At 42.7% G+C, this 72,089-nt stretch overlaps 1 long non-coding RNA gene across 1 annotated transcript; it reads left to right on the forward strand.

Annotated features, from left to right (window-relative positions):
- Positions 1 to 277: 277 nt before the first annotated feature.
- LOC112671760 (uncharacterized) lies at positions 278 to 33,212 on the forward strand. The gene is made up of 4 exons (XR_003143843.2): positions 278 to 385; positions 30,760 to 30,849; positions 31,325 to 31,641; positions 32,069 to 33,212. It is a non-coding gene; the product is annotated as an uncharacterized LOC112671760 (long non-coding RNA).
- The last annotated feature ends 38,877 nt before the right edge of the window (positions 33,213 to 72,089 follow it).

Raw genomic sequence — 72,089 nt, forward strand, 5'->3', positions numbered from 1 at the left:
CCTAACTCTGGGAGACGGGCTAGGGGTGGGGGTGACTGGGTGATGGGCACTGAGGGGCCACTTGATGGGTGTTATTCTACATGTTGGCAAGTTGAACACCAATAAAAAATGAAGTTACAAAAAAACCCACAAAGTGTTTACTCTCAAATATTAAACTTGCCTCCCTGGATACATCCCCTTCTAGACAGCAGAAGTTGGCTGCTGTGCATCTGAATTCACTTTGAAGAGCATTATGACGTCACACGTTGCCATGGTGCCGAGAAATATACCTCTGCCTCTCTTCCCAACTGTCACTCTGAGCTGAGCATTTCAAAGTTGATTTTGAGGCAATTCTCAGCTCTCTACCTAGCGTCTTTGAAGATGGGCAATTGATGCTGCTGCGATGGTATGTTCCTAAGATCTACTGAATGCTCTTTGCTACCAACTGGATACTTAACTCGTTCTCAAACTATTTTTCCCATTGTTTAAAATTTCCTGTACCAACATTGTCTTGCGGAGTTATACCTACATGTGTTCTTTGTTCTAGACTTCTATTTTATTTTTGATTATTCTACCAAAAGAGCTGCATTGAATATTGCACATCTATTTTTTTAAAAATGTGTTACTTCCTATTATATCCTGCACCTATCATTTGTCAACACAAAGGTCCTCACAGAGGTAAGTATGGCCACGTGTGTTTTCAGGTTTTGCTAGGGTCTAAAATTTATATTGAAATAATTCATTTCAGAAATTAAGTGTGAATCTGGAAAGGTCGATATGGAGAATAATTGTCATTGTTTTAGCAATGCTTAAAATGACTTCCTCAATATTTTTACAATGGGTATCAAGTTCCGTATTTGTGGGGGACTTGTTGCTACCCTCATCTTAATGTTGGCCCAAACTCACCCTGTGAATATGAGTGTCTATGTTTCAATTTATGTCCCAAACACACATTTCCTTTCACACTTCAGGCGTTTTCCAAAACTACTGTTTAGAGAGATATCGATTTTATACCATCCTTCATCCGACCTAACAATGATTATAATTAGTGTAAAAAGTATAGAAGAAGAAAAGAGGTAAAGGGGGTAATTCTGGGTGAAGACCTACAAGAGGTTTGTGGAAAGTAAGAAAATTATTTTAACTGAGTGGATAGAAAATGGAGAAAGATTTAGATGAGAATCTTGGGTGGAAGTTGCCCACTATCTATAATCATTTGCCTGTTGTGAAAGAATTGATCAACTGTCTTTTCCTTTTTTTTAATAATAAATTTATTTTTATTGGTGTTCAATTTGCCAACATACAGAATAACACCCAGTGCTCATCCCGTCAAGTGCCACCCTTACTGCCCGTCACACATTCACCCCCACCCCCCACCCTCCTCCCCTTCCACCACCCCTAGTTCGTTTCCCAGAGTTAGGAGTCTTCACATTCTGTCTCCCTTTATGATATTTCCTACCCATTTCTTCTCCCTTACCTTCTATTCCCTTTCACTATTATTTATATTCCCCAAATGAATGAAACCATATAATGTTTGTCCTCCTCCGATTGACTTATTTCACTCAGCATAATACCCTCCAGTTCCATCCACATTGAAGCAAATGATGGGTATATGTCATTTCTAAGGTTGAGTTATATTCCATTGTATATATAAACGACATCTTCTTTATCCATTCATCTTTTGATGGACACCGAGGCTCCTTCCACAGTTTGGCTATTGTGGACATTGCACTATAAACATTGGGGTGCAGGTGTCCCAGCATTTCATTGCATCTGTATCTTTGGGGTAACTCCTAAGCAGGGCAATTGCTGGGTCAAAGGGCAGGTCTATTTTTAACTCTGATCCTCCCAATAGATGCAGAGAAAGCATTTGACAAAATACAGCATCCTTTCCTAATCTAAACTCTTCAGAGTGTAGGGATAGAGGTAATAGTCCTCAACATCTTAAAAGCCATCCACGAAAACCCCACAGCAAATATAATTCTCAATGGGGAAGCACTAGTAGCCTTTCCCCTAAGATCAGGAACAAGACAGGGCTATCCACTCTCACCACTGCTATTCAACATAGTACTAGAAGTCCTAGCCTCTGCAATAAGACAACAGAAAGACATTAAAGGCATTCAAATTGGAAAAGAAGTCAAACTCTCCCTCTTTGCCGATGACATGATACTCTACATAGAAAACCCAAAAGACTCCACCCCAAGATTGCTAGAACTCAGGGATCCCTGGGTGCCGCAGTGGTTTGGCGCCTGCCTTTGGCCCAGGGCGCGATCCCGGAGATCCGGGATCGAATCCCACACGTCGGGCTCCCGGTGCATGGAGCCTGCTTCTCCCTCTGCCTGTGTCTCTGCCTCTCTCTCTCTCACTGTGTGCTTATCATGAATAAAAAAAAAAAAAAGATTGCTAGAACTCATAGAGCAATTTGGCAGTGTGGCAGGATACAAAATCAATGCCCAGAAGTCAGTGTCATTTCTATACACTAACAATGAGACTGAAGAAAGAGAAAGTAAGGAGTCAATCCCATTTACAATTGCACCCAAAAGAATAAGATACCTAGGAATAAAGCTAACTAAAGAGGTAAAGGATCTATACCATAAAAACCATAGAACACTTCTGAAAGAAATTGAGGAAGACACAAAGAGATGGAAAAATATTCTATGCTCATGGATTGGAAGAATTAATATTGTGAAAATGTCAATGTCCCCAGAGTAATTTACACGTTTAATGCAACCCCTATCAAAATACCACAGACTTTCTTCAGAGAGAACAAATTATTTTAAGATTTGTATGGAATCGGAAAAGACCCCAAATAGCCAGGGGGATTTTAAAAAAGAAAACCAGAGCTGGGGGCATCACAATGCCAGATTTCAGGTTATACTACAAAGCTGTAGTCATCAAGACAATGTGGTACTGGCACAAAAACAGACACATAGATCAATGTAACAGAATAGAGAATCCAGAAGTGGACCCTCAACTTTATGGTCAACTGCCTTTTCCTAAGACTGATTGCTTGCATAAGATCTCTGCGGAAACTATTTAAGAAGCTTATAATTTTGCTGAATTCAGAATTTTTTTAAAAATGTAATTAAAGAATGATCTTCCTAGATATTCATTGCTTTGTTTTTAAATAGATCAATAAGTTCCCTTTCAGTGATGTGTCAGGGCAGTTTTCCATATTTGGTACTTCCTTCAGAAATATCTCCTATTAAAAACAAACAAAAAAACAAAAAAAAAACAAAAAAAAACAAAAAAAACAAAAAAAGAAATATCTCCTATTGAAGAGCAGGAAAAGGCTGTTAGGAAAATTTGAGGAACATTTGCCTTAACTTGTTGAAAAATTTGGGTAATAACATAAGCGTTCTTTAAGATCCTACCATATCTGCATTAGTATGGTAGTGCCCTCTAGGGGTGGTGAAATTCCTAGACTTGTGAATCTTGCAGCTCCTAATTTACATGAAAGAATCATTATGTACCAAAGGGAAGGGACTGGATAGCTCTCCTTGCTATAGTGTCTATTTGCACCAAGGGAACTCACAGGATTTTGAGTGTTTTCTCTATCTTAATGGATGGATGAAAATAATTTCCCTTCTTTAAATAGGTTATGTCTAGAATAATGAAATTATTTAGCAAAACTGTAATTTCCTTTGAATCTGTATAATTCTTTCTCATAAGTTTTGGAGCAAATATGTGGATCCTTTTTGTTGTGTGTGTGTGTGTGTGTGTGTGTGTGTTCTCTGTACAAAGTGGAAGACCATCCACTTATTGTTATTGTATATGAAAGGAATTACAAGAACACCTGTGTGGCTCAGTGGTTGAGTATCTGCCTTTGGTTCAGTTCATGATCAAGGTGACATCAGGCTCTCTACAGGGACCTGGCCCCTCCTTTTGCCAATGTTTCTTCCTCTCTCCCTCTCTCTCTAAAGGATAAATAAAAAATCTTTAAAAATTAAAAAGAACTAAATGACTTTAGATTATTTAAGTCTTGATTAGGCACAGGGGAAAACCGAAGGGGTCTTCAGTGAACTCCTATGTCATGATTGTCCAAGAATACCATTGTAATCTTCTGGAGAGAGGGAAATGGATTGACCCTCTGATCCAGAGGCACACTGAGAAAGGAGACCAACTATTCGGTAGAGCACAGTGGGTAGCTTTGGAAGAATTGATAATAGTTCAGCTTTTGGGCGAGGTCCTAGCAAAAAGAAAAAAAATCAATTTTGTTGATGACCCTGAAGTCCTGAATAAATCAGTATATTTCTTCATTTGGTGCCTTTCCTGGCAGTACAAGGATGGTACTAGCACAAATGGAGGGTATATGAAGACTTATTTAAAAGGCTTTTAATTAGAAGATTGATCCTTGGTGATCCCTGGGTGGCTCAGTGGTTTAGTGCCTTCCTTTTGCCTGGGGTATGATGCTGGAATCCCGGGATCGAGTCCTGTGTTGGGCTCCTGGCATGGGGCCTTCTTCTTCCTCTGCCTGCTTCTCCCTCTACCTCTGTCTCTGCTTCTCTCTCTCTCTCTCATGAATATATGAATAAAAAATCTTAAAAAAGAACTACATATTTAAAAAAAAAACTTTGATCCTTACTTTCCACCTCCTAAATTATTAAATTTTAGGTTACAGTTTGTTGGTTCCCTCTCCTCATTTCTAGGTTGTGCTCTATTTCTTTTACCTATGTCAATGGGATTTGTAGCCTGTGAATGTCAAGTACACAAAATTCTTGTGGAAGGTATGTTTACCTCCAATGGAGTAGGCAAAATTATATCCAGAGCAGATATATCTCAGTTATGAATAGACCCATGGGTCTTCAAGTCATTGTCATTGTGTATACATTAAATATTACAATTAAAATTTCAAAGTCTCTCCCAAGTAAATCTGCAGGGCTGGAATCATATAGAAGCAAATATTAGTGTTTTCACTTAAGGGGCCACAGGTTGTGATGACCTTAAGTGGGGAGTCAAGGAAACTTTGTGTGATACTTGATACCTACAGCATACAAGATATATCTCCTCCAAGGATGAGCAGGAGCACGGGTAGCATTTAAGAAACAAGTAGGAGGGGATCCCTGGGTGGCGCAGCGGTTTGGCGCCTGCCTTTGGCCCAGGGCGCGATCCTGGAGACCCGGGATCGAATCCCACATCGGGCTCCTGGTACATGGAGCCTGCTTCTCCCTCTGCCTGTGTCTCTGCCTCTCTCTCTCTCTCTCTGTATGACTATCATAAATAAATAATAATTAAAAAAAAAAAGAATAAGTGGTAATGTTAGAGGCCTAGCAGGTGAGCTAGTTCTTTAAAAAAAAAAAAAAAGAAAGAAACAAGTAGGAGCACCAGGGTGTACCAGGAATTAATGAGAATGTTCGTTTATATTTCTAGATAATTCATCTTAAATCCATAAGCCTACAGAGGTACCTGAGTGCTTCCTCTTTCCTTGCAACATCTTCAGTTATTTTAACTGGAGAGCTTTACTAGGTCTTTGTCTTTTTTTGTCCTGAAGACATATTTTTTCCACCATGTTGATTTGTTTACACTGTTTACAGATGACTTGGGTACTTCATTAAGGTATGTTACACCAAGGTGTGTCTCTACAGGCCCTTCCACTGCTCCTCTTATCTCCTTTTTGTAATAAAGCCCTTTGCAAAAGACCTACCAGTGTGTTGTGGTACACTTAAGGACTTCATGTCCCTTTTCATGTATGTTTTTGAGTGAGGTCTCCAATTTTGAGTTTAGCTTGTTTGACAGCAGGAGATGAAAGAGTTACTATTTCAACAGCATCTCTTTCAACTAATGAATGAAATGGAAAGTTATTTCCTACTCTGGATGGAACTTTTAATTGCCTGATTATTTAATTAGTTTGCTTTGTATTTATTTCATTAATGGTAGTGTCTTTTCAGAATATCTCCATCTGTAGGGAAAAAAAGGTGGTTTTAGAATATAATGGTGGAGGTTATAACAAATTCTGACCCCTTCCTCTATGTCTTCTTCCTTCTTTATATAAGAACTTAATTTTGTTTTAAGAAAGCGATGTGGTCACCTAAAATATCGACCGACACATGAGTACATTTTCTAAGGACCATGGTTAATTTAGTCTTTTGATGATGCCAAGAGTGAATACTTTGCTTGGGTTTGCTCTCTGCATAAACATGTCCCTATATGATGGGCACATCTATTCCTAATTGTTTGTGGGCCCAACACAGGACTCGATCCCAGAACCTGAGTTTATGTACTGAGACAGAGACAGATGCTTAATTTCCTGAAACAGCCAAGCTTCCAGGAAGGGTCCTGCACAAAGGACTTAGTCCCCCTCTAGTGTGGGGCCTACAGAAGGATGAGTAGTCTGTAGAGAGTGGATCTGAGGGAGCATGGAGGGAGCAGGAAAGGGGACCACTCAGAGCTAGTGCAACCAAAGCCTACTGCCTGTCAGGCCTTATCCCCAGGTACTCACACTGTTACTGAGACCCACAGTCAGTGAACTTTGTGTGGCTTAGATGTCATCCATTAAGCCCCCCGTCAAAAGCCTAAATAACCACTTTCTTTGTGAATTCATAATATGTGCTCATCAAGGTTTGGTCGATTGACAGAAATACAACTTAATATCAGTAAGGTCTGCTATTTGACAGTGGTTTGGAATGTCATGGATTCTGAGTCAATTTGGGAGATGGGCAGACCACTCACTGGTCACTGAGGGTGGTCAGCTGGTCCCTGGGAGAACTCTAAGTGACACAGCTGGTAGTGTGAAATCTAGGTTAGAAAGCCACAGTTGGGCTTCTCTGGCCTTTCTTTTTTTTAATTTCTTTGAGTTTTTTTATTTATGTTTATTTATTTATGATAGTCACACACACACAGAGAGAGATAGAGAGAGAGAGGCAGAGACATAGGCAGAGAGAGAAGCAGGTCCCATGCACTGGGAGCCTGACGTGGGATTTGATCCCGGGTCTCCAGGATCGTGTCCTGGGCCAAAGGCAGGTGCTAAACCACTGCGCCACCCAGGGATCCCTTCTCTGGCCTTTCTAAGAGGCTTTACTTGAGGAAGTGCACTGTGATTGGGGTCAAGGTGGGAGGTGAGAGGCTGTTAGGATTTGCTCTTTTTTTTCTCAGGGACTTCCTCTAGGTTATGGAATATCTCCCACAGTGAACCTAGTGCAGGAGGATTTGAGTAACAGACTGACAGAGATCCAGGTTCAGGGGTATTTGTTCTGAACTCGGGTGCCTAAAGGACATCTCAGGTATTATGAGAACCTTCTCCAAACTGAGACAACTCCATTCTTTTCTGGACCCGTCTCTCTCACCAGTTTGATAACTCTTGGTAAGTCACCAACCATATGATATAAATGAATGTGTTGTTCCATCATTCTCTGTTGTGTCATCTACATCTGTGTAGGATTTGTCCACACAGTTATCTGCTAGAGCTCGACTTCTTCTTGACTCTAGGCTCCGTCTTTGGAAATATCACCCCAGTGACTTTCAGAAATATAATACAATTTGTTTAATCAAGGCCTCTATGTTGTCTAGAGGCCTTCCAGAACATATTTAATGTCCTATCATCCACATTTCCTCATTTGTCTGTTCCCCCAGCGACTGTTTGACTTTTTTCTTCTTTGTCTTTGGCTATTTGAGTTTCAAATGTATATTTCATCATGCAATATTTGTCTTACAGCTCCTGGCGAATTTAGCTTAACATAATGTCTTCTAGGGCCATCCATGTTGTCAACAATGTTAATATTAATATTTCCTTCCTTTGAAGGAGGGATAAGATGCCATTTCCTGGATAGACTCAATTTTCTTTATTCATCTGATCAGTGTAGACATGAATTTTTTCTATAATCTTGCCTGTTGTGATTAGTGCAGAACATGCATAGATATCTCTCTGAAGTTCAGATTTCAATCTTTGAGATATGTTTCCAAAAATTCATTATGCTGCTCTATATTGTATTTTTTAAATTTTTATTGAGGAACTTCCGTATTTGTTATAGTGAGTGCATCATTTTACATTCTCTCTTGAGACATTTAAGTGTAGAGCAATTCATGTCCTATTTAAAGCCCCAGTGAATCAGAACCTCTGAACCAGGTTGCTCTTCTAGACAAAGGATTAGGAATGCAATCAAAATTTTGAACTCTGAAAAAGTTATCAGTCATTCTGTATGGTCTTCTGACCATAGGATATTAACATGTCAGTGTACTTCATTACATTTTGCAGTCTATATTCAAGAACTCCAAAACTGATACATAGCAAGGATTGTAACTGTGTGCTTCCTCAAGTGAGCCATAACTTTCCACCGAGTGAAAGAACAAAAGACATCATAAATGGCTCAATTGAAGGTATCATGGAAATTCATTCATGGATTTAAATATAACTATTCTATGGACACCTGGTTGACTCAGTCATGTAAGTGTCCAATTCTTGATTTTCCCCTAGATCATATTCTCATGTTCATGAAAGGTAGCTTTGAGAGTAGCTGTGTGCTGCATATGGAATCTGTTTAGATTATCTTCAGATTTTCATCTCCCCCTCCAGTATTTACACTCTATCTCTCTGTAGCTCAAAAAACGGGTCAGTGTTCAGATTTGTTCAATGTCTCAATCTTAGGAGAAATGTAATAAGCCATATTCTTTTTATTTTGCTTGTGAACATCTCAAATTAGCTAGTGAGACATTATTCTATAAGCAGAATAGTCAATTTACATTTTCTTTTTTTTTTTCAATTTACATTTTCAAATCAAGTTCAGTCATTTAGACAGGATATTTTTATTTATTTATTTATTTATTTATTCATTCATTCATTCATTAGTTCTTTCATTCATTCTTTCATTTATTTATTATTTATGGGAGTATAAGAAAAAGGGATGGAAATAGAGAGAGAACATGAGCAGAGGGAGGGGCAGAAGGAGAAGTAGGATACCCATTAGGAGGGAGCACAACATGGATTGAATCCTGAACATGGATCATGCCCTGTCCCCCAGGCATACAATTAAGTGACTGTTTCCACTAGCACCCTATAATGGAAATGTGATTATCAATGTAATTATTTTGAATCTAATATTTGGATATTAATCTAGTATAAAACATTAGAAAATGTAAGTCTCTTATTGTTTTTAATCAATAGATGGTATTACCTAGATTAAAACTGATCTTTACTACTCTGAAAGACTTTAGGAAGCCAGAAGAAACATACTGCTTGAGATAGTGGCGCCCAAAGTAAGTGAAAGGATACCTGGAGGAAGGTTTTTTCCTGAAGGATGTGTCTCTTCAGTCCACTCAGGATGGTGACTACAACATTCCTCAACCAAGTAGGGGAAAGTGTTGTTGAGGGAAAGTATCCCATCACACACTTTATAACCAGCTTCGTGGTCACCAATGGCAAACATCCTCTCAAATAAGGTAATGGTTGGCAAGAAGCAACCACTCAGCACTCTTCCCAGGAGGCAGATGGTGTATTTTATCTCACATGGAAAATGTCTGATTTTTATCAGAATTTGTGTGAAAAGAAATCAAGAAAGTGACATTCGATCTTTGGTCAAAGATAGTCAAGCTCACTTTGATAATACTTATTTGATCTTCTGCGATGTTCTTGAAGAACTCTCTCATTAAAAGGGATCATTTGGGTGCTTCTAGAAGGACAGAGAGTACCCCTCAGCATGTTGGTCGTACCGCTCAAGTATAACTCAGGTAGGGGTGCCTGAGTTGGTAAGTCAGTTAAGTTTCTGCTTTGGTCAGGTCAGGGATTCTGGGACCTGAATCAAGCCTAGCATGGTTCTCCTTTACAAGTGAGGGGTTTGTTTTTCTATGTCCAACTACCTCTCACTTCTCATGCTCACTTCAACACCACATGGGCAGTGATATTAAAGTGGATGGCCTTCAAAGAAAGAACAGGTTGCAGCCATGAAAAAGCATGAGCTATTCTTGGGAGATAGATCTTTCCAGTTCAGTGAAGGAACAACATGAAATTCTTACCTCAGGAAGGAAAAACCTCACGTGAGATAAAGGTCTCCAACAACACTGTTTATAATCTCCTCTTCCAACACCCCATGAAAATGGCCCGTACACCTAAAAAACACACTGTTCCTTGTCATATTTGAATTCACTCCAAAGAGGAAAAAAGTCCCATTTGTACTTCAGAATAGCCAAGCATTCCATAGAAGAAATTGGAGATTCCTTCACTGACTTCTTGTGGAAAACCTCCTGCATCACACCCTTGGTAAGATTTAGGAGGACACAGAGTAACTGTCAATGCATTGGGTGTGGAGGTCAGGAATTGCTGAGAGATTACTGTTTATATGGATACAGGGCAAGACTGTAGTGTAGTCAGTGATTAATAAGCATCATATGAGGGTCTGGGGGGGCCATCCTCCTTGGTGGATGAGGAAAAGCCCTTAGCTCAGGCCAAGGTCCAGTGTCCTGGAATCCATCCCCTATTTGGGGCCTTGTTCAGCTTTAAATATGCTTCTCCCTTTGCCTCTTCTCTTTTCTTGTGTTCTCTCAAATAAATAAACAAAATCTTCAAAAAAAGTCAAAGACAACTTCAAGTAGCCTGACATACTCAATGCATGAATGGAACTGATCTGCACATCGATTCCAATGAGAAGTTCCCATCACTCATGCAGCTAGTTGTGAAACCCAACTAAAAGCTCCTACCTTCTGGACATCTGGCAAAATCAATTCTGACATTGTAGATCCACATATACTCTTCGGTATTTTGTAAGTTTTTTCACTTGATTTTACCCATAATCTTCATAGGTGTGTTTCAGTGCTAGCAATTACTCTCTTTTTTCTATTTAATCTAGTCTATTATATTTAGTTGCTAATCAGGTTTTTAAAAAATATTTTATTTATTTATTCACAAGAGAAACAGAGGCTGAGACATAGGCAGAGGGAGAAGCAGGCTCCACACAGCGAGCCCAATGCAGGACTCGATCCCAGGACCCTGGGGGTCACAACCTGGGCTGAAGGCAGACACTCAACCACTGAGCCACCCAGGCATCCAGGTGCTCAATATTGTTTTTCTTTTTGTACCAGTTCACCTACTGATGGATATAAGAGTTTCAGCCATTTTTCCCTGCAGGGAGCCTGATGTGGGACTCCATTGTAGGCCCACGAGACCATGACCTGGGCCAAAGGCAGATGCTCAAACACTGAGCCACCCAGATGACACCACTATTAAGTTTTGATGAAAATATTCCATCCAGGAGAGATTTAAATATGGGAAGTATACCATTTGCCAATAGCAATAGCTGTGAAACAGAGTGGGAGGGACAGGTTTCCCATTTTCCATGAAGAAGTCACAGAGTTCAAAATACTGCATAGGGAATATGATCAGTGGAATTGTAATAGTGCTCTATGCGGATACATGGTATCTACACTAGTTGTGACACTGTATTAACTATATAAGTATCGAAATCCTATATGGTATACCTGAAACTAATGTGACCTTGTGTGCCATCTCTATTTCAATTAAAAAACAGTAATAATTTGGCCACCAGACTGGTTCCTTTGGTTGGGCATCTACTTTGGGCTCATATCATGATCATTGGATACATAATATGCATTTTTAAGAACATGCACAAATGCATAACATGAAGCAGACACTATTCAAGACATTTCATAATCTGGAGGGCTGCCTGAGCCAACAGTAAGGTTCACATCCTAACTCAGTCATCAACCTCCTGGTGTCAATCTCCAATCCAAAACACAAAGGAGTTGCCCCCAAGTCAAAATCTGGAATACGGTCTGTAGCCCAACTCTGGTTATCCTCCCCCAGCATTCATAACACCAGCTGTCTCACATGGAGCCTTCCTGGGCACCAGTTGGCCATCCTCATTTACAAGTGAACACTGGGGCAGCCCTTGGTTCAGGGTGCACAGCATGATATCCGGGACCTTTGGAATACCTCAGGTGTTCAGGGACCTCTCTCAACAGGGATCCAACTCAGACCCTGTCCTAGACCCCTTGCTCATTATATTGTAACTCTTGGCAATTCATCAACACCATGCTTTCAGCTCTCAATGAATGTGTTGTTCTGTATTTGTATATTGTCTCACCTAAAGGAAGGTATCTCCCCACACATACTGGTGCTAGCGATTTTCTTGTCCTTTTTTGACAGTAAGTGCATTTGATATAATCTCATCTCTTCATGATTTTCAAGCATATAATGCAGTGTTGTTTATCACAGGCCCTTGATTGCAGATAGAATTCCAGAACATACCGAATTCTTTTTTTTATTTTTTTAAATAATAAATTTATTTTTAATTGGTGTTCAATTTGCCAACATACAGAATAACACCCAGTGCTCATCCCATCAAGTGCCCACCTCAGTGCCCAAATTCGTATCATTGAAGCTTGGAACACTACTTGCAACATTTCCCTTTGTCTTTCCTTCTAGCTCCTACTCTGTTCTCTGATGCTGTTTATTGACTTTGAGGTTCCCCATGTAAGTGCCATCATGCATTATTTGTGTTACACTGCCTGCTAATTTCTCTTAACATAATGGCCTCCATATGCATGCATGTCATCACAATTGTTGAAATTTCCTTCCTCTCAATGTGGGATAATATTTCATTGTAGGGATACACTAATTTTTTATCCTTTTGTTCCTCGATGGACATGAAGTCATTTCTTTTTTCTTGGGTGTTGTAAGTGGTGTTGCAGAACATGTGCAGATACCTCTGTGAAATGCATATTTAATTTCTTTGTGACCCATTTGTCAAAACTCAGATGGCTAGATTATATGACACATCTTTTTAAATACTGGGGGAGGGGCTCTCAGTGTTGTTTTTCATTGTAACTTTATCACTTTATATTTGTGGTTGGCTACTTTAAGAATACTGCAACTCCAAGGACTTTGTACAGACCACTCTGAGTCAGGTGGTTCTGCAAGAGAATGATGTGTAATGGGATCAAAAGTTTGAACTCTGATAATGTTATCATTTTGGATTGTCCTCTAATATAAAGATGTCAACAGCTCTTTCTTTACTTATCCATTTCCCAAGATGTACAATTAAAAACCCAAAACAAAAACTATTTGTGAAATCAACTGGGTACAACTGGCCTGAAAAGTGGGGAAAAAATTTCATGTTTGCAGAAAGTGAAAAATTCACTCATCAAAGTAGTCAATGGAAGGTACAATAAAAATTCTTTCATTAAAGTGACTCAAGAAATATTGTTCTAGGGGCTGCTGGGTGTTTCTGTCAGCTAAGTTTCTGCCTCCTGGTTTCAGCTCTGATCATGACCTCAAGGTCATCAGATTCACCCATTTTCAGTATGGAACCTATTTAGTATTCTTTCTTGCATTCCCTCTGCCCTTCTGCACCTTAGACTTTCTCTTTTGCTCTCTCTGAAAAAAAAATAAGTATTCAATTTTGCTCAGGGTGCGATACTAAAGACAAATATACTAAGCCATATTCTTTATGTTTCATGTATGAAAATCTTAATTTAAATGGTCATGCATTAGTTTATTGCCAAAATAGTAAAACCCATTGAGAAATCTAATTTGACTAGATTAAATTGCAGCTTTTGAGAAGCTAACATTTGTATATATTAGTTCATGTTAAATATTAGCAAATAAAACTTTATTATGTTTTAATAAATAGACCTTACATTAGAATTAGTCTGATGTCACAATGCAGCATATAATATGAAATTTTTCCTATCACCATATCCTTTGACACACTAGTCCTACAAACATTCACACCTACATCAGTGTGGAACATTCATCACAAAGCACAATTCGATGTAGGCATACTATTATCATTGCTGTTCATCACAGATATTAAAAACTGCTCTGTGTTATGCTTTAGTGTGTATTTTGACATATGCATAATATTTTGTATCCCAGGATACTGGGATCATGACCTGAGCCAAATGGAGATACTCAACCCATGGAACCACTATTGTGATAACATTATTACTGCTTTTACATTTGGGTCAAGATAACCCTCATGGTTATACTAGTTTAAGGTGTACCACACATGACTGACACATGTTTATTGAAACTACACTCACCTCAAGCATATATACCATGTGTCCCCATGGAACACTATTACCATTCCGATAGTCATATTCTCTATGCTGTACCTTTCATCCTGTGATTTTTTATTTTTTATTTTTTTTTCAGGGTTAAATGGGTTTATTTATTTATTTTTTTTAATATTTTTTTTTATTGGTGTTCAATTTACTAACATACAGAATAACACCCAGTGCCCGTCACCCATTCACTCCCACCCCCCGCCCTCCTCCCCTTCCACCACCCCTAGTTCGTTTCCCAGAGTTAGCAGTCTTTACGTTCTGTCTCCCTTTCTGATACCTCCCACCCATTTCTTCTCCCTTCCCTTATTTTCCCTTTCACTATTATTTATATTCCCCAAATGAATGAGAACATATAATGTTTGTCCTTCTCCGACTGACTTACTTCACTCAGCATAATACCCTCCAGTTCCATCCACGTTGAAGCAAATGGTGGGTATTTGTCATTTCTAATAGCTGAGTAATATTCCATTGTATACATAAACCACATCTTCTTTATCCATTCATCTTTCGTTGGACACCGAGGCTCCTTCCACAGTTTGGCTATAGTGGCCATTGCTGCTAGAAACATCGGGTGCAGGTGTCCCGGCGTTTCATTGCATCTGTATCTTTGGGGTAAATCCCCAACAGTGCAATTGCTGGGTCGTAGGGCAGGTATATTTTTAACTGTTTGAGGAACCTCCACACAGTTTTCCAGAGTGGCTGCACCAGTTCACATTCCCACCAACAGTGTATGAGGGTTCCCTTTTCTCCGCATCCTCTCCAACATTTGTGGTTTCCTGCCTTGTTACTTTTCCCCATTCTCACTGGTGTGAGGTGGTATCTCATTGTAGTTTTGATTTGTATTTCCCTGATGGCAAGTGATGCGGAGCATTGTCTCATATGCTTGTTGGCCATGTCTATGTCTTCCTCTGTGAGATTTCTGTTCATGTCTTTTGCCCATTTCATGATTGGATTGTTTGTTTCTTTGGTGTTGAGTTTAATAAGTTCTTTATAGATCTTGGAAACTAGCCCTTTATCTGATATGTCATTTGCAAATATCTTCTCCCATTCTGTAGGTTGTCTTTGAGTTTTGTTGACTGTATCCTTTGCTGTGCAAAAGCTTCTTATCTTGATGAAGTCCCAATAGTTCATTTTTGCTTTTGTTTCTTTTGCCTTCGTGGATGTATCTTGCAAGAAGTTACTATGGCCGAGTTCAAAAAGGGTGTTGCCTGTGTTCTTCTCTAGGATTTTGATGGAATCTTGTCTCACATTTGGATCTTTCATCCATTTTGAGTTTATCTTTGTGTATGGTGAAAGAGAGTGGTCTAGTTTCATTCTTCTGCATGTGGATGTCCAATTTTCCCAGCACCATTTATTGAAGAGACTGTCTTTCTTCCAATGGATAGTCTTTCCTCCTTTATCGAATATTAGTTGCCCATAAAGTTCAGGGTCCACTTCTGGATTCTCTATTCTGTTCCACTGATCTATGTGTCTGTTTTTGTGCCAGTACCACACTGTCTTGATGACCACAGCTTTGTAGTACAACCTGAAATCTGGCATTGTGATGCCCCCAGATATGGTTTTCTTTTTTAAAATTCCCCTGGCTATTCGGGGTCTTTTCTGATTCCACACAAATCTTAAAATAATTTGTTCTAACTCTCTGAAGAAAGTCCATGGTATTTTGATAGGGATTGCATTAAACGTGTATATTGCCCTGGGTAACATTGACATTTTCACAATATTAATTCTGCCAATCCATGAGCATGGGATATTTTTCCATCTCTTTGTGTCCTCCTCAATTTCTTTCAGAAGTGTTCTATAGTTTTGAGGGTATAGATCCTTTACATCTTTGGTGAGGTTTATTCCTAGGTATCTTATGCTTTTGGGTGCAATTGTAAATGGGATTGACTCCTTAATTTCTCTTTCTTCAGTCTCATTGTTTGTGTATAGAAATGCCACTGACTTCTGGGCATTGATTTTGTATCCTGCCACGCTACCGAATTGCTGTATGAGTTCTAGCAATCTTGGGGTGGAGACTTTTGGGTTTTCTATGTAGAGTATCATGTCATCGGCGAAGAGGGAGAGTTTGACTTCTTCTTTGCCAATTTGAATGCCTTTAATGTCTTTTTGTTGTCTGATTGCTGAGGCTAGGACTTCCAGTACTATGTTGAATAGCAGTGGTGAGAGTGGACATCCCTGTCTGGTTCCTGATCTTAGGGGAAAGGCTCCCAGTGCTTCCCCATTGAGAATGATATTTGCTGTGGGCTTTTCATAGATGGCTTTTAAGATGTCGAGGAATGTTCCCTCTATCCCTACACTCTGAAGAGTTTTGATCAGGAATGGATGCTGTATTTTGTCAAATGCTTTCTCTGCATCCAATGAGAGGATCATATGGTTCTTGGTTTTTCTCTTGCTGATATGATGAATCACATTGATTGTTTTACGGGTGTTGAACCAGCCTTGTGTCCCAGGGATAAATCCTACTTGGTCATGGTGAATAATTTTCTTAATGTACTGTTGGATCCTATTGGCCAGTATCTTGTTGAGAATTTTTGCATCCATGTTCATCAGGGATATTGGTCTGTAATTCTCCTTTTTGGCGGGGTCTTTGTCTGGCTTTGGAATTAAGGTGATGCTGGCTTCATAGAATGAATTTGGAAGTACTCCATCTCTTTCTATCTTTCCAAACAGCTTTAGGAGAATAGGTATGATTTCTTCTTTAAACGTTTGATAAAATTCTCCTGGGAAGCCATCTGGCCCTGGACTCTTGTGTCTTGGGAGGTTTTTGATGACTGCTTCAATTTCCTCCCTGGTTATTGGCCTGTTCAGGTTTTCTATTTCTTCCTGTTCCAGTTTTGGTAGTTTGTGGCTTTCCAGGAATGCGTCCATTTCTTCTAGATTGCCTAATTTATTGGCGTATAGCTGTTCATAATATGTTTTTAAAATCGTTTGTATTTCCTTGGTGTTGGTAGTGATCTCTCCTTTCTCATTCATGATTTTATTAATTTGAGTCTTCTCTCTCTTCTTTTTAATAAGGCTGGCTAATGGTTTATCTATCTTATTAATTCTTTCAAAGAACCAACTCCTGGTTCTGTTGATCTGTTCCACAGTTCTTCTGGTCTCGATTTCGTTGAGTTCTGCTCGAATCTTTATTAACTCCCTTCTTCTCTTGGGTGTAGGATCTATTTGCTGTTTTTTCTCTAGCTCCTTTATGTGTAAGGTTAGCTTTTGTATTTGAGTTCTTTCCAGTTTTTGAATGGATGCTTGTATTGCGATGTATTTCCCCCTTAGGACTGCTTTTGCTGCATCCCAAAGATTTTGAACGGTTGTATCTTCATTCTCATTAGTTTCCATGAATCTTTTTAATTCTTCCTTAATTTCCTGGTTGACCCTTTTATCTTTTAGCAGGATGGTCCTTAACCTCCATGTGTTTGAGGTCCTTCCAAACTTCTTGTTGTGATTTAGTTCTAATTTCAAGGCATTATGGTCCGAGAATATGCAGGGGACAATCCCAATCTTTTGGTATCGGTTCAGACCCGATTTGTGACCCAATATGTGGTCTATTCTGGAGAAAGTTCCATGTGCGCTTGAGAAGAATGTGTATTCAGTTGAGTTTGGATGTAAAGTTCTGTAGATATCTGTGAAATCCATCTGGTCCAGTGTATCATTTAAAGCTCTCGTTTCTTTGGAGATGTTTTGCTTAGAAGACCTATCGAGTATAGAAAGAGGTAGATTGAAGTCACCAAGTATAAGTGTATTATTATCTAAGTATTTCTTCACTTTGGTTAATAATTGATTTATATATTTGGCAGCTCCCACATTCGGAGCATATATATTGAGGATTGTTAAGTCCTCTTGTTGAATAGATCCTTTAAGTATGATATAGTGTCCCTCTTCATCTCTCACTACAGTCTTTGGGGTAAATTTTAGTTTATCTGATATAAGGATGGCTACCCCTGCTTTCTTTTGAGGACCATTCGAATGGTAAATGGTTCTCCAACCTTTTATTTTCAGGCTGTAGGTGTCCTTCTGTCTAAAATGAGTCTCTTGTAGACAGCAAATAGATGGGTCCTGCTTTTTTATCCAGTCTGAAACCCTGCGCCTTTTGATGGGGTCATTAAGCCCGTTCACATTCAGAGTTACTATTGAGAGATATGAGTTTAGTGTCATCATGATATCTATTCAGTCTTTGTTTTGTGGACTGTTCCACTGAACTTCTTCTTAAAGGGGAATTTTAAGAGGCCCCCTTAAAATTTCTTGCAGAGCTGGTTTGGAGGTCACATATTCTTTCAGTTGCTGCCTGTCTTGGAAGCTCTTTATCTCTCCTTCCATTTTGAATGAGAGCCTTGCTGGATAAAGTATTCTTGGTTGCATGTTCTTCTCATTTAGGACCCTGAATATATCCTGCCAGCCCTTTCTGGCCTGCCAGGTCTCTGTGGAGAGGTCTGCTGTTACCCTAATACTCCTCCCCATAAAAGTCAGGGATTTCTTGTCTCTTGCTGCTTTAAGGATCTTCTCCTTATCTTTGGAATTTGCAAGCTTCACAATTAAATGTCGAGGTGTTGAACGGTTTTTATTGATTTTAGGGGGGGATCTCTCTATTTCCTGGATCTGAATGCCTGTTTCCCTTCCCAGATTAGGAAAGTTTTCAGCTAGAATTTGTTCAAATACATATTCTGGCCCTCTGTCCCTTTCGGCGCCCTCGGGAACCCCAATTAAACGTAGGTTTTTCTTCCTCAGGCTGTCGTTTATTTCCCTTAATCTATCTTCATGGTCTTTTAATTGTTTGTCTCTTTTTTCCTCAGTTTCCCTCTTTGCTATCAACTTGTCTTCTAGGTCACTCACTCGTTCTTCCACCTCGTTAACCCTCGTCGTTAGGACTTCTAGTTTGGATTGCATCTCATTCAATTGATTTTTAATTTCTGCCTGATTAGCTCTAAATTCTGCAGTCATGAAGTCTCTTGAGTCCTTTATACTTTTTTCTAGAGCCACCAGTAGCTGTATAATAGTGCTTCTGAATTGGCTTTCTGACATTGAATTGTAATCCAGATTTTGTAACTCTGTGGGAGAGAGGACTGTTTCTGATTCTTTCTTTTGAGGTGATGTTTTCCTTCTAGTCATTTTGCTCAGTGCAGAGTGGCCAAAAGCAAGTTGTATTGGGAAAAAGAGAAAAAGAGAGGAGAGAAAGAAGGAAAGAAAAGAGAAAGAGAAAAAAAAGGGAAGAAAAAGAAAAAAAAAACGAAAAAAAAAAAAAAAGAAGAAAAAGAGGAAGAAAAAGAAAGGAGAAAAAAAGGGGGTGGGGGAAGGAAACAAATCAAAAAGCAAAACAAAACAAAAACAAAAACAAAAACAAACAAAAAAAAGAACCACCGGGGAGTATCTTCTGATTCTGTGTACTTTAAGTCCCTTGGCTTCTCCTGGAAGTTGTCCGTCTAGCTGGTGTTCTGGGGGAGGGGCCTGTTGTGCTGGTTTTCAGGTGTTAGCAGTTGGGGGAGCTGCTGTGCCCCCGCCTGGTGCAGGGCTCAGTGGGGGTTGTTTACCCCGTGAGGCCGCAGGAGGATCAGCCCCAGTGGCGGTGCAGCTCTGGAAACCTGGATTCAGCTCCGGCAGGAACTCCGTCTGCAGGGCCTGGAGGCTCCGGGGCGGGGCCGCTGATCTGCTCAGCTGGGGCAGGAGCGTCCTCGCTGTCCTGGGCCCTCCCGGCCTCTGCCTGTCCCGGGGGAGGCCGGATCCTGGGCTGTGTCCCGGCGCCCTGTGCTCCGGAGCCTGCGCTGTTGGATTCGCGCTCCCGGGCCGCGCAGCCCCCTCCGCGGAGCCGCCGCCAGAGCCCCTTCAGCTGCTCCGGGTCCCGCCGGGTCCCGCCGTGCGCGCTGCAGCCCTTAGGGAGCTCGGCGCACTCTCCTGGGTGCGCAGTTGCTGTTACTGTCCCCGGGAGCCCGAGGGCATCCTCGCCCTCCTGGGTCCTGCTCCAACTCCCTGGGAGCCCCTCTCCGCCCGGGAAGGTCGGTGCAGCTCCTGCTCCTCCGGGACGGGGCTCTCCTGTCCTGGGGACACCCGCCCCGGCCTCAGCCCGGCTCCTCGCGGGGCCCCTCCCCCTTGGAGGCCTTTGTTCCTTTATTTCTTTTTCCCCGTCTTCCTACCTTGATAGATGCGCGAACTCTTCTCACTGTAGCATTCCAGCTGGTCTCTCTTTAAATCTCAGGCCGAATTCATAGATTTTCAGGATAATTTGAAGGTTTTCTAGGTGGTTTGGTGGAGACAGGTGATTTGGAGACCCTACTCTTCCGCCATCTTGCTCCTCCCCCCCATCCTGTGATTTTTTAAATGCATGTCGAAGCCTGTCCCCTCCTCTCCTTTTCACAATTATGGCTATTTGTAAAGGGTATATATTCTGTATTTAAATCTTTTCCATAGTGGATGATTTTTTCAACATCAGATTTGTGAATAAATACAATAGAGTACTAGACTCACTAGAACAAAAGACCACAATTGCCTAATATTGAAAAAGTACACCAAAATATGGTTGAAATTAATTGAAAACCATACAAATAAGATGAATGCATGGATCTACAGAGGCAGAAATGATTTTGGAAGACGTCAATAAATTATGAATATTTAGCTGGGCTTCACCACAAGTGCTATGAATGAAGGGAACCTATCTTTGAATTCGATGTGTACATCAGTTCTATTTTACATTGTTTATTTCATGTTACTTAAAGTTGTCCTTGTCTTTTTTAAAGTTTTTATTTATTTGAGAGAGACAGACAACAAGAGAGAGCATATGCAAGGGGAGGGTAGAGGGAGAGAGAGAAGCACAACCCCGCTGAGTGGGGTGCCCAAAGAGGAGAGGGATCCCAGGCCCTGGGTCCTTGGCCTGAGCTGAAGGTTTTTCCCCATCCACCAATGAGGATGGCCTAGCAGTAGCTTTATGCTTATTACCCAGTCATTACCATCTAGTCATCCCCTGGATCCATATAAACATTGATCTTACAAATATCTGAGGACCACCACCAATGCACTGACAGTTATTCTGTGTTCTCCTGAATGTTGCCAAGGCTGTGGTGCTGCATTTTGTCCACCAAAACTCAGTGAATGACTCTCTACCCTCTTGTATGATAAGCCTGCCCCATTTGGTGTGAATTAAAAATGCTGGTCTCTTGGTTTTCCTCTTTTCAACGTGAATACACATGTAATAAGAAAAAGTGAAAAAAAAGTGTATTTTTCGGGGTAAGGGCCATTTTGATGGGGTGTTGTAAGGAGAGGAGGTTAAATGTGCAGTAGGGGGACATTTTCACAGAAGCACTTTCTCTGCCTTGAATTCTGTAGTTGGAATTGCTGTTTCAGTCAACTTGAGATATCTATCCCCTGGAAAATATCATGCTTTCTCCATAGGTGCAATGTGTGATTCCTTTGGGGGCCTTTGACACTACTATATTTGCTCATTTTGTGTTCACTACTTATCAGGATAACCAATGACAAAGTACACACATAAACCGACAGCCATCTTATCCTCTTTTGTGTAAATGCAGGACATCTCAGAAACCACCCAAACTGGTATGTATTCTGGAACCAGTCTCTTGCTTGGGAAAGTCTCTAAGTAGTAAGGCAGATGTTTGTTGTACTCATTCTGGGAAGATGCCCAGCTTCCATGGTCCTGAGGCTTGGGAGTGTGTGAGATAGGCAGCTTTTCCAGGTGAGAAAATAGGTCCATGTTTCTACACTCCTAGGAAGCCAATGTATTCTCTGTGTAGAGTGGTTATGAGTGCAACAGGCTTGTCGGTGGTGACTTGTTGACTCTATGTAGTGTGTGAGAGTGTGACTGTGAGTTTGTGTATGTGACAGAGAGAGAGACGCAGAGAAAGACAGAGGAGATTGAGAGAGAGAGATAGAGAGAGAGAGAAAAGAAAGATAGATAAAGACAGGGAAATACAGGGAAAGGGAAAAGAAGAGGTAAAGAGTGAGGTAGATTCTCCAGCAGATATGTCTTAATGAATCCACACAAGGGACGCAGTAAACATTTTCAAAAAAACCAAACCAAAACAAAACAAAACAAAAAATGCCATTACACAGAACCTTTTAGAGTCCTAAGATCATGGGTGACCCAACAGTGCAGATCATCCCATGCTTCATCACCAAATGCCTTTGTATTCACTAGGTCTCCATTGATATGAGTAGTATTCCCAAATCACTATTTCTCTTTCTTCAAGCTCTAATTTATGTATTTGATATAAAGAGACCAGAAGAGAGTGAGAGGTGCAGAGGGGGAGAGAAACATGCCCTTTACTGAGCAGGGAGCCCCACACTAGTCTTGATTTCAGGACACAGAGAGCCTCACCTGAACTGAAGGTACACTCAGGCACCTGTACCTGAGTTATTCTTGAGTGGCAATGAAATGTCCTGACAGGTACTCTGTGTCCTTCTAGATGCACCCTATGATCCTTTGGTTATTACACTCTTCCAGGTGATCAGAGCGAAAGTGAAAATTAATGATGTCAAGGCGAGCTTGAGTATCTTTCACTGAGGAACAAATGTCACTTTCATGGTTGATTATCACAAAAATTCCAATGAGAATCAGACAGTGTTCATTTGAGGTGAAATAAACAATCTTCCTGCTGGGAAGAGAGTTGAGTGGTTGCCTCTTGCAAAACATTACCTTATTTGAGAGTATGTTTAATGCTGGCAACATCAAAGCTGGAAATAAACAGCACGATAGGGTACTTTGCCTCAAAAACAGTTTCTCCTGCTTGATTCAGATTTGTTGGAATCGCCATCCTGAATGGACTGGAGAGACACATCCTTCAGGAAAAGAAGCATCTTCTTCCAGGCATCCTGTCATTTATTTGGGCACCAATATCTCAAACATGATGTTCCTTCTGGTTTTCTTAAGTCATTGAGACCTTTATAATCAGTGCAGACAGACACCATAATGGGATCTGAGCTTCATGGTGTCCTCTCTTCTGTACATGCAGGTAGACTCACAAACTTGTGAAAGTGGTACATATTCTGGAACCAGGTTCTTCCTGTCTTTAGTCAGGAGCAACAGTCTGATTCTTGGTTCTCATTGGAATGAGGATCACAGGTGTAGAGACCAAACAATACAAAAAAATGAGTAGGAGACATCACAGTGGGTGACAAAGCATGAGAGACTCCTACGCTGGGAAATGAAGGGGGGGTGGTAGAAGGGGAGTTGGATGGTAAAATTTGGTGACTGGGCAATAGGCACAGAGGGGGGCACTTGACAGTATGAGCACTGGGGGCTATACTATATGTGAATATTACAAAATCAAAAAAATTTTCAAAAAATTAACCACCAGAAAACCAGTCTTCCAGGTGGAGACCCATGTTCATGTTCTATTGTTAATTTATTTTTAATGGTGTTTAATTTGCCAACATATAAAATAACACCCAGTGCTCATCCCATCAAGGGCCACTCTCAGTTCCTGTCACTCAGTCACCCTACCCCACACAAACCTCCCTTTCTACGACCCCTTGATCATTCCCAGAGTTAGGAGTTTCATGTTCTGTCTCACTTGCTGATACTTCCCACTCATTTCTTGTCCACTATTCAACATAGTACTACAAGTCCCAGTAATCAGACAACAAAAAAGGGATACCTGGGTAGTGCAGTGGTTTAGCATCTACCTTTGGCCCAGGGCGTGATCCTGGAGACCCGGGATTGAATCCCATGTCAGGCTCCTGGTGCATGGAGCCTGCTTCTCCCACTGCCTGTGTCTCTGCCTCTCTCTCTCTCTCTCTCTCTCTTTCTCTGTGACTATCATAAATAAATAAAAAATTAAAAAATAAAAGGCATTCAAATTGGCAAAAAAGAAGTCAAACTCTCCCTCTTTGCAGATGACATTATACTCTACATAGAAAACCCAACAGACTCCACCCCAAGATTTTGAGAACTCATAGAACAATTTGGCAATGTGGCAGGATTCAAAATCAATGCCCAGAAGTCAGGGGCATTTCTATACACTAACAATGAGGCTGAAAAGAGAAATTAAGGAGTCAATGCGATTTACAATTGCACCCAAAAGCTTAAGATACCTGGGAATCAACCTAACCAAAGAGGTACAGGATCTCTACCCTAAAAACTACAGAATACTTCTGAAAGAAATTGAGGAAGACACAAAGAGATGGAAAAGTATTCCATGCTCATGGATTGGAAGAAGTAATATGTGAAAATGTCAATGTTACACAGGGCAATTTACACGTTTAATGCAATCCCTATCAAAATACCATGGACTTTCTTCAGAGAGTTGGAAAAAAATTATCTTCACATTTGTGTGGAATTAGAAAAGACCCCAAATAGCCACAGGAATATTAAAAAGGAAAACCAGAGCTGGGGCATCACAATTCCAGATTTCTGGTTGTACTACAAAGCTATGGTCATCAAGACAGTGTGATACTGACACAAAAACAGACACATAGATCAATGGAACAGAATAGAGAATTCAGAAGTGGACCCTCAACTTTATGGTCAACTAATATTAGACAAAGGAGGAACCCTATTCACTGGAAAAAAGTCTCTTCAGTAAATGGTGCTGGCATAATTGGACATCCACACGTAGAAGAATGAAACTAGAACATTCTCTTACACCATACACAAAGATAAACTCAAAATGGATGAAAGATCTAAATGTGAGACAAGATTCCATCAAAATCCTAGAGGAGAACACAGGCAACACCCTTTTTGAACTTGGCCACAGTAACTTCTTGCAAGTTACATCCATGAAGGCAGGAGAAACAAAATAAAAAATGAACTTTTGGGACTTCATCAAAATAAGAAGCATTTGCACAGAAAAAAAAAAAGTCCACAACACTAAAAGACAACCTACAGAATGGGAGAATATATTTGTCGATGACATGTCAGATAAAGGGCTAGTATCCAAGATCTATAAAGAACTTATTAAACTCAACAGCAAAGAAACAATCCAATCATGAAATGGGCAAAAGACATGAACAGAAATCTCACAGAGGAAGACATAGACATGGCTAACAAGCATATGAGAAAATGCTCCAAATCACTTGCCATCAGGGAAATACAAATCAAAAGCACAATGAGATACCACCTTACACCTTAAGAATGGGGAAAATAAGGTAGGAAACAACAAACGTTGACGAGGATGTGGAGAAAGGGGACATCCCTGTCTTGTTCCTGATCTTAGGGAAAGTCTCCCTGTGTTTCCCCATTGAGAATGATGTTTCCTGTGGGCTTTTTGTGGATTCCTTTTAAGATGCTAAGGAATGTTCCCTCTATCCCTACCCTCTGAAGAGTTTTGATCAGGAATGACTGCTGTATTTTGTCAAATGCTTTCTCTGCATCTATTGAGAGGATCCTACGGTTCTTGTTTTTTTCTCTCGCTGATATGATGAATCACATTGATTATTTTACAAGGGTTGGACCAGCCTTGCATCCCGGGGATAAATCCCACTTGGTCATGGTGAATAATCTTCTTAATGTATTGTTGGATCCTATGGGCTAGTATCTTGTTGAGAATTTTTGCATCCATGTTCATCAGAGATATTGGTCTATAATTCTCTTTTTTGGTGGGGTCTTTGTCTGGTTTTTGGAATTAAGGTGATGCTGGCCTCAGAACGTGTTTGGAAGTATTCAATTTCTTTCTATTTTTCCCAAGAGCTTTAATAGAATAGGTATGGTTTCTTCTTTAAACGTTTGATAGAATTACCCAGGGAAGCCATCGGGCCCAGGAATTTTGTGTCTTGGAAGGTTTTTGATGACTGCTTCAATTTCTTCCCTGGTTATTGGCCTGTTCAGGTTTTCTATTTCTTCTTGTTCCAGTTTTAGTAGTTTGCGGTTTTCCAGAAATGCGTCCATTTCTTCTAGATTACCTAATTTATTGGCGTATAGCTGCTCATAATATGTTTTTTAGAATAGTTTGTATTATCTTCGTTTTGGTAGGGTTCTCTCCTTTATCTTTCATGATTTTATTAATTTGAGTCTTTTCTCTCTTCTTTTTAATAAGGCTGGCTAATGGTTTATCTATCTTATTAATTCTTTCAAAGAACCAAGCCCTGGTTTTGTTGATCTGTTCCACAGTTATTCTGGTCATAATTTCATTGAATTCTGCTCAAATCTTTATTAAGTATCTTCTGTTTGGTGTAGAATCTATTTGCTGTTTTTGCTACAGCTCTTTGGGGCATGTTAGCTTTTGTATTTGAGTCCTTTCCGGTTTTTGGATGGATGCTAGTATTGCAATGTATTATCCCTTCAGGACTGCTTTCACTGTATCCCCAAGAGTTTGAATGGTTGTATCGTCATTCTCATTAGTTTCCATGAATCTTTTATTTATATTTTATTTAATTATTTTTTTGTTTTTAGTTTTTTTGTAAAATTATTTTTATTGGTGTTCAATTGGACAACATATAGAATAACACCCCGCGCTCATCCCATCAAGTGCCTCTCTAAGTGCCCATCACCCAGTCAGCCCCACGCCCCACCCACCACCTCTTCCCCCACCCCTAGTTTGTTTCCTAGTCAGGAGTCTCTCATGTTCTGCATCCCTGTCTGATATTTCCTACTCATTTTTTTCTCCTTTCCCCTTTATTCCCTGTCACTATTTTTATATTCCCCAAATGAATGAGACCATATAATGTTTGTCCTTCTCTGATTGACTTATTTCATTCAGCATAATACCCTCCAGTTCCATCCACTTCGAAGCAAGTCGTGGGTATTTGTCATTTCTAGTGGCTGAGTAATATTCCATTGTATACATAAACCACATCTTTTTTTTTTTTATCCATTCACCTTTTGATGGACATCAAGGCTCCTTCCACAATTTGGCTACAGTGGACATTGCTGCTATGAACATAGGGGTGCAGGTGTCCCAGGGTTTCACTTCATCTGGATCTTTGGGGTAACTCCCAGAAGTGCAATTGCTGGGTCATAGGGAAGATCTATTTTTAACTAATTGAGGAACCTCCACACAGTTTTCCAGAGTTGCTACACCAGTTTACATTCCCAGCAAAAGTTCAAGGAGTTTTCCTTTCTCCACATCATCTCCAACATTTTTTGTTTCCTGCCTTATTTTCCCCATTCTTATGGTGTTAGTTTGTATCTCTTGTGGTTTTGATTTGTATTTTCCTGATGGCAAGGGATGCATAAAATCCTGATGTTTATAGCAGCAATATGCACAGTAGCTAAACTAATGGAAGGAGCCATGAATCTTTTTAATTTTTCCCTAATTTCCTGGTTGACCTTTTCTTCATTTAGTAGGATGGTCCTTAACCTCCACATGTTTGAAATCCTTCCAACTTCTTCTGTGACTTAGTTCTAATTTCAAAGCATTATGTTCTGAAAATAAGCAGGGGACAATCGCATTCTTTTGGTATCCGTTCAGACCTGATTTGTGACCCAATATGTGGTCTGTTCTGGAGAAAGTTCCTTGTACACTTGAGAAGAAGTTCTATTCAATTGCCTTTGGATGTAAGGTTCTGTAAATATCTGTGAAATCCAGCTGGTACAGTGTATCAGTTAAGGCTCTTGTTTCTTTGGAGATGTTGTGCTTAGAAAACCTCTCAATTGTAGAAAGTGCTACATCGAAGTCACCAAGTAGAAGTGTATTATTATCTAAGTATGTTTTAACGTTGGTTATTAATTGATATACTTGACAGCTCCCACATTCAGGGCATATATATTGATGATTGTTAAGTTCTCTTCTGGGATAGATCCTTTAAGTATGGCATAGTGTCCCTCTTCAACTCTCAATACAGACTTTGGGATAAACTTTAGCTTATTTGATATAAGGATGTCTACCCCTGCTTTATTTAGAGGATCATTTGAATGGTAAATGGTTCTCCAACCCTTAATTTTCAATCTGTAGGTGTCCTTATGTCTAAAATGAGTCTCTTGTAGATAGAAAATAGATGGGTCCTGCTTTTTTATCCAGTCTGAAACCCTGCACCTTTTGATGCTTTCATTAAGCCCATTCATGTTCAGAGTTACTATTGAAAGATATGAGTTTAGTGTCATCATGATACCTATTTAGCCCCTGTTTTTGTGGATTGTTCCATTGGAGTTCCTCTTAAAGAGGAATTTTAAGAGTCCCCCTTAAAATTTCTTGCAGAGCTGGTTGGGAGGTCACATATTCTTTCAGTTCCTGCTTATCCTGGAAGCTCTTTATCTCTCCCCTATTCTGAATGAGAGCCTTGCTGGTAAAGTACTCTTGGCTGCATGCTCTTCTCATTGAGGATTCTCAATATATCCTGCCAGCCATTTCTGGCATTCCAGATCTCTGTGGAGAGATCGGCTGTTAATCTAATATTTCTCCCCATAAAAGTTAGATGTTTCTCATCTCTTGCTCCTTTAAGGATCTTCTCTTTATCTTTGAATTTGCAAGCTTCACTACTAAATGTCAAGGTGTTAAGTGGTTTATATTGATTTTAGGAGGGGATCTCTCTATTTCCTGGATCTGAATGGCTGTTTTCCTTCCCAGATTAGGAAAGTTTTCAGCTGTGATTTGTTCAAATATATATATTCTGGACCTCTGTCCCTTGGGAACCCCAATTATAGGTAGATTTTTCTTCCTCAGGCTGTCATTTATTTCCCTTAATCTATCCTCATGATCTTTTAATTGTTTGTCTCTTTCTTACTCAGTTTCCCTCTTTGCCATCAACTTGTCTTCTATGTCACTCATTCCTTCTTCCACCTCGTTAATTCTGGTCATTAGGACCTCTAGTTTGGATTGCATCTCATTTAATTGATTTTTAACTTCTGCCTGATTAGATCTAAATTCTGCAGTCATGATTCTCTTGAGTCCTTTATGCTTTTTTTAGAGCCACCAGTAGCTTTATAATTGTGCTTCTGAATTGGCTTTCTGACATTCAATTGTAATCCAAATTTTGTAATTCTGTGGGAGAAAGAACTGTTTCTGATTCTTTCTTTTGAGGTGGTTTTTTCCTTCTAGTATTTTGCTCAGTGCAGAGTGGCCAAAAACAGGTTGTATTGGGAAAAGGAGAAATAGAGAGAAGAGAAACAAAAGAAAAAGAAAAAAAAAGAAGAAGGAAAAAAGAGAAGTAAAGAAAAAAATGGCTGCTCTGGTGGCTCAGTGGTTTAGTGCCTGCCTTTGGCCCAGGGTGTGATCCTGGAGACCTGGGATCGTGTCCCACATTAGCCTCCCTGCATGGAGCCTGCTGCTCCCTCTGCCTGTATCTCTGCCTCTCTCTCTCTCTCTCTCTCTCTCTCTATTTCTCTCTCCCTCTCTGTATGTCTCATAAATAAATACCTTAAAAAAAGAAAAGTAAAAAAGGGGGGAAGCAAACAGAAATCAGTAAACAAGGGGGAATATCCTCTGATTCTATATACTGTAAATCCCTCGACATACCCTGGAACTTTCCATGTTGCTTGGTCAATAATTTGTTTTTCTCCTGTCGTCTAGCTGGTCTTCTGGGGGAGTGTCCTGATGTGGACATCCTCAGGTGTGAGCACTTGGGGAGTTACTCAGCCTCTTCCTGGTGCAAGGCTCAGTGAATGTTGTTTAATCTGTTTATCCTGTGAGGCCATGGTGATGCACAGTGGGGGTTGATTATCCTGTGAGACCCCAACAGGATCAACAAGAGTGGCAGCCAGTTTTTTAGCCCTGGAGTCAGCTCCTGCTGTAACTATCAGAGCTCTCAGTCTCTAGGGGCCTGGATGCTATGAGTGTGGGGCCGCTGATCTGCACACCTCAGCACTGCACAGTGGCAGGAAGGTCCTTGCTGTCCTGTGCCCTCCCAGCCTCTGCCTGTCCCAGGGGGAGCACCGGATCTTGGGCTGTGTCCCCCAGGCCCTGGGCTCCTGGACTTGCATTCCCAGTCACGCAGTTCTGCCTGTGCAGAGCTTCTGCCAGAGCTGCCCCTGAGCTCTTCAGGGGCCCAGCAAGGTGCAGGCTGCAGCCCTTTAGGGAGCTTAGCCCCAGGGTTGGCGGGCTCTCCCCCAGGTGCAGTTGCTCTGTTAGTGTCCCTGGGAGCCTGATGGCATCCCCACCCCTCCTGGGATTCTGCTCCAACTTCCTGTGAGCTCCTTTCTGTCCCGGAAGTTTGGTGAAGCTCCTGCTCCTCTTGGATGGGGCTTTCCTGTCCTGGGGGCACTAGCCATGTGGCCTTAGCCCAGTTCCTTATGGGGCCCCTCCCCTTGGATACCTTTAGTTTTTTTTATTTCTTTTTTCCTCTCATCTTCCTACCTTGATAGAAGCGTAAACTCTTCTCACTGTAGCAATCCAGCTGTTCTCTCTTTAAATCTCAGGCCGAATTTATAGGTTTTCAGGATGATTTGAAATTTATCTAGATAATTTGGTGGGACAGCTGACTTGGCAACTGTACTCTTCTGCCATCTTGCCCCACCTCCCCATGTTCATGTTTTAAAAAAAAATCATATAGCATTCAGGTAAGGAGTTTGTGTCCATGGAGGTAAGAGGAAGTGGAGGGTTAAGGACTCCAGTGCTGAGTGAGATCAGCCGAGGGATGGAGGCCAATTCCAGAGTCAAGGTGCTCTGTGCCACTCCCCTTTATGGTCCACAGGACAGCATTTGATGGTTTCCCTGAAATGGTCACAGATTACTCAGGTCCAAACTCTATCTGTATTCTCATACTCAAGGTGACAGGAACACTGATTCTGAGACTCACTGCAAAGTCATCAGCAAAACTTCCTCATTTCTTGTCCTCACACTTTTTAGCTCTGAGCAGCCCTTTTTTCAAACCCTAGGCAGGGATCCAGGTGTAGGTTGGAAAAATTCCCTGCTCAGCTTCTCTGGGGTGTTGGGTCCCACACTAAACTATGTTTCTACCCAGGCTGTAGCCTACATCCGAAGGAAAGGGAGACCTCCTGAAGAGGAAATGTGTCCACTCTCTGCCTCATTTATCTGAATACAACCAGCACAGGTAGGATCATAGTCTTCTCCTCTGCCTAGAAGTAGCCCCAGTTGGGATTCCTCTAGTATGCAAATGTGAACCTTCCTTTCTGAGTGTTGCCAGGACCTCACATAGTGCATCCCTCTGGATAGGAACCCACAGACAAATGGAAATGAACACTCATATCAGGCCAGCAAAATCCACTGCAGAAATCCCCAGGGAAGGCTGGTAACAGCTTCCTCATTTTTGATCCTAGACCTGAGCTTTCCAAGGAGGTAGGTAATAGCCAGACGTGCCTGCATATGTTCACATTACTTTAAGTCAGTGAAGTTACACATTCGATCCTTCATCATACATCCACATTCCTGGTACCCAGTAGATTATATTTAAATCACAGATCATGTCCATCATCATCGATGGCTCTCCTGGGCAGCTGTTCTGAGTCTGACACAGGGGCTGCTCACAGACACCCTCTAACCTAGTGTGTGTCCATCACCCATCACAGGCGAATCCCAGGTGGATCAGTGTCCAAGTGACAGCCTTCGTGATCTTTTGGAAATGAAATGCCAGGAGAAGGGGGTATTTTCTCTTAAGGAAGGTTTGCAACTGTGGTCAATGTCTAGTTGAAGGACTCTAACTCCCAAAGCCCAGGTAAGGTCTGAGGATCTCAAGGAAGAACAGGTGTTGACAGTGATTCACAACGTGGCCTCAGCTGGAGTAGCAGGAACATGGGGCCCCACTCTATAATCATCTCCTCTCCAAGCTTGTGTCTCTAAGGATTGGATATCGAGAACACAATTACTGAAGATGAAGAATACTTAGGTAAAGAACTACAATGAGGTGGGAATCAATGGAGAGGGTCTTGGGAGCAGATGGATTACACATGTTATTTTTAGACTGAGGGTGGGCGGGATTATGTCAAAAAGATTAAGGAATGGAATTGTTCATTATTTAGACTATAACCTATTTAAAGAGGGGAAATATTTTCATCTCTCCATTTAAAGAGGAAAAACATTCAGAATCCTGTGAGTTCCCTGGATGTAAGTAGACACTAGCAAGGATGGTTATCCATTCCATTTCCTTCAGTAATACAGGTTCTTTCACTGTAAATTAGGAGCTGGAGGATCCATGAGTCTAGGAATTTCAGCACCCAGATTAGAGCTCACTACTTTACTACATGGAGAGATGGTAACATCCCTAAGTAATCACCACCAATGTAAGGCAATGTTTCCTCAAATTTTCCTATTAGCCTTGTCCTGCTCTTCAACTGGAGATTTTTATGAAGGAAGACAAATGTGAAAAAATGCCGTGAAGCACCGCTGAAACGGACCTTATCAGGTCTATGTAAAAAGAGCAAATTAAACTCTAGGAGGTTCAAACTTTAACCAACTTAAAAAAATTCAGAATTGGACAGAATAAGAAAGCTACTTAAACTGACTCCTCAGACATCTCCTGGAAGAAGTCAGTTATTGGAAAAAGGTATGGACCCAAGACTTTCACCACAGGCAAACGATGATAGATAATGGGCAGCTTCCACCCAAGATAATGGGACAAGATTATCATCTAATTCATTTCTATTTTATATTAGCTCAGTTAAAATAATTCTTCTCACTTTCCACAGACCCCTTGTGGCCTTACAGCCAGAATGACCCTTTTCTTCTTTTCATACTTGCTATACTATTTATAATCATTGTTAGGTCAGAACATAGCCATGCAGGTGCCATGACTACCTGTTTTTCTGCCTATGCCATGCATCACGGAAGTTCATGGTAAATCCCTCTGGAAAATGTGGATTTCATCCAATGAAATGAATCACCAAGGCTGGAATTTCCAACTTATTAGTGAATTTCCATATGAGACCACTTTTGTTTGTTCAGACACAGGACTCAGAGAAATTACTATTCATGCGAAAGATTAGGAAATTGTTCCCATGGGTGGAAATTGCAGAAATCAGGATGCCGAGAAAAACAGCAACCTGTCATTTTGGCAAATGTTACTGGTCACGTCCCAGATGGAATACCAATCAGTCAAATCCTATTAGGATGAAGAGTGGTGGATGGTCACATACCCTAGATTTCCTGTTGGCTGGATGTGGGGACATCAGTGTCATTGTTAACAACTTCTGTACTTGGACCAATAAAGTCAAGAAGGCTGAACAAGCTGTGAAGTGCATAATGGAAGAATCTGTCTAGCTTTCAGTTTGATTCTTATGGCTTCCAGGATTTGTTCTTTTTATCTGGCTTGGGCAAATGGGGTTCCTCAATTGAGGTACTTTTTTTTAGGTACCTTAACTTGTTCTTTGTTTGTTTGTTTGTTTTCATAGTAGTCATAGCCCTGGTCCAATGCATTCTATCTGGAGCCTTAACGGGTTCTATAGAGATAATCTAGTGTGACATGAATGTCAACAAAATCTTCCAATTCAGCTGAATATGAAGATGACTAGAGCATATGCAGCAGCACATGTGGGATCTGTTTTCTGAGTGGTTCAACCTCTCCCAGGTGAGACAAGGACCATAATGGGGACTGCGAATAGAAGACACAAATGGGCAGTCTGGACACAGCCTGGACACAGATAAAATTGAACACTCATCAGTAACCCACCAAGGAAACCAACTGATTCTCTAGGCTTTCTTCCTTACAGTAATTCAGAATAGTATCTCGGGTAAGCAGTCCAGAAGGTAACCAGTAAACCTTGACAAAATTGATCACATGAATTGTCCCTGAAATAGTCCCCGATTCTTCTCCCTTGGCAATAAACCACCAGCAGACAAAAGAGCCCAAACCATCACAATGGATGCTCTGCCATCGGACTCCCAACCCTGCCCTCTGCACACCACTCATGGATGATCAGTGACATTCAGTGGTCCAAACCCAGGTCAGGAGTCAGGGTGACACCAGTTGATTAAGTGACATGATCAACTTCAGGTATACTATAGAAAAGGGAGATGCAAGGGAGAAAGCATCAGGTTGGTACCGTGTTTCCAGAATGATAATCATCCATAAGAGACACACAGAGAGAGGCAGAGATACAGGCAGATGGAGAAGTATGCTCCATGCAAGGTGCCCAATGTTGGACTGGATCACAGCTCCTAAGATCACACCCTGAGATGAAGGAAGATGCTCTACTGCTGAGCCACTCAGGTGTCCCCAGAATGATAATCATCCAAATATAGATGGGGTAGAGGCACAGAGGTAACTTAAGGCTAAACAAGAAATAGAAAAAAGAAAAGCTAGAGGGCAGATGAAAGTGTCATGCATATGACTGAGGCCTGTGTCCTAATCCTCAGGATTTGTAAGATAGACTTCTGTGTACACTGGGGCATTGACAGAGACAGGATGGCCTTCATAAAGAGATAATGGAGTCACAGGTGATGAGAGAACTTGGATCATTGCTCCTGGGGTTGTGTCCCTGAACCTGGAGTACCACTCTGTCCTCACCACTGCATTCCTCCAGGGACCAGGATCTGTTTCCCAGGAAGGGAGGAAAGGATCCATATTTTAGGATGATTTTTCTCTCCCAGATTTCATAAGGGAGGCCAGCAAGCAGCCTCTGAACCGCCCTGTCCCTTCAAGAAGCAGTCATTGTACCCATGATATTATGTTGGGAATATTGACTTATTCCCTGTTCAACAAACCCCTCCATGAAAACACTCCTGTCACTTGATTCATGCCCATTTCACTTCTCTGAATTGGCCTACACCTTTGTGTTTCTTTCCAAAATCAAAAAAGCAGAGAGGCTTGGTCAAGGGCATGTTGACACACTCCCTTACCAAAAAAACGATCAATGAATGAATCCTGTCAAATCCAGGGGCACCTTTATGATTTGAATGCTCCTTGGAGAATGAAACCAACTCTGCACAACATATCACTAGCCTTTGCTGTTTCTGTCCTCAGCGTCGTGGGAGACAAGGAGCTTCACCCTTGTCTGTCCATGGCATCTTCACCTGCCCATGGCATCTTTGGCCATGAAGAGAGGTGAATATGATATTAGAAATAATCTATCTTGGGATCCCTGGGTGGCACAGTGGTTTAGCGCCTGCCTTTGGCCCAGGGCATGATCCTGGAGACCCAGGATCGAGTCCCACGTCGGGCTCCTGGTGTGTGGAGCCTGCTTCTCCCTCTGCCTGTGTCTCTGCCTCCCTCTCTCTCTCTCTCTATCATAAATAAAAAAATAAGAAATAATCTATCTTGTTAAAAATCCCCCAGTCTGTAGGTGAAGGGTGGGAAAGGTAAAGCCTTTTCTCCTACCCATTGGGGGGGGGGCTACCAGCCTTTGATCCAAGCATTGAAAGTATTGCAGAGACCATTAGCAGGCTGGAGGGAAGACCCAACATGGGGCCATGATCCTAATGTTGGGAACAGAACTATGACTCAGTATCTAGCATAGCAAAATGACATGGGAGCACAGAACCTGACCCATAGGCCCAGAGCCTCAGTCCTCAATGTGGTCAATCCTAGGAAACCAGCTCTTTGGAAAGAGAGAGAGAGAGAGAGAGAGAAAGAGTGAGCTTGTGGCTACATGAGCAGGACCACATAGGCCTCTAGAATTCCCAGCCCAGGGAGGATCTTGAGAGGCTACACTCATGTCAGTCTAGAAAGCAAGATGTAAATCTACTGCATACATAACAGGCTACAGTGTAGTGCAAATGTAACTCTTGTATGTATTGTAAAAAAACCAAAAACAGGGATCCCTGGGTGGCGCAGCGGTTTGGCGCCTGCCTTTGGCCCAGGGCGCGATCCTGGAGACCCGGGATCGAATCCCACATCAGGCTCCCGGTGCATGGAGTCTGCTTCTCCCTCTGCCTGTGTCTCTGCCTCTCTCTCTCTCTCTGTGACTATCATAAAAAAAAATTTAAAAACCAAAAACATATTTGACCCACTGTATGGGGATATTTGATTTATTATGTTAGTCTCAACAGAACCCACCCGGTCTCAGACCTGCATCTCTATCATTGTACACACAACCATGGTGGACCTTGAGTGAGGATGCTGCCCTCTTGAACTTAAAACCTTGGAATTGTTCACCTGCTACCCTCATGTGGCCTGCTTAGTCTCTTTGCTGTCCTTTTACCCCTCTGTTTCTTTTTCCTCTTAAGTTTAGCCCACAGCCCTGAACTCCTTGGTCACACATGGAAACAATGGGGTAACTGTCTCTGGATCCCTAGAAACCTCGTTCTTGGTATCACTCATTTTAAAAATCACATGCAGCCTAGGTCCCCGAAGGCACCACTGGGAACCTAAGATGTAGATATTAAGGATCTCTGGTAACAAGAAGTATGATTCTGAGGAAAATAATTGCTGTTTTCAATGAAGTAGCCCATCTCTCTCTCCATGGGTGAAATATCAACATCTGTAGAACAATCCAGTTCAATTTTAAGAGTATGTATTTAATGCAGAAGTCATATTGCAAAAGGATCCTCAAATTATGATTGAGATAATTATTCAATTTTATTATTAATTCAACTAAAAAAATTACCCTGAATTGTTTCCTTCTACGATAAGTCAATAATCCGATTCAAATATAGGGCTTCCAGAACATGAACGACTATCCTGCTATCACGTACTGAGTGTCTCTGGGCCTTGCAACATACCTCCTTCCATCTGTTCTCCTAGGTGGGAACCCAACTGCCAACCCTGACACTCAGACCAAAGACAAACCTTGTGCTTCTCTTCATCTAACAGAGTGTTTCTTGTCCCATAACCATGACTGGCTTGGTGATAGCAGGCAGTCTTTCCTCAAGGGAAGCCATTTCTGACTTTTGGCAGCATTTTCTGAAGCAAAATATTAGACTGTAGTGGGTGAAACCTGGATGAAGATTGCTCCAACTCTGTCAAGATAGCCTTCCTCCTCTTTGGATCCCTCCAGAGATGGGCATATAATGTAGCACCTGGGGCTGCACATGACAGCCCTCTAGATAATGTAGAGGATTCTTTCTCAGGATCCTTTAATCAAAAGGGTTTGGGAACAAAAGGAGGGTCAGGAAGGAAGTATCAGTGGGGAAATATCCCTTTCATCCTGAAAGAACTGATGAAACAATGATCCTGGTATCAGTGTAGTTTCCAGTGTGCAGAGAGTCCCACATGTGGAGGAACAGGAACAAGGCTTAAAAGTATTACTGATGCCAAACATAGGTATAAGTTTAGAGTCTCCCCCACAGAACATAGAGATGTGGAAAAGGTGTACTGGATTGTGTTTAAATGGCCTTGTCCCAGAGACTGACTCCCCATCTGCTGGCACATAGTTGTGAAATTTTCAGCATCCTTGTGTATGTAGGCCAGCAAAACCAGTATTTTGGAGATAACCATGTATATACTATACAAATGATTCCATTGAAGATACCATGGAGATTCTTTCACTGAGTTGATTCAACATTAATTATTCTAGTGGCACCTGGGTAGTTTTGTCAGTTAAGTGTTTATTTCTTGATTTTTACTCAGGTCATGATCTTCAGGTCCTGAAATTGAGCCTCACAATGGGCTCAATGTTGGCCATGGAGCCTGCTCAATATCTTTTTCCCTCTGCCCCTCCTCCCCTCATATTTTCTCTTTCTGCTTTAAAAAATAATAAAATTAATCATTATGATAGTTTAGTCAGTGTGACGTACTTCAGAAAAACATATTAAGGCATGTTATTTTTGTTTCACATGTACATTTTAATTTTCTGGCGAGTTTTCAGCTTATTACAACAGTAGAAAGAAAATAATTTGCAACTCAAATTTGATCTCATTCCATGAGATATTATGAAGCTAGCATTTGAGTATTAGTTTGTTGTTAAACATTATCAAAATTGATATCATTACTGTTTAATATACTTTATTACTTAGATTAAGTTGGAATAATTCAGCAAGTAATATAAACCATTTCCCTATATCCTTATTCCCTGGCACATTATTTCAACAATAATTAAAACTGGAATATTTGTCATGAAGACACCAGTGGAGTGATACTTTTATTCGTTGAAGTCTACCATTTCTATGAAGGTCAGCTCTAAGTTGTGCTACTGCACAGGTTTCGACAAATGAATAATATCATGCATGCACTATGTACAGTGTATTTCAATGTATTTTTAAAAATCTTTTATTTATTTATTTGAGAGAGAGAGAGTTAGAGACACAGGCAGAGGGAGAAGCAGGCCCCATGCAGGGGGCCCAAAGTGGGACTCGATCCCAGGTCTCCAGGATCATGTCCTGCATTGAAGGGGCACTAAGCCACCTAGGATTCCCTAGGTTCACTGCTTTTAATTCCCTTGTTCAACTATTAATGCTTCTGGACATTCTATAGAAATATTAGCAACAATTGAGATATGTAATCTGTATAGGTTAGCTTTTTTCAAAATTAAAGCATAAAACATATCACTGTTTGGGACAACCTTACATTTTCATGTATAACTTTTCAGTTAATGTTCATCCATGTCTTTTGGGGGGCTTGAAAAATCAATTATTTTTGTTGCTTATATTTCTGGCTCCTGTTTGACAACATTGGGAGGATTCCGACTTTTGTTGGTTTTGAGCTGCGTGTGTGTCTATCACATGCAGCTATCCCGTGCAGCCATCAGATCCTCTGTCTGGGTCACCCAAAACCCCGAAATGGTTGGCAGAACATCATTTCTGGTGCTGGCACTGGGCGGCTAGCTGGGCTCTCCTGGCCACGTCGGGGCTCACTCGTGCAGGAACTTTCAGCTGGAGGGTCACCTGAGCTGGAAGTTCTGGCTCGGCCACATTCCCATGTCCAGCAGGGGGTCTGGCTGCCCTGGAAGGCATGTGGGGACGTCAGCTGTGTGTGCCTGGTGGCGCCCCTGCAGGGGCTGGTTGGGGCCTAGGCGGTGCCCCCTCCTCCTCTGTAGGGGTCTCTCCACAACCCAAGCACATAGTTCTGGGAGACACAAAAATGGGCTGGCTCTGCATTTTCACACCACAACAGTTTATTGACTTTCTACAGCAAAGGGCTCAGAGCCATGAGTTCGTGCCTTCCCCTGGAGAAGGAAACCTTTCTGTCCTTTAAGGGGGGGCAAGAATCACATGGGTTGGGGGGGCGGGTACTGGAGTCCCCCACCTGGGAGCATGTGTGGACTCCAGTTGGGGGTGAGTGTCCTGAGGTTTCAGCCTGATTGACGGTTCTGAGGACAGCAGAGCTGACCTGGACCTGCAGCTCATGGGCTACTGCTCTGGGTCCCCGCAGGGCAGCTGGACCCTGGCCTGGGCTCTCTGGGGCCACAGAACCTGGAGGAGCCTGCCTCCTGGTGTGGGTGCGGGTGTGGCCCACCGGCTTACCCCTCCTCTCCCCACACTGGTGTGTCCTGGGATCCCCAGGGCTGCCCTAGATCAGCGACCTGGATTTGTGGGGCATGCCCAGGGCCCAGGAGGCCACATCAAGCTGTGAGAGGGCTCGCTCAGCCCGGGGCCAGAATCCAGGGTTGGCCAGGGCCATGGGGGCCTGATTCCATTAGTCTTTGAGTTGGGACTGGTGGGGGCTCAAATCAACCCAGCCCCCAAAGAGCCTGGGCCCAAGTCAGCCCAGGTCCCTCTGGGTTAGGGGCTGGTGTCCTGTGCAGGATGTGCCACCCTCCAGGAGGAAGAGTGGGAGGAGGCAGGGCACAGTGCTTCCTCTGCTCTACCCACCTGCACCCACCCTGTCGGGGGGTCCCTGTCTTTCCTCCTCCCTGCAACCCCTGGACACTCTATGGGACACTGGGCTTCTGATGGTAGCAGGCTGTCCAGAGAACCCCGGGGAGGCTGAGCATGTCCCACAGGGTGCAGCTGCACTGGGTCCTTGCTGGGGGGTGATGGTGTGTGAGTGGATGATGTGGGGGCAGGGGTATGATGGTGGTGGATTGAGGGGGATGGTGTGGGGGGATGGTGTTGGGGTATAGTGTGGGTGGGGTTTGTGTGGGGGTGTGTGGGTGTGAGGGGGATGGTGTAGGGGGGATGCCATGAGGGATAATGATGTAGGGGGATAGTGTATGGGTAGGGAATGAGGGGGATGGCGTGGAGGGCCTGTGGACACAGGGCATCCCCTTTCTTTAAGATGCACACCGAGACATCTACAGATAAAGGCGACCACAGTCTGGGGTTTGTTGTGACATCTGCCCCAGAGGTCCTATGTGGTCAGTGCAGGGCTCTGGCTGGACCGGGCACATTATCTGGGGGTCATCATACTATGTATGTTTACAAATTGCAAATTGTCTCAAATTAAATGCATAGAATTTAGAAATATATAAAGCACTGTGGGTGGGTGTCACTCTGACCCTTCCGACCCTCATCGGATCAATGTGTGTTCTCCTCCAGTCACAGCCATACAACCTGCCCCCAGGTCCCCTTAATGCCCCCCATGGCCCCCACCCAGGCACCTGGTTTTCAGGGTGCCGTCCGTAACCCCTTTGGGGTTCAGCTAACATGGCAATCCCTGGAGGCCTTGTCCTAGTGGCCTCCTCATCCCTGAGACCCCGAGGGTGGGGGCACGGTGTTCATCCCCAACAACCTACCATGCAGCCGTGTGTTGTTGGCTGCTGTTTTTCTCCCAGGCTCTGAAGCCCCATGTTCCCTACCCAGAAGCCCCCGGTCCTCCCGGGTCCCGATGCCCCTGGCCCCTCAGCCTCAGCCTACCCCATAGTAGTCCCAAAACATGACGTGACTGCTGAACATCCTGTTGATGTCCAGGTCCCCCAGCGTGATGTCCCTAGAGGAGACCAGGGCCTCCTCATTCATTTCCTACGGGAAAACTGGGGAGGAGGAGCTGGCGTCAGGGACACAGACCCTAACCTGTCTGTCCTGGGCAGGGAGCCCTGGGGCCACCATGGGAGTGGGTACTGCCAAAACCTCCTTCCTTCCTCTGGGAGGCCAGGGACGGCGGGAGTGCCCACCGTGCCCATGGGACCTGTGTGACGGCCTGTGCCCAGCTGTTGTAGGCAGGGAGGTGACTGAGTGTCACCCTGGGTGGGAGGGGATAGCGGTTCAGCCAAGGTGGGAGGGGACATGGGGGTGTTGTGCCCAAGATTGCGAATCCGAGAAACCACTAAGGGGCTGACACCAATGCAAACACACAAGGGTTGATTTCCAAACTCGAGCTTGCGTCCCAAGTACACCCAACACTGCGGAGCAGGGACTTGGACCCTGAGGTGGGTTTTAGCTTAGTTTTAAGGGCTTGTCTCGGGGTCCTCCAGAAGGGCTGGAGCAATTCCTCAAGTTCTGTTTACATTTTGATATGGGGCCTTCAAGGGTATTGAACTCTGCTCTCATTCTAATAGGCGCTTCCAGCCCTTGGCATGGGCTCAGATTCATTCTATTGTGGGGCTTTCTAGGACATTAAGCTGTAAACTTTTGCTTTTTCCGGTAACTGAATAATGTAAATTTCAGCTCTTCTTCACAGGGACCTGGGATGGGTGGACTTGTGCTAACACTGCATTTAAATTGGAATGGCCTTAATTTTCTTGGCCTCCACGCTTCCCATCCCATCCTATCTAGCTCCTTCCCCCTTCCCCAGAGCTCCTAAGAGAGCAATTGAAAATGACCTCAGAGTGGCAGCCTGTGTTGGGGGACAGGCCCAGGGATTTCGGATCAGGAAGACCTGGGGCACGGGCTTCCCAGCTGTGCAGCGGGATTCAATGCTGTAGACTCTTATTCCATAAGGCTATCTTGACAACAGACTTTGTACATAAAAAAGCTCTCCTTTGTCTTTAAAAGATGAAGAGCGAGTCAAAGCATTTTTTCTCTGCCCATCTGATTGCTCAGATTCCAATCTGAGACATATTTCCTGTTAATAAGGATAATTTACTATCCGTGGTACTATGGTTAAAATATTCTGACACAAGTAATTCAGAGGGATGAGGGTTTCTCATCTCTTTCTTCACAGCTCAGTCACTAATCAGGAAATGCATCTTTATGGATTTGGAAAGAACTGAGAGACATTATTACCAATGGTCCTATTATTTATGTGAAGGATCCTTCCCTGAGATTCTTCCCCTGTTTCAACTGACACTGAAACATTTTGAACTCTTTGGAAGACAAATGTCAAGGAAATAAATGTTATGCATTGCTAATTTTAAATGCACTTGCGGGGGGAGGAGCAAGATGGCGGAAGAGTAGGGTCTCCAAATCACCTGTCTCCACCAAACTACCTAGAAAACCTTCAAATTATCCTGAAAATCTATGAATTCGGCCTGAGATTTAAAGAGAGACCAGCTGGAATGCTACAGTGAGAAGAGTTCGCGCTTCTATCAAGGTAGGAAGACGGGGAAAAAGAAATAAAGGAACAAAGGCCTCCAAGGGGGAGGGGCCCCGCGAGGAGCCGGGCTGAGGCCGGGGCGAGTGTCCCCAGGACAGGAGAGCCCCGTCCCGGAGGAGCAGGAGCTGCACCGACCTTCCCGGGCGGAAAGGGGCTCGCGGGGAGGTGGAGCAGGACCCAGGAGGGAGGGGATGCCCTCGGGCTCCCCGGGACAGTAACAGCAACTGCGCGCCCAGGAGAGTGCGCCGAGCTCCCTAAGGGCTGCAGCGCGCACGGGGGACCCGGCGGGACCCGGAGCAGCTGAAGGGGCTCGGGCGGCGGCTCCGCGGAGGGGGCTGCGCGGCCCGGGAGCAGCTCGGAGGGGCTCGGGCAGAGGAAGAGGCTCCGTGCGGAGGGGGCTGCGCGGTTCCAGGAGCAGCTCGGAGGGGCTCGGGCGGCGGCTCCGCGGAGGGGGCTGCGCGGCCCGGGAGCGCGAATCCAACAGCGCAGGCTCCGGAGCACAGGGCGCCGGGACACAGCCCAGGATCCGGCCTCCCCCGGGACAGGCAGAGGCCGGGAGGGCCCAGGACAGCAAGGACGCTCCTGCCCCAGCTGAGCAGATCAGCGGCCCCGCCCCGGAGCCTCCAGGCCCTGCAGACGGAGTTCCTGCCGGAGCTGAATCCAGGGCTCCAGAGCTGCCCCGCCACTGGGGCTGTTCCTCCTGCGGCCTCACGGGGTAAACAACCCCCACTGAGCCCTGCACCAGGAGGGGGCACAGCAGCTCCCCCAACTGCTAACACCTGAAAATCAGCACAACAGGCCCCTCCCCCAGAACACCAGCTAGACGGACAACTTCCAGGAGAAGCCAAGGGACTTAAAGTACACAGAATCAGAAGATACTCCCCGGTGGTTCTTTTTTTGTTTGTTTGTTTTTGTTTTTGTTTTTGTTTTTATTTTGTTTTGCTTTTTGATTTGTTTCCTTCCCCCACCCCCCTTTTTTTCTCCTTTCTTTTTCTTTCTCTTTTTCTTCTTTTTTTTTTTTTTTTTTTCGTTTTTTTTTTTCTTCCCTTTTTTTTCTCTTTCTCTTTTCTTTCCTTCTTTCTCTCCTCTCTTTTTCTCTTTTTCCCAATACAACTTGCTTTTGGCCACTCTGCACTGAGCAAAATGACTAGAAGGAAAACCTCACCTCAAAAGAAAGAATCAGAAACAGTCCTCTCTCCCACAGAGTTACAAAATCTGGATTACAATTCAATGTCAGAAAGCCAATTCAGAAGCACTATTATACAGCTACTGGTGGCTCTAGAAAAAAGTATAAAGGACTCAAGAGACTTCATGACTGCAGAATTTAGAGCTAATCAGGCAGAAATTAAAAATCAATTGAATGAGATGCAATCCAAACTAGAAGTCCTAACGACGAGGGTTAACGAGGTGGAAGAACGAGTGAGTGACCTAGAAGACAAGTTGATAGCAAAGAGGGAAACTGAGGAAAAAAGAGACAAACAATTAAAAGACCATGAAGATAGATTAAGGGAAATAAACGACAGCCTGAGGAAGAAAAACCTACGTTTGATTGGGGTTCCCGAGGGCGCCGAAAGGGACAGAGGGCCAGAATATGTATTTGAACAAATTCTAGCTGAAAACTTTCCTAATCTGGGAAGGGAAACAGGCATTCAGATCCAGGAAATAGAGAGATCCCCCCCTAAAATCAATAAAAACCGTTCAACACCTCGACATTTAATTGTGAAGCTTGCAAATTCCAAAGATAAGGAGAAGATCCTTAAAGCAGCAAGAGACAAGAAATCCCTGACTTTTATGGGGAGGAGTATTAGGGTAACAGCAGACCTCTCCACAGAGACCTGGCAGGCCAGAAAGGGCTGGCAGGATATATTCAGGGTCCTAAATGAGAAGAACATGCAACCAAGAATACTTTATCCAGCAAGGCTCTCATTCAAAATGGAAGGAGAGATAAAGAGCTTCCAAGACAGGCAGCAACTAAAAGAATATGTGACCTCCAAACCAGCTCTGCAAGAAATTTTAAGGGGGACTCTTAAAATTCCCCTTTAAGAAGAAGTTCAGTGGAACAGTCCACAAAAACAAAGACTGAATAGATATCATGATGACACTAAACTCATATCTCTCAATAGTAACTCTGAATGTGAACGGGCTTAATGACCCCATCAAAAGGCGCAGGGTTTCAGACTGGATAAAAAAGCAGGACCCATCTATTTGCTGTCTACAAGAGACTCATTTTAGACAGAAGGACACCTACAGCCTGAAAATAAAAGGTTGGAGAACCATGTACCATTCGAATGGTCCTCAAAAGAAAGCAGGGGTAGCCATCCTTATATCAGATAAACTAAAATTTATCCCAAAGACTGTAGTGAGAGATGAAGAGGGACACTATATCATACTTAAAGGATCTATTCAACAAGAGGACTTAACAATCCTCAATATATATGCTCCGAATGTGGGAGCTGCCAAATATATAAATCAATTATTAACCAAAGTGAAGAAATACTTAGATAATAATACACTTATACTTGGTGACTTCAATCTAGCTCTTTCTATACTCGATAGGTCTTCTAAGCAAAACATCTCCAAAGAAACGAGAGCTTTAAATGATACACTGGACCAGATGGATTTCACAGATATCTACAGAACTTTACATCCAAACTCAACTGAATACACATTCTTCTCAAGCGCACATGGAACTTTCTCCAGAATAGACCACATATTGGGTCACAAATCGGGTCTGAACCGATACCAAAGGATTGGGATTGTCCCCTGCATATTCTCGGACCATAATGCCTTGAAATTAGAACTAAATCACAACAAGAAGTTTGGAAGGACCTCAAACACGTGGAGGTTAAGGACCATCCTGCTAAAAGATAAAAGGGTCAACCAGGAAATTAAGGAAGAATTAAAAAGATTCATGGAAACTAATGAGAATGAAGATACAACCGTTCAAAATCTTTGGGATGCAGCAAAAGCAGTCCTAAGGGGGAAATACATCGCAATACAAACATCCATTCAAAAACTGGAAAGAACTCAAATACAAAAGCTAACCTTACACATAAAGGAGCTAGAGAAAAAACAGCAAATAGATCCTACACCCAAGAGAAGAAGGGAGTTAATAAAGATTCGAGCAGAACTCAACGAAATCGAGACCAGAAGAACTGTGGAACAGATCAACAGAACCAGGAGTTGGTTCTTTGAAAGAATTAATAAGATAGATAAACCATTAGCCAGCCTTATTAAAAAGAAGAGAGAGAAGACTCAAATTAATAAAATCATGAATGAGAAAGGAGAGATCACTACCAACACCAAGGAAATACAAACGATTTTAAAAACATATTATGAACAGCTATACGCCAATAAAGTAGGCAATCTAGAAGAAATGGACGCATTCCTGGAAAGCCACAAACTACCAAAACTGGAACAGGAAGAAATAGAAAACCTGAACAGGCCAATAACCAGGGAGGAAATTGAAGCAGTCATCAAAAACCTCCCAAGACACAAGAGTCCAGGGCCAGATGGCTTCCCAGGAGAATTTTATCAAACGTTTAAAGAAGAAATCATACCTATTCTCCTAAAGCTGTTTGGAAAGATAGAAAGAGATGGAGTCCTTCCAAATTCGTTCTATGAAGCCAGCATCACCTTAATTCCAAAGCCAGACAAAGACCCCGCCAAAAAGGAGAATTACAGACCAATATCCCTGATGAACATGGATGCAAAAATTCTCAACAAGATACTGGCCAATAGGATCCAACAGTACATTAAGAAAATTATTCACCATGACCAAGTAGGATTTATCCCTGGGACACAAGGCTGGTTCAACACCCGTAAAACAATCAATGTGATTCATCATATCAGCAAGAGAAAAACCAAGAACCATATGATCCTCTCATTGGATGCAGAGAAAGCATTTGACAAAATACAGCATCCATTCCTGATCAAAACTCTTCAGAGTGTAGGGATAGAGGGAACATTCCTCGACATCTTAAAAGCCATCTATGAAAAGCCCACAGCAAATATCATTCTCAATGGGGAAGCACTGGGAGCCTTTCCCCTAAGATCAGGAACAAGACAGGGATGTCCACTCTCACCACTGCTATTCAACATAGTACTGGAAGTCCTAGCCTCAGCAATCAGACAACAAAAAGACATTAAAGGCATTCAAATTGGCAAAGAAGAAGTCAAACTCTCTCTCTTCGCCGATGACATGATACTCTACATAGAAAACCCAAAAGTCTCCACCCCAAGATTGCTAGAACTCATACAGCAATTCGGTAGCGTGGCAGGATACAAAATCAATGCCCAGAAGTCAGTGGCATTTCTATACACTAACAATGAGACTGAAGAAAGAGAAATTAAGGAGTCAATCCCATTTACAATTGCACCCAAAAGCATAAGATACCTAGGAATAAACCTCACCAAAGATGTAAAGGATCTATACCCTCAAAACTATAGAACACTTCTGAAAGAAATTGAGGAAGACACAAAGAGATGGAAAAAGATTCCATGCTCATGGATTGGCAGAATTAATATTGTGAAAATGTCAATGTTACCCAGGGCAATATACACGTTTAATGCAATCCCTATCAAAATACCATGGACTTTCTTCAGAGAGTTAGAACAAATTATTTTAAGATTTGTGTGGAATCAGAAAAGACCCCGAATAGCCAGGGGAATTTTAAAAAAGAAAACCATATCTGGGGGCATCACAATGCCAGATTTCAGGTTGTACTACAAAGCTGTGGTCATCAAGACAGTGTGGTACTGGCACAAAAACAGACACATAGATCAGTGGAACAGAATAGAGAATCCAGAAGTGGACCCTGAACTTTATGGGCAACTAATATTCGATAAAGGAGGAAAGACTATCCATTGGAAGAAAGACAGTCTCTTCAATAAATGGTGCTGGGAAAATTGGACATCCACATGCAGAAGAATGAAACTAGACCACTCTCTTTCACCATACACAAAGATAAACTCAAAATGGATGAAAGATCTAAATGTGAGACAAGATTCCATCAAAATCCTAGAGAAGAACACAGGCAACACCCTTTTTGAACTCGGCCATAGTAACTTCTTGCAAGATACATCCACAAAGGCAAAAGAAACAAAAGCAAAAATGAACTATTGGGACTTCATCAAGATAAGAAGCTTTTGCACAGCAAAGGATACAGTCAACAAAACTCAAAGACAACCTACAGAATGGGAGAAGATATTTGCAAATGACATATCAGATAAAGGGCTAGTTTCCAAGATCTATAAAGAACTTATTAAACTCAACACCAAAGAAACAAACAATCCAATCATGAAATGGGCAAAAGACATGAACAGAAATCTCACAGAGGAAGACATAGACATGGCCAACATGCATATGAGAAAATGTTCTGCATCACTTGCCATCAGGGAAATACAAATCAAAACTACAATGAGATACCACCTCACACCAGTGAGAATGGGGAAAATTAACAAGGCAGGAAACAACAAATGTTGGAGAGGATGCGGAGAAAAGGGAACCCTCCTACACTGTTGGTGGGAATGTGAACTGGTGCAGCCACTCTGGAAAACTGTGTGGAGGTTCCTCAAACAGTTAAAAATATACCTGCCCTATGACCCAGCAATTGCACTGTTGGGGATTTACCCCAAAGATACAAATGCAATGAAACGCCGGGACACCTGCACCCCGATGTTTCTAGCAGCAATGGCCACTATAGCCAAACTGTGGAAGGAGCCTCGGTGTCCAACGAAAGATGAATGGATAAAGAAGATGTGGTTTATGTATACAATGGAATATTACTCAGCTATTAGAAATGACAAATACCCACCATTTGCTTCAACGTGGATGGAACTGGAGGGTATTATGCTGAGTGAAGTAAGTCAGTCGGAGAAGGACAAACATTATATGTTCTCATTCATTTGGGGAATATAAATAATAGTGAAAGGGAAAATAAGGGAAGGGAGAAGAAATGTGTGGGAAATATCAGAAAGGGAGACAGAACGTAAAGACTGCTAACTCTGGGAAACGAACTAGGGGTGGTAGAAGGGGAGGAGGGCGGGGGGGTGGGAGTGAATGGGTGACGGGCACTGGGTGTTATTCTGTATGTTAGTAAATTGAACACCAATAAAAAAAATTGATTTGAAAAAAAAAAAATAAAAAAAAAAAAATAAAAAAAAAAAAAATAAAAAATAAAAATAAAATAAATACCTGTGAGCAAAAAAAAAAAAAAAAAAAAAAAAAAAAAAAAAATAAATGCACTTGCAATATGGTGTCTATTATACTAGAAGTATTTTTATCTGATTTTTGCTATTTATTATCCTTTCCTGCTTTTCAGGTTGAGGAGGCATTATACGTGTTCTTAAGTGTTGTTCTTTCCTTCTGATCTAAAATTCTTACTTTGTTTCCATCAAAGGAACTCTTTAAGAATAAGGCAAAAGTTAATTCAACAATTCTTAAAATGTCTTCACACTTGGAGCCTGATTCATTTAAGTCAATTTTCAAAATAAATCTTATTTATTAGGAAAAAACAAAGATTTATAGGGAAATTGAGAAGATAGTACAGAGCATTCGCATACACTTGCACTCAATTTCTCCAATTATTGATATATTAGTACGGTACAAATATGAGCTAATGAATCAATATTTAAAAATTTGCATTAAACAAACACGGAAAGAAAAAAAACAAAGACCATAGTTTATTCAGATTTCCTTAGTTTTTGCTAAGTTACCAATCCTCATATCACATTCCATTTGTCCTCCTGTTTCCTTAGGCTCATCTGGATTGTGACAGTCTTTCAGCCTTTCCTTGTTGTTGAACTGGAACACTTTGAGAAGTAGAGTATTTTGTAAAATTACCCTCAGTTGGGACATGTCTGTTGTTTATCTCATGACTGAACTGTTTTTGTGGATTATATACAGAGATATACTGCCGTTTTCATTATATCATATAAAGGATAGATACTATCAACATGATTTATCAGTCTTGGTATCGATCTGATCATCTTGCTGAGGTAGTGTTTGTCAGCTTTCTCAGTAGTAAACTGATTCTTCATTATTATTATTAATTATTATTATTATATTATCATTATTATTTTAAGGTTTTCATATGATATTTTGTAGAAGGAAGTTACTATGTGTATTCCACACTTAAGAGTGGGAAGCTATGCTCATGAACTTGAGGGTGGAATATCTTCAAATTGTTTGAAATTATTCTACATGGGCAATTTCTCTTCCTTGTGGATTTGTTTGTTTCTTTTTCAAAGATGTTTTTTATTTATTTGAGAGAGAGAGTAGAGATAAAGCATGAGCGAGAGGGGAAGAGGGAGAGGGAGAAGCAGGTTCCCTGTTGAACAGGGAGCCTGCCTTGGGACCTGGATCATGATCTGAGCCTAAGGCAGAAGCTTAACTGACAGAGCCACACAGGTGCCACTCATTCTTTCCTTCTTTCCTTCTTTCTTTCTTTCTTTCTTTCTTTCTTTCTTTCTTTCTTTCTTTCTTTCTTTCTTTCTTTCTTCCTTCCTTCCTTCCTTCCTTCCCTCCCTCCCTCCCTCCCTCCCTCCTTTCTTTCTTTCTTTCTTTCTTTCTTTCTTTCTTTCTTTCTTTCTTTCTTTCTTTCTTTTTGTCTTTCTTTTCAATACAGCAACTTCTGAGGAATTCCTCCCTCAGATGGGAGCTACATACTAACTTCCAAACCTGAGTACCTCCCTGAAAGCTCACTCGGGGGAACTTCCCTCTCGGAGATGAGCTGAAACGTGGTCCTTCCCAGTTCCACACTGCCTGCAGATACACTTATAAACATCCTCACTAGACATGTTTGTCAGAAGCTCATGGGACGCAAGGGGCAAGCTGCAGGCTTCAAGGTTGTGTCTCCAGGTGCAGTAAAGCGGTATTCATGGAACATCCTGAATTACAATGCTGCCACGTTCTCATGCCCATCAGAACGCAGTTAGTAGAAAGCTGGCTTCCAGGCATGCCTCCTTTGAAAGCTGAGCTCAGGGCAGGAGCCTCCCGCATCCTGCCTGCCTGTAGTCGTAGCTGCTAACATCCTTATGTTAGGTGTTCAGAGAGGTTGGAGAAATGCCAGTGGAAGTGTCAGGACTGTACTCATATGTATCTGAGTTCAATAGAGCGATTTCCAACGTCCATGTTCAATTAGAGTGTAGCTCCGGTATACCTCGTCTCGATAAGTGTCTAGCAGACTTCGGCCTGCAAAGCAAACACACTTCTGAGAGTTCAACTTATGGCCTGTACCTCCCCCATCCGGACTGCCTGTATGTTCCACGTCCACAGCATTTCGTTGTATGCGGGACAGTAGTGGAGTGAAAACCACGTGTCTCCCTTGTCAATTTTGTGCCTAGCAGACAGCTGCCTCCAAGGCATGCATGCTCCTTTGGATTGAGATTATGGCTTGTACCTCCCACATGCTGATGGCCTGTACGCTTCACTTCCAAAGGATTTCGTCCAATATGGGACGAAAGTTTTCCGAGAGGCAAGTGTCTCTTAGTTCCATCCAGCGACTTCTGAGGAATTCCTCCCTCAGAGTGGTGCTACATACTAACTTCCAAACCTGAGTACCTAGCTGAAAGCTCTCTCTCTGCGGAATTTCCTTCTTCAAGATGAGCTGACACGCGGTCCTTCCCAGTTCCACTCTGCCTGCAGATGCAGTTACGAACATCCTCACTAGACATGTTTTCAGAAGCTCATGGGACGCAAGGGCCAGCTGCAGGCTTCAAGGTTGTATCTCCAGGTGCAGTAAAGCGGTATTCATTGTAAGCGTACTGCCTTACAATGCTCTCACGTTCTCATGGCCATCAGAACGAGCTAGTAGAAAGCTGGCTTCTAGGCATGCTTCCTTTTGAGCTAAGCTCAGGTCAGGACCCTCCCTCATCCTTCCTGCCCGTAGAAGTAACTGCTAATATGCTTATGTTAGGTGCAGGTAGAGGGCGGCGAAATGCTTGTGGAAGTGTCAGGCCTGTACGCACGATTATCTGAGTTGAATACAGCGATTTCAAACGGGCTTCTTCAAAGAGTGTAGCCAGTTTCTAACTCCCATGTACAAGTGGGTAGCAGACATCTGCCTCCCAGGCGTACACACTTTTGAGGGTTGAGCTTACGGCCTGTACTTCCCACATCCTGCCTGCAGGTACACTTCGCTGCTAACAGGCCTAGGCTCGATGCGTGACGGAAGTGTTGTGAGAGGTAAGTGGAATGTCCCGGCACACAAGACTAGTGCCTCCAAGCTCAATCCAGCGATTTCCTAGTAATTCCTGTCTCAGACTGGTGCTACATACTAAGTTCCATAGGTGAGAAGCCAGCTGAACGCCTTGTCCAAAAGCGACTTACTTCTGAGAGTTGAGCTCACACTCCGTCCCTCACAGTTCCACACTGCCTGCAGAATGAGTTTCCAACATCTTCAGCATAGACGTTTGTCACAGGCTTCTGAGACGCCAGTGGAACAATGGAGACCTGGACGGTATGTCCAGGTGCAGTAGGGTGGTAATCTTGGAACCTCCTGACTCAGAATACTGCTGCGTTCTCACTGCCATAAGAACGCAGCTGGTTGAAAGCTGGCTTCTAGGCATGCTTCCTTGTGAGAGCTGAGGTCAGGGCAGAACCCTCCCGCATCCTGACTGCCTGTAGACATAGGTCCCAGCATCCTTATGTTAGGTGCTGGAAGAGGTTGTGTGAAAAGCTTGTGGAAGTGACAGGCCTGCACTCTCGTGTATCTGAGTTCAATACAGCGATTGCCAACGTCCCTGTTCAATTCGAGTGTAGCTCGGTTCTAACTCCCCTGAAAAAGTGTCTAGCACACATCGGCCTGCAAAGCATACGCACTTCTGAGGCTTGAGCTCATGGCCTTTACCTCGGCCATTCTGACTGCCTGTATGGTCTGCTTCCACAGCATTGCTTTGTATGCAGGACAGTAGCGAAGTGAGAACCAAGTGTCTGCCTCCTCAATTTCACGCCTAGCAGACGGCTGCCTCCAAGGCATGCACACTCCTTTGGCTTGAGCTTATGGCTTGTACCTCCCACATGCTGACCGCCTGTACGCTCTGCTTCCAAAGGATTTCGTTCGATCCGGGACGCAAGCTTTGTGAGCGGCCAGTGTCTCTTAGCTCAATCCAGCGACTTCGGGGGAATTCCTCCCTCAGAAGGGAGCTACATACTAACTCGCAAACCTGAGTACCTCGTTGAAAGCTGTCTCTCTGGGGAACTTCCTTCTGCGAGGTGAGCTGACACGCGGTCCTTCCCAGTTCCACACTGCCTGCACATGGAGTTATGAACATCCTCACTAGACATGTTTGTCAGAAGCTCATGGGACGCAAGGGGCAAGCTGCAGGCTTCAACGGTTGCGACTCCAGGTGCGGGAGAGCGGTATTGACGGAACGTCCTGACATACAATGCTGCTACGTTCTCACGGCCATAACAACTCAGCTAGGGGAAAGCTGGCTTGCAGGCATGCTTCCTTTTGAGAGCAGAGCTCAGGGCAGGTCCCTGCCGCATCCTGCCTGACTGGAGACGCAGCTGCTAACATCCTTATGTTAGGTGCTGGGAGAGGTTGTGAGAAAAGCATGTGGAAGCGTTGGGCCTGAATTCATGTGTATCTGAGTTCATTGCAGCGATTGCCAACGTCCTTATTTAATTAGAGTGTACCTCGGTTCTACCTCCCATCAATAAGTGTCTAGCAGACATCTGCCTGTAAAGCATACACACTTCTGAGAGTTGAACTTATGCCCTGTACCTCCCACATGCTGACTGCAGGTACACTTCGCTCCTATCAGGCTTAGGCTCGAATCATGTTAGAAGGGTTGTGAGAGGTTAGTGGAAGGTGCCGGCCCACATGCCTAGTGTCTCCAAGCCCAATCCAGAGTTATGTGAGGAACTGCTCTCTACGATTGGTACTACATAGTAAGTTCCATACATGAGAAGCTAGTGGAACGCAGTGTCCAAAGGGTACTTTCTTCTGAGACTTGAGCTCACCCCCAGTCCCTCACAGTTCCACATGGCCTTCAGATGAAATTTCGAACATCTTCACTAGACGTGTTGGTCAGAAGCTCATAGGACAAAAGGAGCTAGCTGCAGGCTTCAATGTTTGTGTCTCTAGGTGCAGTAGAGCGGTATACATGGAACTTCCTGACTTACAATGTAGTTACATTCTCACGGCCATATGAATGCAGCTAGTGGAAAGGTGCATTTGAGGCATGCTGCTGAGGATCAGAGTCACCCGTTCCAGGTGAGGCCCAGGTGGGGCCAGAGTCACCTGGTACAGAGGAGGCCAAAGTGAGGACAAGAGTTACCAGGTCCAGGTGAGACCAACCTGCAGGCCATGCAGAGGAACCATGTCCCAATGATGCCCAGGTAGGGACCAGAGTTACCAGGTCCAGGTGAGGCCAACCTGCAGGCCATGCAGTAGAACCATGTCCCGATGATGCCCAGGTAGGGACCAGAGTCACCAGGTCCAGATGAGGCCCAGATGGGGAGCATATTCACTAGGTCCAGGTGAGGCCCAGTTGAGGACCAGAATCACCAGGTCTAGTTGAGGCCTAGAGGGGTACCAGAATCACGTGGTCCAGGTGACATCCAGATGGGGACCAGAGTCACCAGGTCAGGGTGAGGGCCAGAGAGGTTCCAGAGTCATCATGTCCAGGTGAGGCTCAGGTGTGGAACAGAGTAACCAGGTACCAATGATGCCCAGGTGAGGACCAGTCACCAGATCTGGGTGACGCACAGATAAGATCAGAGTCACCAGTTCCAGGTGAGGCCAAGAAGGAGTCCACAGCAATCAGGTCCAGGTGGGGAACAAAGTCACCAGGACTGGGTGAGGCCCAGATGGGGACTAGATTCACCAGATTCAGGTGAGGCCCAGGTGGTGACCAGAGTCCCCGGGTCTGGGTGAGGACCAGGTAAGGACCAGATTCACCAGGTCCAAGAGGCCCACGTGGGGACCTGAGTCACCAGGTATGGGTGAGGCCCAGGTGGCAACCCCACTCACCAGGTCCAGGTGAGGCCAACCTGCAGGCCAGAGTCACCAGATCCAGGTGAGGCCCTGGTGGGGACCGGAGTCACCAGGTAAATGTGAGTCTACAAGAACACCACAGTCACCAGGTCCAGGTGTGGTTCATGTGGGAATGAGAGTCACCAGGTCCAGGTGAGACCCAGGTGGGGACCACAGTCACCAGGTCCAGATTGAGGCCTAGGTGGGGGGACCAGAGTCATGAGGGCCAGGTGAGGCCAAAGTGTGGAGCAAAGTTATCATGTCCAGGTGAGGCCCAGGTGGGGAACAGAGTAACCATGTCCCACTGATGCCGAGGTGGGACCAGAATCACAAGGTCCAGATGAGGCCTAAGTGAGGAGTAGATTCACCAGGTCCTGTTGAGGCCCAGTTGAGGACCAGTGTCCCCAACTCTGGGTGGGTCCCAGAGGGGGACCAGAGTCACCCGGTTCTGGTGATATCCAGGTGGGGACCAGAGTCACCACTTCAGGGTGAGGCCCAGAGGGGGACGAGAATCACTAGGTCCAGGTGTGGCCCCAATGTGGAACTGAGAAACCAGGTCCCATGATGCCCATATGAGGACCTGAGTCACCAGGTCCAGGAGAGGTCCCTGTGGGAACCAGTCACCTCGTCCAGGTGAGGCCCAGGTGGGACCACAGTCACCAGGTCAGGGTGAGGTCCATAGGGGGACCAGAGTCACCAGGTCCAGGTGAGGCCCAAGTATATAAGAGAGTAACCAGGTCCCAATGATGCCCAGGTAAGGACCAGAGTCAACAGGTCCAGGTGAGGCCCAAATATGGATCAGAGTCATTTTGTTCCAGGTGAGGCCAGATGGAGACCACAGGAACCAGGTCCAGGAGAGCCCCATATGGGAACCAGAGCCACCAGATCCAGGTGAGGTCCAGGTGGGACCACAGTCACAAGGTCCAGGTGAGGCGCAGGTGGCAACAGGATTCACCAAGTCCAGGTGAGGCCCAGGTGGCGACCAGTCACCAGATCCAGGTGAGGACCAGCTAAGGACCAGATTCACCAGGTCCAAGTGAAGCCCAAGGGGTGACCAGAGTACCAGGTAACGGTGAGGCCCAGAGGGGGAACCAGAGTAACCATTTTAGTTTGAGGCCCAGAATGGGACCAGAGGTCCCTGGTCAAAGTGAGGCCCAGGTGTGGAATAGAGTATCCAGGTCCCAGTGATGCCTGGGTGAGGACCAGAGTCACTAGGGCCATGCAGGGCCCAGATGGGGATCAGAATCACTCGGTCCTGGTGAGGCATAGAATAAGACCACAGTCAGCAGTATCAGGTGAGCCCCTTGTGGGAACCAGAGCCACTCTATCCAGCTGAGTCCCAGGTCCATGTGAGGCCCACCTGAGGACCAGATTCATCAGGTCGAATTGAGGCATAGCTGGGGACAAGAGTCACCAGGTCTGGGTGCGGCCTAGGTGGGGCAAGATTCAGCAGTTCTGAGTTAGGTCAAAGTGGGGACAAGAGACACCAGGTCCAGGTGAGGCCAAACTGAGGACCAGAGTCACCAGATCCAGGTGAGGTCCATGTTGGAAAGAGAGTCACCAGGTCCAGGAGAGGTCCAGGTGGGGACCAGAGTCACCAGATCCAGGTGAAGTCCAGGTGGGGACCAGAGTCACCATATCCAGGTGAAGCCCAGGTGGGGACCAGAGTCACCAGGTCCAGATGAGGCCCAGGTGAGGACCAGAGTTACCAGGTACACGTGAGGCCCCGGTGGGGATCAGAGGCAACAGGTCCATGTGAGGCCGGCTTGGGGACCATGGTCAACAGGTCTACTTGAGGCCCAGGTGTGGAACACAGTAAGCAGGTCCAGGTGAGTCCGCGGTGGTGACAAGAGTCACCACGTCCAGGTGAGGCCCAGGTGGGGACCAGGATCACCAGGTACAGGGGAGACCCTTGAAAGAACCAGAGTCAACAGTTCGAGGTGAGGTGCAGGTGGCAACCAGGGTCAGCAGGTCCAAGTCAGGCCAAAGTGGGGTTCACAGTCACTAGGGCACGGTGAGACCCAGAGGGGGACCAGAGTCACCTGGTCCAGGTGAGGTCCAGTTGTGGAACACAGTCACCGGGTCCCAATTATGCCCAGTTGAGGACCATAGTCAACAGGGCCAGGTGAGGCCCAGATGGGGATCGGAGTCCCCAAATCCAGGTGAAGCCCAGGTGGGGACCACAGTCACCAGATCCAGGGTAGTCTTAGTTGCAGACCAGAATCACCAGGTCCAGGTGAGGTGCAGGTGGCAACCACACTCACCAGGTCCCGGTGAGGCCCTGGTGGGGACCAGAGTTACGAGGTACATGAAAAGCTAGAAACACTTCATCCACCAGGTCCACATAATGTCCATGTGGGAACGAGAATCACCAGTTACAGGTGAGGACCAGGAGGGGATCCGACTCACCAGGTCCAGGTGAGACCCAGGTGGGAACCAGTGTCACCATGTCCAGGTGTGGCCCAGGTGAAGACCAGAGTTAATAGGTCCAGCTGGGTCACTGTTAGTGAACAGTGCAACCATATCCTGATGCTACCCAGGTGGGTACCAGAGACACCAGGTCCTGGTGAGGCCCAGGTGAGACCAGAGACATGAGGTCCAGGTAAGGTCCCGATGGGAACCACAGTCACCAGGTCAGGTGAGGCCATGCTGATGATCAGAGTCATCAGTTCCAGGTGAGGCCCAGGTGGAGCCAGAGTCACCTGGTACAGAAGAGGCCAAAGTCAGGACCAGAGTTACCAGGATCAGGTCAGTCCCAGTGGGGAATAGAGTAACCATGTCCCGATGATGCCCAGGTAGAACGAGAGTCACCAGGTCCAGATGAGGCGCAGGTGGGGAGCATATTCACTAGGCCCTGGTGAGGCCCAGTTGAGGACCAGAGTCACCAGGTCTAGTTGAGGCCTAGAGGGGTACCAGATTCACCTGGTCCAGGTGACATCCAGATAGGGATCAGAGTCACCATGTCAGGGTGAGGCCCAGAGAGGATCCAGAGTCATCATGTCCAGGTGAGGCTCAGGTGTGGAACAGAGTAACCAGGTCATAGTGGTCCACAGGGGAGGACCAGAGTCACCAGATCTGGGTGAGGCCCAGTTAGGATCAGAGTCACCAGTTCCAGGTGAGGCCAAGAAGGAGTCCACAGCAATCAGGTCCAGGTGGGGAACAAAGTCACCAGGACTGGGTGAGGCCCAGATGGGGACCAGATTCACCAGGTCCAGGTGAGGCCCAGGTGGTGACCAGAGTTACCAATTCAGGGTGAGGACCAGGTAAGGACCAGATTCACCAGGTCCAAGTGAGGCCCACGTGGGGACCTGTGTGACCAGGTATGGGTGAGGCCCAGGTGGCAACCCCACTCACCAGGCCCAGGTGAGGCCAACCTGCAGGCCAGAGTCACCAGATCCAGGTGAGGCCCTGGTGGGGACCGGAGTCACCAGGTAAATGTGAGTCTACAAGAACACCACAGTCACCAGGTCCAGGTGTGGTTCATGTGGGAACGAGAGTCACCAGGTCCTGGTGAGACCCAGGTGGGGACCACAGTCACCAGGTCCAGATTGAGGCCTAGGTGGGGCCCAGAGTCATCAGGGCCAGGTGAGGCCAAAGAGTGGAGCGAAGTTATCAGGTCCAGGTGAGTCCCAGGTGAGAACCAGTCACCTCGTCCAGGTGAGGCCCACAAGAGTAGTGCCTCCAAGCTCAATCCTGCGATTTCCTAGTAATTCCTGTCTTAGACTGGTGCTACATACTAAGTTCCATACTAGCTAATTGAACCCTGCATCCAACGGCAACTTACATCCGAGAGTTGGGCTCACACGCAGTCCCTCACAGCCCACACTGCCTGCAGAATGTGTTTCCAACGTCTTCACCAGAGAAGCTTGTCAGAAGCTTGTGAGACGCAAGTGGAATAATGCAGGCCTGGAAGGTGTCTCCAGGTGGAGTAGAGTGGTATTCTTGGAACCTCCTGAGTTAGAATACAGTTCTCAGGGCCAGAAGAATGCAGCTAGTTGAAAGCTGGCTTCTAGACATGCTTCCTTGTGAGAGTTGAGGTGAGGGCGGGACCCTCCCGCTACCTGACTGCCTGTACACATAGGTCCTAACATCTTTATGTTAGGTGCTGGAAGAGGTTGTGAATAGCATGTAGACGTTTCAGGCTTGTAGTCACGTGTAACTGAGTTCAATACAGCGATTTCCAACAGCCTTGTTCAATTAAACTGTAGCTGGGTTCTAACTCCCATAAAAGAGTGGCTAGCAGACATCTGCCTGCAAAGCATACACGCTTCTCAGAGTTGAGCTTATGGCCTGTACCTCCCACAATCTGACGGCCTGTACGGATCGCTTCCACAGCATTCCGTTCTATGCAGGACAGTAGCGGAGTGAGAACCAAGTGTCTGCATTGTAATTCGCGACTACCGGACACCTGCCTCCAAGTGATGCACATTCTTTTGGATGAGCTTATGGCTTGTTCCTCCCACATGATGAACCGCTGTACGCTTCACTTCCAAAGGATTTCGTTCGATACGGGACGCAAGTTTTGTGAGAGGCAAGTTTCTCTTAGCTCCATCCAGCGACTTCAGAGGAATTCCTCCCTCAGAAGGGAGCTACATACTAACTTCCAAACCTGAGTACCTCGTTGGAAGCTGTCTCTCTGGGGAACTTCCTTCTGCGAGGTGAGCTGACACGCGGTCCTTCCCAGTTCCACTCTGCCTGCAGATGGAGTTACGAACCTCCTCACTAGACATGTTTGTCAGACCCTCATGGGACGCAAGGGGCAAGCTGCAGGCTTCAACGCTTGTGTCTCCAGGTGCAGTAGAGCTTCATTCATGGAATGACCTGACTTCCAATGCTGTAAAGTTTGGGTTAGGTTACGGGTTAGGGTTAGGGTTAGGGTCCTGTTTAAGCTTAGGGTTAGGGTTAGGGTTAGGGTTAGGGTTAGGGTTAGGGTTCAGGTTAGGGTTAGGTGTAGGTTCAGGGTTAGGGGTAGGCTTCGGGTTAGGATTAGGGTTAGGTTACGGGTTAGGTTACGGGTTAGGGTTCGGGTTAGGTTACGAATTAGGGTACGGGTAAGTGTTAGTGTTAGGGTTAGGGTACGGGTTAGGGTTCGGTTTAGGTTTACGGTTAGGGTTAGGATTAGGGTACGGGTTAGGGTTAAAGTTAGGGTACTGTTTAGGGTTAGGGTTAGGGTTAGGTTACGAGTTAGGGTTAGGGATAGGGTAAGGGTTAAGGTTAGGATTAGGTTAGGGTTAGGATTAGGGATTGGGTTTTGTTAGGTTTAGGGTTGGGGTAAGGTTAGGGTTAGGGTATGGGTTAGAGTTTGGGTTAGGGTACGGGTGAGGGTTAGGGTAAGCATTAGGGTACGGGTTAGGTTTAGGGTATGGGTTAAGGTTAGGTTAGGTTTAGGGTTAGGTTAGGGTTAGGTTTAGGGTTAGTGTATGGGATAGGGTTAGGTTTAGGGTACTGTTTAGCGTTAGGGTTAGGGTTAGGTTACAGGTTAGGGTTACGGTTAGGGTTATAGTACGGGTTAGGGTTAGAATTAGAGTTCGGGTTATGTTTAGGGTTCAGGTTAGGGTTAGGCTACTAGTTAGGGTTAGTGTTAGGGTTATGATTAGGGTTCGGTTTAGGCTTAGGTTAGGGTACAGATTAGGGTTAGGGTACGGGTTAGGGTTAGGTTTAGGGTACGGTTTAGAGATATGGTATGGATTACGGTACGGGTTAAGGTATGGGTTAGTGTATTGGTAACGGTTAGGGTTTGGGTTAGGTTTAGGGTACGGGTTAGGGTTAGGTTTAGAGTTAGGGTTAGGGTACAGGATAGGGTTAGGTTTACGGTTAGAGTTAGGGTTTGAGTTAGGTTACGGGTTAGGGTTAGGGTTAGGGTAGGTTATGGTTAGGGTTAGTGTTACGGTTAGGTTTCGGTTAGGGTTAGGGTTCGGGTTAGGGTATGGGATACGTTTTGGGTTAGGGTTAGGGAACGGGTTAGGGTTAGGGTTGGGGTTAGGGTTAGGCTTAGGGTACGGGTTCAGGTTAGGGTTAGGGGTAGGGTATGGGTTTGTTTATGGGTTAGGGTACAGGTACGGTTCCGGGTTAGTGTATGGGTTAGTGTTAGGGTTTGGGTTAGGGAACGGGATAGGATTAGGGTTTGGGTACGGGTTAGGGTACAGGTTAGGGTACAGGTTACGTTATGGTTTAGGGTTAGGGTACAGGTTAGAGTTAGGGTTCAGGTTACGGTTAGGGTTAGGTTTAGGGTACAGGTTAGGTTTAGGGTCATGGTATGGGTTAGGGTACAGATTAGGGTTAGGGTTAGGGTACGGGTTAGGGTTAGGGTTCGGGAGAGTTAGTGTTAGAGTTAGGGTATGGGTTTTGGTTAAGGTTAGGTTTAGGGTACGGCTTAGGGTTAGGTTTAGGGTTAAGGTTAGGGTTAAGGTACATGTTAGGGTTAGGGTTAAGGTATTGTTTAGGGTTAGGGTTAGGTTTAGTTTACGGGTTAGGGTTAGGGTTAGTTTACATGTTAGGGATAGGGTTAAGGTGAGGTTTAGGGTTAGGTTAGGGTTAGGGTTAGGTTTAGAGATTGGGTTAGGGTTATGATTAGTGTTAGGGTTAGCTTAGGGGTAGTTTTAGTGTGACGGTACGGGTTATGGCTTAGGGTTAGGGTAGGGTACGGTTTAGGGTTAGGGTGGGTTAGGGTTAGGGTTAGGGTTAGGAGTTAGGGTTAGGGTTATGGTTAAGGGTTAGGGTTAAGCGTTTTGGTTAGGGGTTAGGGGTTTGGATTCGGGTTAGGGTTAGGGGTTAGGGGTTAGGGTTAGGGGTTAGGGGTTAGTGTTAGGGTTAGGGTTACCGTTAGGGTAGGAGTTAGGGTTAGGGTTAGGGTACGGCTTAGGGTTAGGTTTAGTGTTAGGGTTAGGGTTAAGGTACATGTTAGGGTTAGGGTTAGGGCACTGTTTAGGGTTAGGGTTAGGTTTAGTTTATGGGTTAGGGTTAGGGTTAGGGTTAGTTTATGTGTTACGGATACGGTTAGGGTGAGGGTTACGGTTAGGTTAGGTTTAGGGTTAGGTTTAGAGATAAGGTTAGTGTTATGATTAGAGTTAGGGTTAGGTTTAGGGGTAGTTTTAGTCTTAGGGTACGGGTTATGGTTAGGGTTAGGGTAGGGTACGGTATAGGGTTAGGTTACGGGTTCGGGTTAATTTTAGGGTTAGGATTATGGTACGGGTTAGGGTTAGTGTTAGGGTACCATTTAGGGTTAGTGTACGGGTTAGCGTTAGGGTTGGGGTTAGAGTAAGGGTTAGGGCACGGGTTAGGATTAGGGTTAGGGAATTGTTTGGGTTAGGGTCAGGGTTAGATTTAGGTTATGTGTTAGGGTTAGGGTACGGGTTAGTGTTAGGATACGGGTTAGGGTTAGGGTACGGGTTAAGGTTGGGGTTAGGGTATGGTTCAGGGTTAGGGTACGGGTTAGGGTTAGGGTACGGGTTACGGTTAGGGTTCGGTTAGGGTTAGGGTAAGGTTTAGGTTTAGGTTTAGGGTTAAGTGTTGAGGTTAAGGGTTACGGAGAGCGTTAGAGGTTAGGGTTAGGGGTTAGGGGTAGTGTTAGCGTTAGGGTTAGGGTTAAGGTTTGGGGTTACGGTTAGGGTTCGGGGTTAGGGTTAGGGTTTGGGTTAGGGTTAGGGTTAAGGGTAGGGTTAAGGGTTAGGGTTAGGGTTAGGGTTAGGGGTTACAGGTTTGGGTTAGGGTTAGGGGTTAGGTTTTGGGTTAGGGTTAGGGTTCAGGTTAAGGGTTAGGGTTAAGGGTTAGGGTTAGGGTTAGGTTTAGGGGTTGTGGGTTCGGGGTTAGGGTTAGGGTTGGGGGTTAGGGTTAGGGTTACAGTAACGGTTACGGTTAGGGTTAGGAATTAGGTTTAGGATATGGGTTAAGGTTAGGGTTAGTGTTAAGGTTTAGGGTTAAGGGTTATGGTTCGGTTTAGGGATAGGGGCTTGGGTTAGGGTTAGGGTTAGGGGTTAGGGGTAAGGGTTAGGTTTAGGGTTGGGGCTGGTTTTAGGGTTAGGGTTAGGGTTAGAGTTAGGGGTTTGGGTTAGTTTTAGGGATAGGGGTTTGGGTTAGGGTTAGGGTTAGGGGTTAGGGGTTAGGGTTATGGTTAGGGTTATGATCCGGGTTAGGGTACGGGTTAGGGTACAGGTTAGGATTAGGGTACAGGTTAGTGTTAGGGTGCAGGTAAGATTAGGGGTAAGGTACAGGTTAGGGTTAGGGTTAGGTTTAGGGTATGGGTTAGGGTTAGAGTCCGGGTTAGGGTTAGGGTAGGGTACGGGTTAGGGTTAGGGTTAGGTTATGGGTTAGTGTATGGGTTAGGTTTCGGTTTATGTTTAGGGTTAAGGTTAGGGTTATTGTTAGGGTTAGGTTTAGGGTTAGGGTTAGGGTGAGGGGTGATGGTTAGTGTTAGGGTTAGGGGTTAGGGTTAGGGTTAGGGGTAGGGTTAGGGTACGGGTTACGGTTAGAGTACAGGTTATGGTTAGGGTTAGGGAAGAGGTTAGGGTTAGGGTTAGGGTACTGGTTAGTGTACGGGTTAGGGTTCGGGTTAGGGTCAGGGTACGGGTTAGGGTACGGGTTAGGGTTAGGGTATGGTTTAGGGTTAGGGTTAGTGTAAGTTTTAGGGGTAGGGTTACTATACGGGATAGGGTTAGGGTTAGGGTCCGGGTTACGTTTAGGGTACGGGTTAGAGTTAGGGTACAGTTTAGGGTTAGGTTTAGGTTATGGGTGAGTGTTAGGGTTAGGGTACGGGTTAGTTTATGGGTTAGGTTTCAGATTAGGTTTAGGGTTAGGATTAGAGTTAGGGGTTAGGGTTAATGTTAGGGTTAGTGTTAGGGTTATGGTTAGGGTGAGGGGTTAGGTTTAGGGCTAGGGTTAAGTGTTAGTGTTAAGGGTTTGGGTTAGGGGTAGGGTTAGGGGTTAGCGGTTAGGGGGTAGGGCTAGGGTTAGGGGTTAGTTGTTAGGGTTAGTGTTAGTGTTAGGGTTAAGGTTAGGGGTTAAGGTTAGGGTTAGGGTTTAGGGTTGGGTTTGGGTTAGTGTTAGGATTAGGGTTAGGGTTAGGGTTAAGGTTTAGGGTTAAAGGTTAGGGTTAGGTTTAGGGTTAGTGGTTAGGGGTTCAGGTTAGGGGTAGGGGTAGGGGTTAAGGTTAGGGTTAGGGGTTAGCGTTAGGTTTTGGTTTAGGGTTAGCGTTAGCGGTTAGGGTTTAGGGATAGGGTTAGGTGTTAGGGTTTAGGGTTAGGGGTTAGGGTTAGGGTTATGGTTAGGTACGTGTTAGGGTTAGGTTTAGGATTCGTGTTAGGGTACGGGTTAGTGTTAGAGTACTGGTTAGGTTAGGTTTAGGGGACGGGTTAGTGTACGGGTTAGGTATGGGCTTAGGGTTAGTGTACGGGTTAGGGTACGGGTTAGGGTTGGGGTACAGGTTAGTGTTAGTGTACCTGTTAGGGTTAGGGTACGGGTTTGGTTAGGGTACGGGTTAAGTTTAGGGTTAGTGTTCGGGGTAGGTTTAGGGTTAGGGTTAGGGGTTAGGGGTTAGGGTTAGGGTTAGCGTTATGGTTATGGTTAGGGTTAGGGTTAGGGTTAAGGGTTAGGGTTAAGGCTTAGGGTTAGGATAGGTTTAGTGTTAGGGGTTAAGGGTTAGGGGTTAGGGGTTAAGGTTAGGGATTTGATTCGATTTGATTCTTTTCGATTCGATTCCTTTCAATTCAATTCTTTTCGATTCGAATCGATTTGATTCAATTCTTTCAATTCGATTCTTATCGATTCAATTCTTTTCGATTAGATAGATTCTTTTCTATTCGATTCAATTTTATTCGATTTATTCTTTTCGATTCGATTCGATTCGAGTCTTTTTGATTCGTTTCGTTTCAATTCGATTCTTTTCAGTTCGATTCGATTCAAATCTTTTCGATGCGATTCAATTCGATTCTTTACGATTCAATTCGATTCTTTTCCATTCGATTTGATTCGATTCTTTAATACGATTCAATTCTATTCTTTTCGATTTGATTCTCTTCTATTCAATTCGATTCGATTCTTTTCGATTCGATTCGATTTTTTCGATTCGATTCGATTCCTTTTGATTCGATTCAATTCGATTCAAATCTTTCGTTTCGTTTCGATTCTTTTTGATTCGATTAGATTTTTTTCGATTTGATTCAATTCTTTTCGGGTTGATTCAATTCGATTCGAATGTTTTCGAATCAATTCTATTCTTTTCAATTCGATTCGATTCGATTCTTTTCGATTCGATTTGATACTTTTCGATTCGATTCTTTTCAATTCGATTTGATTCTTTTCGATTTGATCGATTCTTTTCATTCGGTTCGATTCGATTCGATTCAATTTGATTCTTTTCGATGCGATTCGATTATTTTTTATTCGACTCAATTCAATGGTTTGATTAGATTATTTTCGATTCGATTTGATTCGATTCTTATCGATTCGATTTGATTATTTTCGATTCAATTCGATGCTATTCACATATTTTCAATTCGATTCGATTGCATTAGATTCGATTATTTTTTATTCAATTCGATTCGATAATTTTTTATTTGATTCGATTCATTTCGGTTCGATTAAATTATTTTCGATTCATTTGAATTCAATTTGATTATTTTTGATTCGACTTGATTGGATTCGATTCAATTATTTTCGATTTGATCTGATTATTTTTGATTCGATCGATTCTTTTCGATTCGATTCGATTCTTTTCATTTCGATTCGATTATTTTCGATTCAATTCGGTTCGATTTGATTTTCAACTCAATTCGGTCGATTCAGTTCAATTATTTTCGATTCGATTCGATTCGATTATTTTCGATTCTATAAGATTACTTTCGATTCGATTATTTTCGATTCAATTTCATTATTTTCAATTCAATTCAATTCGATTATTTTCGATCCGATTCAATGCGAATCGATTATTTTCTATTAGATTCGATTCAATTATTTTCAATATGATTTGATTCGATTATTTTCAATTCGATTCAATTTGATTATTTTCAGTTCGATTAGGTTCGATTCGATTCTATTATTTTCGATTCGATTCGTTTCGTATCGTTTCGTATCGTTTTGATTCAATTCGATTATTTTCTATTTGAATCGATTCTTTTCGATTCGATTCTTTTCTATTCAGTTTGATATTTTCGATTCGAATTGACTCTATTCTTTTTGATTCTAGTATATAAGATTCGATCCGATTCTTTTCGATTCAATTCGATTCGATTCGATACGATTCTTTTCGATTTGATTCGATTCGTTTTGATTCGACTCAATTCTTTTTGATTCAATTCTTTTAGATTCAATTAAATACGATTCTATTCTTTTCGATTTGATTTGATTTGATTCTTTTTGATTCGATACGATTCGATTTGATTCGATTCAATTCGATACTTTTTAATTCAATCATTTCGATTGATTCGATTCGATTCTTTTCATTTCGATTCGATTCTTTTCGATTCGATTCAATTCTTTTCAATTCGATTCGATTCGATTCTTTTCGTTTCGATTTGATTCTTTTCTATTTTATTTGATTCGATTCATTTCAATTAGATTCGATACTGTTCGATTCGATTCTTTTTGATTCAAGTCGATTGGAATCGATTCAATTCTTTCGATTCTATTCGATTCGATTCGATACGATTCTTTTCGATTCGATTCTTTTCGGTCTGTTCGATTCGATTCTTTTCGAATCAGTTCGATTCGATTCTTTTTGATTCGATTCGATTCTTTTCTATTTGATATGATTCTATTCGTTTCGATTTTTTTCGATTCGTGTCGATTCGAATCTATTCGATTCTTTTCTATTCAATTTGATTCGATTGATTCTTTTCAATTCGATATGATTCGATTCGATTTTTTTGATTCGATTCTTTTCAATTCGATTCGATTATTTTCAATTTGATTCTTTTTGATTCGATTCGATTCGCCTCTTGTCGTTTCGATTCGATTCTTTTTGATTCGATTCGATTCGATTCTTTTCGTTTCGATTATATTCTCTTCGATTCGATTCAATTCGAGATGATTCGATTCTTTTCGATTCGATACCATTCGATTCGATTCTTCTCGAATCGATTCAATTCAATTCGATTCTTTTCGATTCGATTCTTTTCGATTTGATTCGATTCGATCATTTGGATTCGATTTGTTACATTTTGATTCGATTCTTTTTGATTTGATTCGATTCAATTCTTTTGGTTTTAATTGGATTCATTTAGATAATTTTTGACTCGATTCGATTCTTTTCCCCTAGCTTCGATTTGATTCTACTTGATTCAGTTCATTTCGATTCTTCTTGATACAATTCTTTTCGATTCTTTTGGATTCGGTTTGATTCTTTTGGATTCAATTCGATTCTTTTCAATTCGATTCGATTCGATTCAATTGTTTTTGAATCCATTTGATTCGATTCAATTATTTTCGATTCGACTCGATTTGATTTGATTCGATTCGATTATCAATTTGATTCAATTCCAATTATTTTTGATTCAATTCGATTTGATTATTTTTTATTCAATTCGATTCAATTATTTTCGATTCGATGCAATTCGATTCGATTCTTCTCATTTCAATTCAATTCGATTCTTTCGAATTCGATTCGATTCGATTCCTTTCATTTCGATTCGATTGTTTTCGATTTGATTCAATTCTTTTCAATTCTATTTGATACTGTTCGATTCAATTCTTTTCGATTCAATTCGATTCGATTTGATTCTTTTTGATTAAATTCGATTCGATTCTTTTCGATTTGATTCGATTCTTTTTGATTCAATACGATTCGATTGATTCTTTTCAATGCGAATCAATTCGATTCCATTCTTTTTGATTCAATTCGATTCAATTCTTTTAGATTTGATTTGATACGATTCTTTTCAATTCAATTCGATTTGTTTCGATTCGTTTCGATTCTCTTTGATGTTTTTTGATTCGATCTTTTCAATCGATTAAATTCGATTCGATTCATTTCGATTCGATTCGATTCGAATTTTTCAATTCTATTCTTTTCAATTTGATTCTTTTTGATTCGATTCGATTCGATTTTTTTCTATTCAATTCTTTTCGATTTGATTCGATTCGTCTCTTTTTGTTTCGATTCTATTCTTTTCGATTCGATTTGATTCTTTTCGTTTCGATTAGATTCTCTTCGATTTGATTCTTTTAGATTCAATTCTTTTCGATTCGATTCGATTTGATTCTTCTCCATTCGATTCGATTCGATTCTTTTCGATTCGATTCAATAAGATTCTTTTCGTTCGATTCAATTCTGTTCGATTCGATTCTATTTGATTCAATTAGATTCTATTATTTTCAGTTCGATTCTATTCGATTCTTTTCGTTTCGATTCGATTCTTTTCGATTTGATTCGATTCGATCATTTGGATTCGATTTGTTACATTTCGATTCGATTCTTTTCTATTCAGTTCAATTCGATTCTTTTCGATTCGAATGGATTATTTTCCATTCGATATGATTCGATTCGTTTCGATTTTTTCGATTCGTTTTGATTAGAATCTATTCGATTCTTTTCTATTCAATTCGATTCGATTAAATTCGATTCATTTGATTCGATTCGATTTCATTCGATTCGATTGTTTTCGATTCGATTCGATTCAATTCTTTTCGATTCGATATGATTTCGATTCTTTTCGATTCGATTCAACTCAACTCGATTCTTTTCGATTCAATTTTTTCGATTTGATTCTTTTCAATTCGATTTGATTCTTTTCGATTTGATTCTTTTTGTTTCAATTCGATTCGATTCTTTTCGATTCGATTCGATTCTTTTCGTTTCAATTAGATTCTTTTCGATTTTATTTGATTCGATTCTTATCAATTCGATTTGGTACTGTTCGATTTGATTCTTTTCGATTCAATTCGATTGGAATCGATTCTTTTCGATTCGATTCTTTTTGGTTCTATTTGATTCGATTCTTTTCGATTTAATTCGATATGATTCGATTCTTTTCGATTCGATTCGATAATATTTGATTCGATTCGATTCGATTCTTTTCGATTCGTTTTGATTCTTTTCATTGTATTTGACTCAATTCTATTCGATTTGATTTGATATGATTCGATTCTTTTTGATTCAATTCGAATCTTTTCGATTCTATTCGATTTGATTCTTTTCAATTCAATTCGATATGATTCGATTCTTTTCAATTCAATGATACCATTCGATTCGATTCTATTCGATTCGATACCTTTCTTTTCGGCTCAATTTGATTCTTTTCAATTCGATTCTTTTCAATTCGAATCGATTATGTTCGATTGGATTCTTTACGATTCAATTCGATTCAATACGATTCTTTTCAATTTGATTCGATTCATTTTGATTCGATTCGATTCTTTTCGATTCAATTAAATACGATTCTATTCTTTTCGATTCGATTCGATTTGATTTTTTTTGATTCGATACAATTCGATTAGATTCTTTTCGATTTGATTCAATATGATTCTTTTCAATTTGATTCGATTCGATTCGTTTTGATTCGTTTCGATTCTCTTTGATTTTTTTGATTCGATTTTTCAATCGATTTGATTCAATTCGATTCTTTTCGATTCAATTCTTTTCGATTCGATTTGATTCTTTTCTATTCGATTCTTTTCCATTCGATTTGATTCTTTTCGATTCGATTCGATTTGATTCTTTTCGTTTAGATTCGATTCTTTTCGATTCGATTCGATTCGATTCGAATCTTTTCGTTTCGATTAGATTCTCTACAATTCGATTCTTTGGATTCGATTTTTTTGATTCGATTCGATTTGATACTTTTCGATTCGATTCCATTCTTTTCAATTCGAATCGATTCAATACGATTCAATTTCTTTTGATTCGATGCAATTTGATTCGATTTTTTCGACTCGATTTGATTCAATTCGATTATTTTCGACTCGACTCGATTTGATTCGATTCGATTATCGATTCAATTCAATTCCAATTATTCTCGATTCAATTCGATTCGATTATTTTTAATTCATTTCAATTATTTTCGATTCGATGCGATTCGATTCGATTCTTTTTGATTCAATCAATTCGATTTGATTCTTTTCAATTCGATTCGATTCTTTTCTATTTGATTGCATTCGATTCAATTCTTTTCGATTCGATTTGATTCTTTTCAGTTCGATTCGATTCTTTTCATTACGGTTCAATTCGATTCGATTCTTTTCTTTTTTTTTTTAAAGATTTTATTTATTTATTCATGATAGTTACACAGAGAGAGACAGAGAGGCAGAGACACAGGCAGAGGGAGAAACAGGCTCCATGCAGGGAGCCCAATGTGGGATTCGATCCCAGGCCTCCAGGATCGCGCCCTGGGCCAAAGGCAGGCGCTAAACCACTGCGCCACCCAGGGATCCCTGATTCGATTCTTTTCGATTCAATTTGATTCTTTTCGGTTCGATTCGATTCGATTCTTTTTGATTCGATTCGATTCGATTCTTTTGTATTCTTTTCAATTCGATTTGATTCGATTATTTTCGATTCGATTCGATTCAATTCGATTCGTTTTTTTAATCGATTCGATTCTTTTCGATTCCACTCTTTTCGACTTGATTTATTTGGATTCGATTCTTTTCGATTCGATTCAATTCGATTCTTTTCAATTCGATTCGATTCTTTTTGATTCGTTTCTTTTCGATTCTATTCGAATATTTTTGTTTCGATTAGATTCTTTTCGATTCAATCAGATTCGATTCGAAACTCTTAGATTCGGGATCCCTGGGTGGCGCAGCGGTTTGGCGCCTGCCTTTGGCCCAGGGCGTGATCCTGGAGACCCGGGATCGAATCCCACGTCGGGCTCCCGGTGCATGGAGCCTGCTTCTCCCTCTGCCTGTGTCTCAGCCTCTCTCTCTCTCTCTCTCTCTCTCTGTGTGTGACTATCATAAATAAATAAAAATTAAAAAAAAAAAAGAAACTCTTAGATTCAATTCTTTTTGATTCGATTCGATTCGATTCGATTGTTTTGGATTCGATTCAATTCAATTCTTTTCAATTCGATTCGATATTTTCGATTCTTTTTTATTAGATTTCTTCGATTCTTTTCGATTCGATTCGATTTGATTTTTTTCGTTTCGATTTGATAGTTTTTGGTTCGTTTCTTTTTGATTCGATTCGATTAGAATCTTATGGTTCGAGTCTTTTTGATTCGAATTCCTTTCTTTACCAAACGATTCGATTCGATTAGATTCTTTTCCATTCGATTTGATTCTTTTCCATTCGATTCGATATTTTAGATTCGATTTGATTCTTTTTTATTAGATTTTTTCGATTCTTTTCTATTCGATTCGATTCGATTCTTTTCGATTTGATTTGATTCTTTTCTATTCGATACAATTTGATTCGATCCTTTTTGATTCGATTCGATTCTTTTCAATTCGATTCGATTCGATTCTTATATTCGATTCAATTCTATCTTTTTCGATTCGATTCGATTCTCTCTGATTCGATTCGATTCGATTTTTTTCATTTCCATTTGATAGTTTTCTATTCGTTTCTTTTCTATTCGATTTGATTCGAATCTTTCTATTCAAGTGTTTTTTATTTGAATTCCTTTCTTTTCGAATCGATTCGATTTGATTCTTTTCGATTAGATTCAATTTGATTCGATTCTTTTTGATTCGATTCGATTCAATTCGATTATTTTCACTTCCATTCGATTCGATTCTTTCGATTCGGTGCGATTCGATTCGATATTTTCCGATTCAATTCGTTTCGATTATTTTCAATTCTAGCCTCTTCTATATGAATTTCTTTCTTTTCGAATCAATTTGATTCGATTCTTTTCGATTTGTTTTTTTAATATATTTTTTAATTTTTATTTATTTATGATAATCACACAGAAAGAGAGAGAGAGAGAGAGAGAGAGGCAGAGACACAGGCAGAAGGAGAAGCAGACTCCATGCACCGGGAGCCCGACGTGGGATTCGATCCTGGGTCTCCAGGATCGTGCCCTGGGTCAAAGGCAGGCGCTAAACCGCTGTGCCCCCCAGGGATCCCTCTTTTCGATTTGATTCGATTCGATTCTTTTCGATTCGATTTGATTCCTTTCTATTCGATTTGATTCGATTCGATCCTTTTCGATTCGATTCGATTCTTTTTGATTTGATTTGATTCTTTTCCATTCGATAAAATTCGATTTGATCCTTTTCGATTCGATTCAATTTTTTTATTAGATTCGATTAGATTCTTATATTCGATTCCATTCGATCTTTTTCGATTCGATTCGATTCTCTTCGATACGATTCGATTCGATTTTTTTCATTTCCATTCGACAGTTTTCTATTCGTTTCTTTTCTATTTGATTTGATTCTATTCTTTTCGATTCAATTCGATTCGATTCTAATCTTTCTAATCGAATGTTTTTGATTTGAATTCCTTTCTTTTCGAATCGATTCGATTCGATTCTTTTCGATTCGATTCGATTCGATTCTTTTTGATTCGATTCGATTTGATTCTATTATTTTCACTTCCATTCGATTCAATTCTTTTGATTTGGTGTGATTCCATTCGATTTTTTTTATTCGTTTCGATTCAAATCTTTTCGATTCGATTCTTTTCGATTCGAATGTCTTTCTTTTCAAATCGATTTGATTCGATTCTTTTCTATTCGATTAGATTCTTTTCGATTTGATTTGATTTTTTTTATTCGATTCGATTCTTTTCGAGTCTCTTCGATTCGGTTTTTTCGAATCGATTCCATTCTTTTCGATTCGATCTTCGATTCGATTCTTTTGGATTCGATTCTTTTCGATTCGATTCGATTCTTTTCTTTTTTTTCGATTCGATTCTTTTCGAATCGATTTGATTCTTTTCGATTCAATTCGATTCAGTTCTTTTCTATTCTTTTCAATTCGATTCGTTTCAATTATTTTCTATTTGATTCAATTCAATTCGATTTGTTTCTTTCTAAACGATTCGATTCTTTTCGATTCCACTCCTTTCGACTCGATTCATTTGGATTCGATTATTTTCGATTCGATTCGATTCTTTTCGATACAATTCGATTTGATTCTTTTTAATTCGTTTCTTTTTTATTCCATTCATATGTTTTTGGTTCGATTAGA

This window comes from Canis lupus, chromosome 32 (genome assembly GCF_003254725.2).
Source record: "Canis lupus dingo isolate Sandy chromosome 32, ASM325472v2, whole genome shotgun sequence".
NCBI lineage: Eukaryota > Metazoa > Chordata > Mammalia > Carnivora > Canidae > Canis > Canis lupus.